At 53.8% G+C, this 60948-nt stretch overlaps 2 protein-coding genes across 2 annotated transcripts in view; one reads left to right on the top strand and one right to left on the bottom strand.

The window, feature by feature from the left end:
* The first annotated feature begins 4342 nt into the window (after positions 1-4342).
* Positions 4343-32059, top strand: LOC144726226 (delayed-rectifier potassium channel regulatory subunit KCNS2-like). The gene is made up of 5 exons (XM_078604748.1): positions 4343-4812; positions 26495-27004; positions 27099-27341; positions 27490-27912; positions 28351-32059. Exons 2-5 carry the CDS (start codon positions 26583-26585, stop codon positions 29198-29200), a joined length of 1938 nt encoding a protein of 645 aa, XP_078460874.1. The 5' UTR covers positions 4343-4812; positions 26495-26582; the 3' UTR covers positions 29201-32059.
* Positions 32060-54222: 22163 nt separating this feature from the next.
* The window catches only part of STK3 (serine/threonine kinase 3), a 19798-nt gene continuing 13072 nt past the window's right edge, over positions 54223-60948 (bottom strand). The window contains exons 9-11 of the mRNA XM_078604746.1: positions 59015-59303; positions 58190-58362; positions 54223-57383 (exon numbers count right to left, since the gene is read on the bottom strand). Of these exons, the coding sequence (XP_078460872.1) occupies positions 57225-57383; positions 58190-58362; positions 59015-59303 (621 nt within the window). The 3' untranslated portion in view covers positions 54223-57224. The remainder of the gene's footprint in view (positions 57384-58189; positions 58363-59014; positions 59304-60948) is intronic.

Raw genomic sequence — 60948 nt, 5'->3', positions numbered from 1 at the left:
CCTCACCGGGAGCTCGCACCGCACACTGCTCGCGGTGCCTCCGCGCTAACCAGCACTCACCCAAGCCCCGCTAGGGCTGGTACTACACCACGTAACCTGGGCTGCCCATAATGACAACACATTATCCGCCATAGCTTCATAAGCCCCGGCACCATACAGTGACCACCACAGTCACTACACATGTCGTGAGTCCAACTGAGTTGCAGACGTTGTTCTTTAGAGGCAACACTTTTATGGTAACATCAACCCGTTAACACAAAGGGGTAACTGCCCCTTCACCAGATACAGCCTAGGGTGGTGACCACCCAGCTAACTACGTAGGAGTTACATCTACGAAGGGTCAGACCTTCACTCGGGTTCCCGACCACGTGTTGATGCCTCGTAGGACGTAGAGCTTCCAGCTTGTAGACGTGGAGCTTCAGCTTGTAGGATGCAGCGACCCCGGTCCCTCTCAGGGACCCACCTTATATCCTCCCAGGTCGGGGACGCTCCGCCCTTGGCCCCACCCGCCTTCTCGAGCGTTCTAGCTCCCTGCCGATCCCCCTGAGAGCTCTCCCCGGACACGTGATCACCCCCTTGCCCCCCCACCTGGGGCCTTCTCTGTGGACACTCCGGATCACGTGTCTACGGGGTCAACCAGAGTGCCATGGCCCGGGGCAACCCTGCCCCTGGGCTGACACTCTCCCACTCCCCCTTGTGGGAGTCCGCACTACACGCTATGCGTGGTACCCGTACTATCCCGGCGCTCACCAAGCCCCGCTAGGGCTGGTACTACACCCGCCTAAGGGGTGTACGCAATGACAGTGCATCGCACGCCGTGCTGTGCTAGAGCCGGCCTCACACAGCAACCCATCCGGTGCCGTCCGTGATGTAGGGACATCGCATGCCACGACCCTCTCGGGCCGGCACCATACAGTGACATCCCTGATGTCACTACACATGTTCACCACGAGTATATGTGGTTAATGCAGACGTGATTCCTTGCAAAAGGTTTCAGTTTAGTGTTATAACATCTTAACACCTGTTTTATTGCCAGAAAGGGCAAAACCTATTCTTATATTTTGATAGTAGTGTAATGACAGGGTGACACCTGAAGGGGAATCACGGGTACGGGCACGGTTAAGTAACAACCAATCAGAGGAGGAGGTGTATCTGGGGTAAAGGGGAAAGATGGGGTTAGCCGAGAAACTCCGGGAACCTGCTCGAAGGTTCCACAAGAGGGCGTGGCCGGCCTAGCCACGCCTGGGGGGAATATAAGGGGGAGCGGACCTGGGGCGCGTGTGAGGTCTTGGGTCCTGGCTGCGTTGCTGCTCGCCGACATCTCTCTCCGTCGTCCGGCCACGTGGACGATCTCTTGCGTGGTTTCCATCGCTGTCGTCACGCCAGCCAGCCAGCGGCGTTGCCGAGTGAGGGCGATGGGACCACGCTAAGTGATGGGCTGTATGTAGCCAGTAGAGACATTAATACCTAGTGTTGTACTCAGTGTGAGAAGAAATAAGTATTGGCCTTACACGACGTGTCGCGGAAGTCGCTCATTACAGTAGCAAGGGAAGTTCCATGACACACGGTGCTATTGACGAATAATGTTGAGTTAGAGCACGTAAATATATAAATGTGTTATTAAACCCGCCACAATCAATTAATAAGGTTTGTCACTTAAACATTACATGCGAATTCGTTACCAGTTCAGCACGCCGGTGTGTTGGCGAGCAAATACACAACGTTTACAATCTGAGTACGACGTTTCGCCAGAAATTACAACCGGCATCATCAGGCGGGTTTAACAACGCATTTATATATTTATGCAATCTAACCCAAAAAAACCTGTATTATGGATGACACTGGTCACAAAAGCCTACTACGTGTTAAACGGAATAATGTTGAGTTTATTTTAGGCACAATAATAAGGCCGTGGGGGCTGATTTGATGTGTAAAAGAAGATGGAGTGCTATCACATTTACAGTCACATTTGCGAATGTGGCTTTGTAACGTTGATCATTTACCTGCAGTATAGTAATCGATAGTTTATTGAGGGACTACTGCTGCAACTGCTGTGTGGTGTTATCTTGTTGTTCTTATTGTTTTTGCTGCCTTGCCCAATCTTGATAAATCGGACTCATAAAAACAATTATGATCATTTATTACTTAATTATATTTCCTGACTCGAATACCATTGTCTATTTTTTGTACCCCTACTAGTGTGTTGTATTGTGTTGTTATTTGTTGTAGTGTTATTTGTTGTAGTGTTGTTATTTGTTGTAGTGTTGTTATTTGTTGTATTGTTTGCTGCTGTGAGTGTTTGCCGATACGTCGCCCATACTAAACGTGTGTTCAAAAAAATCTTCATAGCTCATCGAATTTCTCCTGCAGTCTAAATAAAGTCCTCCTGCAGTCTGCTCTCCGCCTGATGATACTGGTTGTTGTTACCGGCGAAACGTCGTACTCAGTTTGGAAATGTTGTGGATTTGCTCTCCAACACACTGGTGTGCTGTACTAGTGTAGTGACTGACTTGGAGACGTAACTTCTCGGAGGCAATTCTTTAATTAAACACCGAGCACACTTTGCACATTATATACAATACACTCCCTACACTGTTACACACTCTCTGTCTCTTGCTTATACGCAACTCTACACTGGTTACTAGCCTACACACAATTATTGCCGTCTGACACTGATGGCGCATAACTAAGACAGCCAACTACGTCTAGCAGCGCAATTATCAAGTGGAGACGACAGCGACAATGGCGATGATCTTCAGTAGCAACGACGACGACAGGGATCCCACTCCAAACAACAGCCCCGAGCTCCCACTCGGGGTCCCCTTTTATCCTGTTAGCGTGGCCTCGCTCCGCCCTGGCCACACCCCCCTTCTCGACGTGTCCCTTCCGTAACCTTTCCCCTAGATCCCTCTCGGGTCTATCACGTGGCCTGCTGTCAGTCAGGGCTGCTTCAAGCTTCAGATCCCCTTCCCTGCCGGCAGCCAGCGCTATGCTACGTAGTGACAAATTCTATGTCATTACACTAGTAACAAATTGGCACGTTCTGTTTACGTGACACAGCCTTACTAATTGGATGTGTCGGGTGGTGGCAGGTTTAACGACACATTTATATTTACGCGATCTAACCCAAAACAACCTCTATTATGAATGATATTGGTCGCGAAAGCCCCCTATGTGTTAACATCTACAATTCTCTATTACCCACAGCGGCTCCTCGGTAGAGCCCCCGAGTTCACATCCCGGTTGGGGTGGGGTGCCTTGATTCAGCCAATCATCATCATCACCACCCCCCTTCCCGCACGTCAACAACAGTGGTTGTCTCATGGGTACGACTCAGCCCTGTCATAGGAATGTGTAATTTTCACCACTGGCCCAGCAGGGCTGTGAACAGGAGGATGAGCACCTATGGCTCGATGCTCGTTTGAGCAGCAAGAACTCCAGCTGACATTTTGACGGAATACAAAGTGGGGCTATGTACCACGTGGAGCTATGTACAATGTGGAGCTATGTACAATGTAGAGCTATTTACAATGTAGAGCTATGAACAATGTGGGGCTATGTACAAGGCATCGTGTCGCCGTTGGGTAGAGGTGCACGCGGTGCGCACGCCGCGTTCCCGTGCCGGGAGCTCGGCTGTTGCCACGCTCAATTATTGACGAGGCTGCTGCGCTAATGGCCCCTTTGGCTCGCAGCCCCCCACGGCACTCTACGCCCGGTGGGGGGGGGGGGCTTCCGACGGTCTGTGACCTTGTAGGGGGTGGGTTGGATGTGGAGCAGTGGCGCAGCGGTCAGCGCTCCGCCCTACGGACCAGCCGACCCTCGTGCGCTATTCCGGCCTTCATTGGTGCTACTCGCTCACAGCATTGGCCCCAACAGTCTGTTAAGGCTTTATGGGGGATCTTTGTGTGCTGTGTGAATGTATGCGATGTCCTGCACTGATGCCCTATACTATGTCCGTCTGCTACAGCAGAGGTGTAAGGGATTTCAACGGAACTCACATCACTGTTTTATTGACGTGGTCAAGGCCTGTGGTGCTATCAATAGATCAGGACTCTGGGTTGTTCATCGTGCTTTCGGATACCCAGAACCTCTTCTCACAATAATTAAGGGCCTTCATGATGGTGAGCGGGCCTGGGTAAAACTACGTGACCATGTAGTTGGAAAATCGATCCATGGCTATACAGGAGGAATTTTCATGTGGTACAGATACAACGGGAGGCTGATCGATACCCAGGCAGGCAGTCGGAGGCAATCGCCCTCCAGCAACGGAGGGCAACGGGCGGAGCGCCGGGCGGCTAAAACACAGCACGTTGGCACAGTAGGGGGCACAGGTGGTGCATCGGCCACTCATCTCAGTCGACCGACGGCACCTGCTGGGTCAGTCCCGTCCTCCTCCTGCCAGCAGCTAGCCTTCGACGCTTCACGTGGCCTGAAAGTGCACCTAGCCTGACACAGTTGCCGTGGTGACGTCACTGCCACTGAGTGGCGAAGGGCGGCTGTTGTTGCTGTGTGCGTATAGAGCTGGCATCGTGTGCCTGAGAGTGGGCGAGGAGGGAGCGGTGGCGCAGCGGTTAATGCACTTCCTGATAATAAAAACAAATACTGTACCTCCCGGCCACGGACAAACATCGCTGGCCGCATGTTAGCGGCAGCGTGCCCTGGCCCCAAGCGGACAACTCCCACGGCGTTGGGCGGTGGAACTTCATCCGGGCAGTTGCTCTCGGCACGACGATGAAGGTCTTCGTCGCGCGCCCCGTCATGAAGTCGGTGTCTCATTGGCCTGGCCGGGACGACTCCGCGCACCCACAGCAGGTGAGGAGGGAGGGGCGACCGCGCCGTTGATTTGGCGGTCGTTGTTGGCGGCGCGGAGACTCGGCCCTGGGACACGGAGAGCCTCCCCCCCACAACTCACGAAGAGAGCCTCCCACAACTCACAAAGAGAGCCCCCCTCCCCCCACAACTCACAAAGAGAGCCCCCCCTCCCCCCACAACTCACTAAGAGAGCCCCCCTCCCCCCACAACTCACTCAGAGAGCCCCCCCCTCCCCCCACTACTCACTAAGAGAGCCCCCCTCCCCCCACAACTCACGAAGAGAGCCCCCCCTCTCCCCACAACTCACTCAGAGAGCCCCCCCTCCCCCCACTACTCACGAAGAGAGCCCCCCTCCCCCCACTATTCACGAAGAGAGCCCCCCCCTCCCCCCACTACTCACTAAGAGAGCCCCCCTCCCCCACTACTCACTATGAGAGCCCCCCTCCCCCCACTCTTTCACCTCCACCTCCCCACCCCGTCATCACGTGCCACCCTACCAGGCGTAATCTTTCCAATGTGTGGAATAAACCAAACGAGAAACTATTTTGTATTTGACCAGGTGTAAGGCTCCACTGAGCTTTTTCAGAAGCGACCCGATCACAAATGATAGCAAGCTCAACCACGTGGGCTCAACGCCATCATCATCGTCGTCGCGTGGATATTCATAGCAGCAACCAAATATTCTTAGGTTTTTTCGGTAAAGTCACGTAGGTAAAAAATTCAAATTAATAAAAGTAAAATAAAAATAAAATACAAATCACGACGTTTCGGAGGCAACACAAGCTTCCGTCTTCAGGTGGAACCGTCACAGCACGATAGCTGTATCAAGTGAGAGAAATTCCAAGAAACAGTATTTGTATATATATGTGATGCCGCCGCCACGAAGCCGCTCGGCGGGCGCCCCATTCCCGACCTCGCCACCACCAAGTGACGGAGCCGACCCCGCTTCCCCCTCACCTCACCTCACATAAACACACCCGCACGCATTCCCCCCCGCGCCCCCCATAGAGCTCCGAGGGGAGGTCACCTGGCTGACTGGTTTTAACCCGAGAAGCCCTTATCGGGATAATCTTCACGGTTTCCGGCGGCCAGAGAATTGGACGACCTCCCCCGGTGCTACTTCGCACCGTGGCGCTGTAACCTGAGTTGAGAATACATGGTCACGGCGGGGGCCACCCAGCCCCCATGGTTGAAACGCACCCCCACACACACACGTATCGACGAGGCAGGCAGAGGAGGAGCGAGATGGCTAATTGACATAACAAAGGCACCGTGCACCGGCGCAGTCAAGCCGACCACCCATTATTATGGGGGCATGAGAATGGGACTAATTAGAGTGCGCGCCGCGCGTAAGCGCCGGAGGAGCGAAGAGGGCTCGGGAGGCGGGGCCCTGGGACGGGGAGATAGGATAAAAAGCGAACGTAGCGAGGTAGAGAGGTCTCTCACTCCAAGAAGCCAGCGTTCGAGGCGGCTCCCAGCTAGGCCATCCGGACGTCCGTGAGACGTGTCGAGGTGAGCATCGAGGAAAACCCACGGAACGCCGAGTGCTTCAAACCGTGAGTAAGAAGGTAAAAGCGTATTGTAAGCAGATAAATCGGGAATAGACCCAGGGGTATCAGAGTAGGCCAGGCTCTTCGATTCACACTGATTTAACAACAATTCACAGGCAGCCGATAATAAATCATTAATAGGTGATCGTGGCCTCGTGTGATCTCGCTGAGAAGTGTGAACGCGTGTGGTGCTGAGTATACATTTGCTCGCCACGAGTGAGCGCTGCGCAGAGCGGCGCAAGAGAAGGTGTCGTGTTTGGAGTGCGCGGAGCTGGGTGTGCGTGCCTACGCTCACCACGTGTATGATCCGCGTTATACAGGTGCGCAATTGTAACGTGGTTATTCGACGTGGAAGTGGGTGCCACGCGGAGCTGTGTGTGGGTGTGTGCGTACGTTCACTACGTGTGTAGTAACGCTCACGACTCGTTCACACCGGAGTTGGAGGCACACTTGTTTATTTAACCCCAACGTTGTGACATACACATTTGAGGGGGTATCGGCCCCCTCACCCGTCTATCTGAGGACACACCTCTCTAGCTAACCCTAGCCTGCCTCTGAGTCCTCCACTAATGGGCTAGGGGAGGCTATCTTGGCCCGACACTGGTCAGTCGGGCCCGGTACCCAGAGTCCAGACCAGCACTGGCTCTGGCCCTGGTACCCACGCCACTGGCTCGAGCCTGCGCGGTCCTGATAAGGACGGCGTACCAGGGGGAGTCCAGGGCTCTCTCTAAGACGTCTTCCGTCTTCTCTCCTTTAGCTAAACATCACTCCCGAGCCCTACGATACATTCCCCTTTTATACCCAACCCCTCCCTGAGGGGTGGGGCCCCGGGGGATCATAACGACCGAATCGACCCCCCAGGGTGTCTGGCGCGGACGTCGCAGAGGGCACCTGCTCGTGCACTCATGTAGCCCCGCCTACTGTGTTTGTTTACCATAGGCTGCCATGCATAACGGGCTCTCTCTCTAACACCCCTACATCACTCCCCCCCACATAGCATGCAGCCGTCCCGGCTGCCAACATACAAAAATTTGACAATAAAGGTGCCTTCACCCCCTGACCGCGCGTGTGCCTCACTATTTTTGAACAATAACAGGAACCAGAACAAGAACGCAACAGCAAGATGAGAAAACAACCCGTCGCACCCCCCCCCGAATAAATACGAATTCCGTAAAAAAAAACAGCCTATATACAATCAGCAGGGAACCCACCACGCACACACAACACACGGTGAAGCCAACATATGTACATCCGAGGAGTGGGGAACACACCACCCACACAACATCCAATGAACACAACAGCTATGTACACATCTTCCGGCCTCACAACAGTTTGCGCATTTTAGCGCGCGTCCTTGCAGCGGGCCCCTCACACGGGGTAACCGCGCGTGGCGGACCATCAGGTGGCAATTGTCCGTCTTGGGGTGAGCATTCATCCGACTCCGCGTGACCCTCGGTATCCGCAGGAGGGGTGATCGGGCGTGAGCCCGTCACTCCTGATGCACCTGAAGGTGGCACAGCCGGCAAGGCATTAGGTGAGAGCGACGGAGACGGACCCAGCGAGTCGGCCGACCCCCCACATGCTTGGCCACGCGCGTGTGAAGTGTGATTGTGTACCGCAGAGAAGGGTTTTAACCTAGAGGGGTGCACGAACCATCGCCGCTTCCCCCACTTGATGCGCACGCACTGCGGTCGTAACACCTCCACCACTTCCACAGGGCCCCGCCACGGCCGCACCAGTTTAGAGGAGGTTGCCAGTGGCACCTGGGGGCAGTGCAGCCATGCCTTGTCCCCCGGCTTCCACTGCAGCATGTGCGCTCGACTCAATCTGAGGCGCTCATTCGCCTTCTGACGGAGGTCAGAGTTTTGCATTGCAGCATCCCGTGCCTCGGTCAATTTGTCCAGATTAAATTTAACGTGGTCAGCCAGATTAGTTTTTCCCTGCGGCACGGGGATCTGCAACTGGGCACGAACAGGCGGGTCTGGTTCTCGGCCGTACATGAGGTAAAAGGGAGAAAACCCCGTAGCTGCATGGGGTGCCATCCGGTACGCCGCCAAGACCCCCTGAATTTGTAGGTCCCAATCCGTTTGCGAGTCCGAAACTTGTTGTGATAACATGGACGTGATGGTGCGATGCAACCGTTCGACCATCCCGTCAGTTTGTGGGTGATATGGGGAGGTCCGAATTTTCTTTGTGCCCAGGAGATCACAGACTTGTCTGAGTAGTTTACCGGAAAAAATTCTGCCCTGGTCGGTCAGCAGCCTCTCCGGAGCACCTTTGTCCAGGACATAACCCTGAACAAAGGCCTCCACGATGGCTGCTGCCGACTGGTTGGCCAGAGGCCAGGCCATAGGCCAGCGTGTAAAATACTCGACACCAGTCAACAAATATCTATTCCCCCTGGGGGTGGCGGGGAATGGTCCCAAAATGTCCAGAGCGACCAGCTCGTTTATCCTGGACACTTTGATCGATTGCAAGGGCGGGTTAGACTCCCGTGCCGGCGGTTTGCGTTGTGCACATCGAGGGCATGATCCCAACAAATCCCCAACATCCCTCGTCATGCCAGGCCAATAAAAATCAAGTTGCAGCAAGGCGAGAGTCTTTTGGGTCCCCAGGTGTAGGAGGCGCTCATGAGCGGCCCATACCACCCTGCCCCGCAACCCAGTAGGGACCACCAGCCGATGTCGACGCGACTTCCCGTCCCAATGCATCAGCAGGCCTTGGCACATTTCCCATGCGTCGGAACCACCTCTTTTTCCCCCCGCCGCACCGCCAACGCGACGTCGCCACCCGAGGAGGGAGACATCCTCCATCTGGAGGCGCCCCCAGTCAATGACGGGCAACCCCAACAGGGAATCTTTGCCCTGTTGTTCGATCGAATTAGTAACTACTGTATCGTCGTCGTTGGCGGCCGCCAAGACAGGAACCGATGTGTCCCCTGGAGGTCTGCAACGTCCAGACCCCAGGAGGCATGCACACTCGGAGGTGGTTGGCAAGCGCGACAGAGCGTCCGCGTTGGTGTGGCGAACGCCCTTACGGTATGTGGTTTGGAAATCGTAATCCTGGAGGACCTCCAACCATCGGGACAATTGTCCCGATGGCTGTTGAACCCTCGGGGCGTACTGCAGTGCCGCATGATCTGTGCGGACGGTGAAATGCCGACCGTACAGATATGGGCGATACTGTTGGATGAAATGGACAATTGCCAACAGTTCCCTACGGGTGACACAATATCGTTGCTCCGCTGGAGACAACACCCGACTGCCGTACGCAACCACACGTTCCACGCCGTCAACCACCTGGGAGAGCACGCCCCCAATACCCGTGTTGCTCGCATCGGTGTCGAGCAAGAATGGTTTAGAAAAATCAGGGTAAATCAGGGGAGGAGCGTTTACCAAAGCGTCCCGAAGGGAGCAAAAAGCAGCTTCCTCCTCCTGACCCCAGCAGAACCGAACCCCTTTTGATGTTAAAGCGTGTAGGGGTTTTGCTATAGTCGCAAAATTAGCGACGAAGCGTCTATAATACGACGCAAACCCAATAAAACTCCTAACCTCTCCCACTGAGGTGGGAGTCGGCCAGGAGCTTACACACTGCGTTTTGGCGGGATCAGTAGAAATACCTGAGCGTCCCACGATGTGCCCCAAATAACGCACCGACTCGCGTAACAAATGGCATTTTTGGGGCTTAAATTTCAAATTAGCAGCCCGCATCTTTAGGAAAACCGCCCGCAACCTCTGGAGATGTTCATCAAAAGTTTTGCCAAAGACAATAACGTCATCCAAATAAATCAGGCACGACTCCCATTGCAATCCAGCCAAAACCAATTCCATCAACCGCTGGAAAGTTGCCGGCGCTGAGTGTAAGCCCATCGGCAACCGGTTGAATTGAAACAGGCCGTGCGGAGTACGGAAAGCAGTTTTAGGCTTTGAATCATCGTCCAGAGGAAGCTGCCAGAATCCCGAAAGTAAGTCCAATGTGGAGAAGAATCGCGCTCCCGCCAAGGCGTCAAGCGATTCGTCCATCCGTGGGAGCGGGTATGCGTCGGCAACCGTAATTTTATTAAGGCGCCGAAAGTCAACGCAAAACCGCAACGAACCGTCCTGCTTCTTAACCAGGACGATCGGCGCTCCCCAAGGGCTGTTGGAGGGAGAAATGATGTCGGCGGCTAGCATGTCATCAACAGCCGATTTGACATGGTCCTTTTCGGCGGGACTCAACCGAAAAGGATTTTGGCGTATTGGCGCGCTGTCACCCGTATCAATATGGTGACGCAGCAGATTAGTGCAGCCCAAATCGTATTTATCCCGACTGAAAACGTCGGAAAATTCCCTTAGTAGTGTCTTAAGACGTTGACGCTCTAAATTTGACAGGTCCGTCGATCCCGCACAAAGCGCCTCGAGCCACCCTTCATCGCTGTCCGAATGTGGTCGCGGTGCAGGGACAGCGCCAACATGACTCGCGACGGGTTCCTCACAGGGCACCGGCGTTGCGTGAGCAAGCACGGTCCCCTGTGGGACCACCACCGTCTGCGAGCCCACATTGAGGACCGCGATGAAGGGTTCTCCTTCCCCTCTCACTATGGTCTGGGCCGGGAGTAAATCAGGTCCACTGACCCCGGCCCTAGACGGTCCCAACAGAACCCCTTGAGCCCCAATGCCCTTAGCGAAGGGCCGCCGAAGTTTCAAAGGAATCAACATTTGCGCCCCCGGAGGAACGCGCACCGTTCTATCTACGAACGCCGGCACCGCCGCGAACGCCGTCCGGCTCGTAGCGGGGGATGGCAGAAACGCCATGCGTCGGCCCGATGGGAGCTCAATGCATCCCTGGTCGATTAATATCCTAATCGGCATTTTGGCCAGGAAGTCCGTCCCCAGCAGGCACGGAACCGCCAGCGAGGAGGAAACAAAAATCGGCCCAGACAATTTAATATCCCCGACACAAATTTGGGCACGAATTTGTCCGATGATGCCAAGTGAACCCCCGTTAGCAGCAAAGAATGGCACGTTAACAGGCATCAAAGGACGGCTTTGGGCAGGGAGAATGTTATAAATCAACTCCGAAATAATGGTCGCCGATGCTCCTGTATCGACCAGGATGCGCACCTCGACCCCATCGATGTGACCCACAACGGCCGACGACCCTGACGACGCGGCTACAACCCGATGGGCCAACACGGACCACTGGCTGGGTTCAATCTGAGTACCCAGAGCGGTGCGTGTTGGTGCCATGGTACGCGATATTGGCCCCCCCTTCGCTGCGGTGTTTGAGTGTGTGACGGGCGTGTGCGTGGGCCAAGCATGAGGGGTGCCGCGACTCGCCGGATTATAATGGTGGAGCTTGTGACGAGGGCCGGCGTCCCGTTGAGGTGTCGTCCTGCGCTGCCCAGGAGAGCGGCACCCCGAGGCGACGTGGCCCCGGATGCCGCAGTTGTAACAGCGTGGAAGCGCTGGTGACGACGATGGATGTTGTAGACGGCTTGAACCGGCCCGGTCCTCCCGTACTCCCGCTCCATGCTGCCGTTGATGGTCGATGGCGCAAACCTCTTCCGCCGGGAGGGTGGCTGCAGCGACGGCACGCCCGCTCGCCGCCTTGCTGGCCTTCCGTCGTTGAGAGGACAGGTTTGCGTGGAGAAGACGGGCCGCTTGGAGGGAGCACATCTCTGCATCGTCCTGTGCGACAATGACGATGTCTAAGTCGTCCGCCAGCAAAAGTATCTTCTCTGTCACCATGGCGTCGACACCCTCGTCATCCATTCGTGGAAAGGCCTCCTTCGCCAGTGCCAGGAGGCTTGTGCGGTACGCCAGGGGCGACTCCTTTGTCCCCCGCTGGCGATCGTAAAAGAGTTGGCGACAGTCCGATGGTGGACCATATACCGCCGACAGCACCTGCATCGCCTTCCGCAGCGTGGAGCGCCTCTCCTTCGAAGCCGATGTTAGAGTGGCGAGGGCGTCGCTGTCGAGAAGTGCTGGCAGCGCGCGGAGAGCCTCGGCGTCTGTCCACTGTGCCATCTCCTGGTGAGCGAGGAAGCGCCGCTGGAAGCCGCCCCAGTCGCCATCCTCGCCCACAAATTCCTTGAGTGGAGGTAGCCGCTGATGTAAGGCAGCGGCTGCAGAGGAAGAACGCACTCCCTCGTCCGCCTCACTCAACTCAGCGTCGGCACGAACCAGCGATGGCATCGCCGGTCGCACCCGTGGTGACGTTCCGCCCGTTGGTGGTGAGGCGGCAGGTACTGTACTCCCGCCGTTGGACGCGATGCTTAGAGCGGCCACGCCCTCAACAGCAGCTGCGGCGATGGCGGGAGTTTCAAAATGTTGCTCCGTGGAAATGGCGGGAAGGCGCTGTGATCGTCGGCTGCCGTTGCCCCGTGGCGGTCCCGCAGCCCCCAGCTGCGTGATGGTGTCGAGCATGGCGGCTGCGGCGTACAGCAGCTCGGTCAGCTTCGCGTGTGCCTCCCTCAGCCCCTCCATCGACGGCTCCCCTTCCTCCAGCTGCTGTGGCGTGGATGCGCCCAGCCCCGGCTGGTCGATGGCATCTTCAGCCGTCTCGGGCCCTCCGACTGCAGTGGTGTCTTCTGCCTCTGGTACCCCGACTCGAGTCGTCCGGCGTGTATCCATGTTCGTACTTTGTTTCACTTCTGACGCCAGATGTAGTAACGCTCACGACTCGTTCACACCGGAGTTGGAGGCACACTTGTTTATTTAACCCCAACGTTGTGACATACACATTTGAGGGGGTATCGGCCCCCTCACCCGTCTATCTGAGGACACACCTCTCTAGCTAACCCTAGCCTGCCTCTGAGTCCTCCACTAATGGGCTAGGGGAGGCTATCTTGGCCCGACACTGGTCAGTCGGGCCCGGTACCCAGAGTCCAGACCAGCACTGGCTCTGGCCCTGGTACCCACGCCACTGGCTCGAGCCTGCGCGGTCCTGATAAGGACGGCGTACCAGGGGGAGTCCAGGGCTCTCTCTAAGACGTCTTCCGTCTTCTCTCCTTTAGCTAAACATCACTCCCGAGCCCTACGATACATTCCCCTTTTATACCCAACCCCTCCCTGAGGGGTGGGGCCCCGGGGGATCATAACGACCGAATCGACCCCCCAGGGTGTCTGGCGCGGACGTCGCAGAGGGCACCTGCTCGTGCACTCATGTAGCCCCGCCTACTGTGTTTGTTTACCATAGGCTGCCATGCATAACGGGCTCTCTCTCTAACACCCCTACACGTGTATGATACAGGTGCGCGATCATAACGTGAGTATTCAGTGTTGAGACGAGTACCGTGTGGGGCTGCGTACGTACGCTCGCAGCGTGGGAGCGCTGCGCGCGGCTGTATGAGTAGGGGCGTCGCGTTCGAATGCCGGTGAAACCCTAGCGGGTATTAGGGCGGTGCGGTAACGCAAACGGAATAGGGGATGCAGGCGGGGGAGACCCCGGGGGCCAACGGCCCCCACATATACTGGTTGAGGGTGGGAGGAGCCAAGGTAGGCCCTGAATATTATTTTATGAGGTTCGGTGCGGCTGAAGCACGCTGTTAGGAATGAGCCTTTGTTGTGTAAACTAGGTGCGGATGATGTAAAGGTGCGTTTAAAAGGGACTGAGCCTTTTTGTTATGTAGAGATGATGTGGCTGAAATTGCTGCCAGGAAATAGTCTTTGTTGTGTAGAATGGTTGACTGAGCCTATTATTATGTAGAGGTGGTGCGGCTTAAATCGCTGCCAGGAAATGAGTCTTTGTTGTGTAGAATGGTTGACTGAGCCTATTGTTATGTAGAGGTGGTGCGGCTGAAATCGCTGCCAGGAATGCTCCAAATATGTGTAGTTAAATATTTTTTGCATGGTTAATAACATCTTTCCAATGATTACTAAGTTTGTACCCATCATCACGGTTGAAATTATGTCTGTGTTTGTATATTTGGATGGCCTCGTGTACAAACCTTTGATGGTAGCCAGAAGGCTTGCAGAGCGCCTTAGTCTCGGAAAAGACAATTTCATGAGAGCCCACAGCGTTGTAGCAATGATCGGCAACGGCGGAAGAATCAGTATTGCCGTGTTTCAGATCTGACTTGTGCTCGCGGACACGATCAGAGATATGACGTTTCGTTTCTCCAATGTAGCAATCACCACAACTGCAACTAAGTTTGTAGACTCCAGGGTATTGTAAGTCAGGAATGACATCTTTCACAGATGGAATTAGATCTCGGATTTTATGTACCGTACTGAATCGAGCTTGGATCTTATGTTTGTTTAGAATGTTGGAGATCTTTTTGGTCACGCCTGCTATGTATGGAAACGTGATAGTTTTGATCGGAGTTTCATGTGGCTGTTTCTGTATGGTGGGAGAAACAGCTTGGCGGATGGTGCGGTCAGAGTATCCATTCATCCTGAGGGCCCAATGTACATGTCTTAATTCACTGGCCAGGTGGTGTTGGTCAGAAATGCTTTGAGCTCTGTGGTATAGCGTTTTGATGAGAGAATTCTTTTGAGATGGGTGGTGGTGGGAATCGGGTTTCAAGTAGGAATCTGTGTGGGTGGCTTTCCTGTAGACAGAATGTCCCAAGGATCCGTCAGGTCTCCTCTCAAACAGAATATCTAAGAATGGTAGTTTACCATCTTTCTCCACTTCCATGGTGAATCTGATGGATGGGTGTCTGGAATTGATGTGGTCCAAGAAGTGGTTCAATGCTGGGAGGCCATGTGGCCAAATGACGAATGTGTCATCCACATACCTCTTCCACAGGGAAGGACGCAGGGTGGATGTCTGGATGGCGTCTGATTCAAACTTTTCCATGAACATGTTGGCTATCACTGGTGACAAGGGGGAGCCCATAGGGGTACCCTCATTCTGTTTGTAGAAGGTGCCATTCCAGGTAAAATAAGTGTTGGTGAGGCAATGCCTAACCAGCGCAGGTACATCCGAATTCAATCCATGTTGGACCAAGTCCTCAATTATTGTTAAGGTGTCAGGTACTGGGACCTTGGTAAACAGAGATACTACATCAAAACTGACGAGGATATCATCAGGAGATAGTACCATGTCCTTGACCATAGAGACTAATTGGGTTGAATTGAGTACTGCCGAAGAGGTCTTGCCTGTGAAGGGAAGCAGAGTATCTAATAGAAACTGGGCCAGTTTGTACGTAGGAGAGTTGATCGTCGACACGATGGGTCGTAGCGGGGTGCCTTCTTTATGGATCTTGGGAAGACCATAGAGTCTGGGAGGTCTTGCCGCCGATGGTTTTAGAGAGGGACGTTTGGTTGGTTCGATTAGGGAAGTCGAACTCGTGATGATTTTGTTAGTTTTTGTCGTTAGGCTGTTAGTAGGATCGTTTTTAATTTTGGAGTAACTCCCATCATTAAGTAGGTCTAGGATTTTGTTGTTGTATGAATCTTTATCCATGATGACCGTGGAATTGCCCTTGTCTGCCGAGAGGATGACAATAGCATCTCTCTTTTTTAGGTCTGCGAGTTCAGAGCGTTCGTTTTTGCTAATGTTACTAGTGGGTTTCTTAGCATTCTTAAGAATAGTGGCTATTTCAGCTCTTGCTACATCCGCATGGATGTGTCCTATGCCTCTGAGGGCTACATCAATCTGAGAAATCATATCCTCTACTGGTATATATTTAGGGGTGACAGCGAAATTTAGTTATCTGGCTAGTACCGTCTTCAGATTGTCAGAAATTGGGATGTTACTCTGATTAATAACGGTCTTGTTGACATCCAGCTTTGTGATGTGTGGCTCTGGTTTCTTCTTAGATAGGAGGTTGAATTTAGAAATCAGGTTAGCTTTGCATTTGGCTGACATTGAGTCAGCAGAAGCAGAAGTCAGGTTGTCAACGTGGTTCCAATCGGAAGGAGATCAAAACTATTGCGTTACCATACATAGCAGGCATGACCAAAAAGATCTCCAAAATTCTAAGCAAACATAAGATTCAAGTCCGATTCAGTACAGTACATAAAATCCGTGATCTAATTCCATCTGTGAAAGATGTCATTCCTCACTTACAATACCCTGGAGTCTACAAACTGAGTTGCAGTTGTGGTGATTGCTACATTGGAGAAACGAAACGTCATATCTCTGATCGTGTCCGCGAGCACAAGTCAGATCTGAAACACGGCAAAACTGATTCTTCCGTTGTTGCCGATCATTGCTACAACGCTGTGGGCTCTCATGAAATTGTCTTTTCCGAGACTAAGGTGCTCTGCAAGCCTTCTGGCTACCATCAAAGGTTTGTACACGAGGCCATCCAAATATACAAACACAGACATAATTTCAACCGTGATGATGGGTACAAACTTAGTAATCATTGGAAAGATGTTATTAACCATGCAAAAAATATTTAACTACACATATTTGGAGCATTCCTGGCAGCGATTTCAGCCGCACCACCTCTACATAACAATAGGCTCAGTCAACCATTCTACACAAAAAAGACTCATTTCCTGGCAGCGATTTCAGCTGCATCATCTCTACATAACAAAAAGTCTCAGTCCCTTTTACACGCACCTTTACATCATCCGCACCTAGTTTACACAAGAAAGGCTCATTCTTAACAGCGTGCTTCAGCCGCACCGAACCTCACAAAAATAATATTCAGGGCCTACCTTGGCTCCTCCCACCCTCAACCAGTATATATACAAATACTGTTTCTTGGAATTTCTCTCACTTGATACAGCTATCGTGCTGTGACGGTTCCACCTGAAGACGGAAGCTTGTGTTGCCTCCGAAACGTCGTGATTTTTTATTTTATTTAACTTTTATTAATTTTAATTTTTTACCTACGTGACTTTATCGAACAAACCTAAGAATATGAATCCTTGCAGTCACGAAAGCTTCAAATCTAGAAACAACCAAATACTTTACCAACACGGGTGATGTTGATTCTACTTCACCTGGTCCACAGGAGGTCGCGGGTTCGATCCCGACCCTGACGCCTGCTTTATGGAGTCTGCGTGTCTCTCTCCCCTTGGTCGCGTGGATTTTTCTCTAGGTGCCTCCGGTTTTTCCCTTCACGTTTAGAATCAACATCACGCGTGTTTAGAGTATTTTAGCTGCTATAAATGTCCACGTGATAAGCAACCTTGTTGAGCTATCATTTGTGATAGCCAGGTCGCTTCTGAAAAGGAGCTACACAGCTCAGTTGGGGCCTTTACCTGTTCAGATGAAATAAAAAAAATTGTTGTTTTATCGTTTTAAAAATCCACGCGACCACGGGGAGAGAGAGCAGGCGTGAGGGTCGCGAACTGCAAACCTCCAGCCCACGCCCTTCAAAATCACAACCACCACCACCACCACTATCACGCACAAGACAAAGATCCCCCGTGTAGCCTTAACAGACTGTTGGGGCAAGTGCTATTAGCGAGTAGCACCTGTGAAGGCCGGCACGGCACACAAGTGGGTGGGTGGCCAGCACCACGCCCGGTCGCCTTTGTCTTCCGAGTGGCGATGTTTGCTCCACACCGCACCAGGTACTCACTTGAGGCTGAGTCGACCTAGGGGAGGCCCAGTACCCGGTTCCAGCATTCGCCACTGTCTTTGGTCGTGAGCGCGACATCGAACTCGCGTCCTCGGGGTTCGTAGCGCAGCAACAGCGCTAACCGCTGCGCCACCGCTCCCCGCACATCGCCACCCCCCACCTCCATCATCACTCGCACCACGAGCATTACCCCCCCACACACACACTGCTCCACCATCACCAACTACAACTCCTACTCCTCTCTCCCGACAGAGACAGAGAGAGATCGAGAGAGGTGAGTGCACACATTGATTGATGCATTCCTCCGTGCCGCTAGCGCTTGGTGGCCTTGTGTTGTTGTTGTTTGTGTCTTGTGTTGAATAGCACCGCGTAAAACCACGGGGGGACTCGTGTCTTAGGGAGGGAGAGGTGGAGGGTGTGATCCTTGAGTGTCTAGCACCTCTACAGTAGTAACATCTGGCGGTTTACCAGCTTTGGTTCGAGCAAAGCCTGACTGCTTCTGATGAGACACTGAATGTGGAAACCTGCCCAACAGTTTGAGCTTGTGTTGAACCAGTGCTGCGGAAATTGCCACGCTCCCAGAAAGGTCGTGGTGCTAATGGGATGAGTCGTCGTCGTTTTATTCAACATTCTCCAGCAACGACGCTCGTTAACATAGCGAGGAGGGTCTGGCGGGTTGATGATGTTGATGTTGATGTTTTTACGCCGTTAATGTTTGTTGCTAGTGTTGTTGATGATGGTGTTGATGATGTTGCTGATGATGGTGTTGATGATGTTGATGTTGTTGGTAATGTTTTTGTTGATGTTGTTGTTGACGTTACTCCAAACTGTTGGCGCTGTCCTGCTCGAACGAGAATGTGCTTCGTGGTCGAGTAGCATGTACGCACTGTGCGTACGTTGTTGGTGCAGTGTTGAGTCTATGGGCAGTGTTGCGTCTATGGGTAGCGTTGAGTATATGGGTAGCGTTGAGTATATGGGCAGCGTTGCGTCTATGGGCAGTGTTAGTCTATGGGTAGTGTTGAGTCTATGGGCAGTGTTGAGTCTATGGGCAGTGTTGAGTCTATGGGCTGTATTCTAGATTTGTACATCGGGCCCTCAGGATGAAATTATACTCTGACCGCACCATCCGCCAAGCTGTTTCTCCCACCATACAGAAACAGCCACTTGAAACTCCGATCAAAACTATCACGTTGCCATACATAGCAGGCGTGACCAAAAAGATCTCCAACATTCTAAACAAACATAAGAACCAAAGCCGATTCAGTACGGTACATAAAATCCGTGATCTAATTCCATCTGTGAAGGATGTCATTCCTGACTTGCAATACTCTGGAGTCTATAAACTGAGTTGCAGCTGTGGTGATTGTTACATTGGGGAAACGAAACGTCATGTCTCTGATCGTGTCCGCGAGCACAAGTCATATCTGAAACACGGCAAAATTGAGTCTTCCGCCGTTGTCGATCATTGCTACAACGCTGTGGGCTCTCATGATATTGTCTTTTTCCGAGACCAAGGTGCTTTGCAAACCCTCTGGCTACCATCAAAGGTGTGTACACGAAGCCATCCAGATATACAAACACAGACATAATTTCAACCGTGATGATGGGTACCAACTGAGTAATCATTGGAAAGATGTCATTAACCATGCAAAAAAGATTTAACTACACATTTTTGGACCATCTTATTTGACAGGTACTATTCTACTTTACCGGGTGTTGACATCCCCAGCGTTTAACAGTACTCCCCTTTTTTGTATTTGGATTGTCAACCAACACTGGGTAAAACAACATGTGCTTTGTCGTTCTCTTCTAGCATGTGTACCTGTTGTTCTCTTTTTAAATCCTTTATATTAAGTTCGCTTGCGTGCTTGCTTGCTTGCTTACGCCCGTGCAAATCTTTCAGTCGTTTTTTAACCCACTTCCCGTGATCCAATCGAGCTGACATTTTGCACACAGACTCGTTGTGCGTGACAATTAATTTTCCTGAAATTTTTTTCCCAAAATTTTACACTGTTTAGGGAATTATTTTTAAATATTTAATTACCAATTGCTTAATAGTGGCAGACAATCATCTGACCCATAGGTGGCAGCCATCTCAAGCCAGAGGACGAGAGGACTCTAGCCGCCCGTTTTATGATGACGCAAATGTTGACTAACCACATTGCATGAAATCCCTGCCCCCACGCTGTACAATGGAGACTATTTGTAGTGGTGATACGCGCTGGGGTAGCGATCAGGTGCCAGCGCGTCGTGATTGGATGTGTGTGTAGTGACGCGCGCTGACGGTGAGGGATCAGGGGTCAGCGCGGGATCGTGGGTTGTGTGGTGCTGATTGGCTGGGTGCCGGTGACGCGCTGGTGTGGGAGTGATCGGGTGGCAGCGCGGCGTGATTGGTTGGTGAGTGGAAACACTCGTTGGGGAAAAGAGGATCGTAGAGATAGCGCGTTGGGATTGGTTCACTAAGAAGCGATGCTCGCATCGAGGTCCGCATCCGCTCCGTCTCCCGGGAGGAGGGACTATATAAGGTGATGCGCACAGGCGCACGGGGAGAGTGTAACCAGTGAAGACTGAAGACGGGAGGAAGAGATAGGGCCCTGCGGTACCTAGTCCCGCTGTCCTGTGAGGACCGGGACTCTGTGTAACCCAGAGGGGGAGTGTAGGGGGAGCATGCAGTGTCAGCATGCAGAGTGTGTAGCCAGGGCCTAGAGTCTACACGAGACGAGTGATGTGGGTGTAGCCAGAGGCATAGGGTCTACACGAGACGAGTCTACACGAGAAGAGTCTACACGAGAAGAGTCTACACGAGACGAGTGATGTGGGTGTAGCCAGAGGCATAGGGTCTACACGAGACGAGTCTACACGAGAAGAGTCTACACGAGACGAGTGATGTGTGTGTAGCCAGAGGCATAGGGTCTACACGAGACGAGTCTACACGAGAAGAGTCTACACGAGACGAGTGATGTGTGTGTGTAGCCAGAGGCATAGGGTCTACACGAGACGAGTACAGTGTGTTATAAGAAGAATAGAGGTTACGAGTTGTACCGGTGTCTGGTGACCGTACTCGGAAGAATAGAGACCACATGTTGTATCGAGATAAGCGAAGATTTAATAAAAGAAGTGTGTTACCCGTCAAGGAGTTTCCTGCCGTCATTTCCAATACTTCATATTTATAGAGCAGTTAAATTGAAGCCGCTAGGTTCTTGAAAGTGGTAAAACGGTTCAACGCTAGTGCCCTCGGGAATATACGGGGCGTGTCAAGAGGTGATCTTACATATAAAGGATTTATAGTGAAAAACTTTGTTTTTACGGGTTAATTTTTATCATGTGCACCTGTTGTTCTCTTTTAGCCCCGCCCCCCCCAATACGTTCCATTCATTGGCTACCACATTCAGATAAGCCCCTGCCCCCTCCTCCCCCCTTAACTTCTATTTAAGAACTTGTATCTTGGAATATTTGCCTCACTTGATACAGTAAATCTAGCTGTGACGGTCCCACCTGATGACGGAGACTTGTGTTGCCTCCGAAACGTCGTGATTTATTATTTTATTTCTATTATTACTTTTATTATTTTTATTTTTATTTTTTTACCTACGTGACTTTACCGAAAAAACCTAAGAGTTTGAATCTATGGGCAGTGTTGAGTCCATGGGCTGTGTTGAGTCTCTGGACAGTGTTGAGTCTATGGGCAGTGTTGAGTCTATGGGCAGTGTTGAGTCTATGGGCAGTGTTGAGTGAGTCTATGGGCAGTGTTGTGTCTATGGGCGGTCATCTTCTTGGTTCTTTCGGTAAAGTCACATAGAAGGGAAATGTATTATGTAAAAAAAATATTATTTTATTATTTCCCTTCTACGTGACTTTACCAAAAGATCCAAGAAGATGAATCCCTGCAGTCACGAAAGCTTTAAATCGAAATCTATGGGCAGTGTTGAGTCTATGGGCAGTGTTGAGTCTATGGGCAGTGGTGAGTTTATGAACAGTGTTGAGTCTATGGACAGTGTTGAGTCTGGGCAGTGTTGAGTCTATGGACAGTGTTGAGTCTGTGGACAGTATATTCTTGGTTCTTTCGGTAAAGTCACGTAGAAGGGAAATAATAAAATAATAACAACCATAATAAACTTCTCACAACAGAGACACACAGAGACACACTGTTGTGTGTCTCTGTGTGTCTTTGTTGTCTCTCACAGAAAGAGACACACTCTCACAGAGAGAGACACACAGACACACATAGAGAGACACACAATGTTGTGTGTCTCTCTCTGTGTTGTCTCTTTCTGCTTGTGTGTCTGTCTGTGTGTCTCCGTGTCTGTGTTTTGTCTTTTTCTCAAATTTAGTTCTAACTGATGACGACTGCTTGTGTTGCAATCGAAACGTCGTATTCTATTATTTAATTTATTTATTTTCTACGTGACTTTACCGAAAGAACCAAAGAGTAATTCCTGCAGTCACGAAAGCTTCAAATCATCTATGGGCAATATGTATGTTGAACTTTTTTCGTACCGTACGTAGCCAACCGTGTTCATCGGAGATGCGGCGGGGGAAGAACAACAACCTAAACACAACGACAACGCCGACAGGGGGCTCTGAAGAGTCGTGGCTCCGTGATGTTGGCCTCGTTGTTCGGAGCGAGGATTTCACCGGCGTGGATTGAAAAAAAAATTGCCGATTTTTTTTCTCGGATGAAATCTAAAATCCAAGCGAACGTTTCTTTTCGACGCTAGTCAGCAAACTTCTTCATCATTATCATCATCCGGCGGCTGTTGTTGCTGTAGAACGGCAGCAGCTCTGATGCTACATTGGGGTGGTTGGTGAGCCAGACGATTGTGTCAGGAGGAGTAACGGAGTGGTGATGACGACGCATGTGCGAGTCCGTGAGTCTCTGTGTGAGTCTATGGGTCTCTGTGTGAGTCTGTGGGTCTCTGTATGAGTCTGTGGTTCTCTGTGTGAGTCTGGTTCTCTGTGTGAGTCTGTGGGTCTCTGTATGAGTCTGTGGTTCTCTGTGTGAGTCTGTGGGTCTCTGTGTGAGTCTGTGGGTTTCTGTGTGAGTGCGTGGGTCTGTGTGAGTCCTTGGGTCTGCGTGAGTCTGTGTGTCTCTACGTGAGTCTGTGTATCTGTGTGAGTCTATGGGTCTCTGCGTGAGTCTACGGGACTCAATGCGAGTCTATGGGTTTCAGTGTGAGTCTACGGGTCTCACTGTTGTTGCTGCTGTTAGCACGGATGAAATAAGCGGCACTTTACTGTAACGCCTCAGTTTGCGTCGGGGATGCGTTCCTGAGAAGCGACGGATAACGAGAAAGGGCGGAGGACGAGGCTTGTCAGCGATGCAAGTGTGAGATTTTAGCCGACGCAAATCTGGTGGCGGTGTTAACAAAGTGGCGACGCGTATTTGAATCGGGCCTTGACTGCGTTATCGTCATGACACTATTTAACCAGGCAAGGCGCACTGAGATGTGCAGTCACATTGCCGGCCTTCGTGGGTGCTGCTGCTCGCTGACAGCACTTGCCCCAACAGTCTGTTGAGACTATACGGGGAGGGAATTTGTCTTTGTGATGACTTCCGCTGGCAAGGCAGCCTCTCAATCTTTAATGGGATTCACAAGCAGCTGCCCCAAACATGTCTATAACGCACTCCAATTAAATGTAATTTAATATAAATATAAAAAAAGAAATGTAGAAAACATGACTTTATAACCCTTTGCCAATCCACCGCTACAAAGTCATGCTGTCAACACCGAGGTAGTCATGGATGGGGGGGGGGGTGACCATACTTCACCACGCTGGTCGGTGCGCGAGTTGGTGCAGGGAGGAGAAGGTAGAGACAGCTGGTGGTGGCCGTGGCCTGGAATCGAATTCGGGTGGCCGGGGGTTTGTTAGCGGAGTGCGGTAACCGTTTCACCACCGCTCTACCCCACCACCCCCACACATAAAAAAGCGAAATGTGCGATTAACTTTTTTTAATTGTAATTAAATTAAATTTAAGGCGTAACCAATGGGGCGATTTTTTCTTAAATCCCCCACCCACAACCTCCACAATCAGCTCACGCACCCCAGGTCGAGTGCAGTGGGGTAAAGTGTGGGTAATCCGACGCTGCATTGCTCTGGCTGCTACGAGGACGTCTCGCAAGGGTGGAAGAGGATGCCAAGGTTCCATCCGGAGGGACTCTTCCTAATCTAAACTAAAACGGCAAACTGTTTTATTTTACCAGGTAAGGCCCTACTGAGCTGTGTAACTCTTTTTCAGAAGCGACCTAGACATCACAGATGACAGCTCAACGAGTAGCCAAATACTTTAAACGCGTGATGTTGATTCTAAATGTGGAGGGAAAACCCAGGAGAAAAATCCACGCGGCCACAGGGAGAGAGAGAGAGACACTGCAAACTCCAAATTTACAGGTGTCAGGGTCTGGATCGAACCCACGACCTCCTGTATACCAGGCAAAGTAGTTAACATCTCACCACCGTGATGATTATAAGATACGCAAGCTCCAAATATATAGCAGGGGCCAGGGTTGGGATCGGACCCACGGCCTCATGCATACCAAGCGAGGGTGATAACATCTCGCCACCGCAGTAGTGGCGTTAAAGCGTGCACTTGCAGCGCTGCGCCTTTACCTTCGTGATGAAGCGCAGGGTGCTTCGTGTACAGAGAGACAGAGACGGTGGCTCGTCTATCAGCATCCTGGGCAAGTGCAGTGGTGCTCAGTAGTGATCGAGCGAAGATGGAGCATGGCGGTCACGCAGCCCGGCCGTACGTCATGCGCTCCGACCGCCTTGTTCCAGAAGTCCGCGGCTCGAATCCGGCAGGCCGCCCTCATTAATACGGCGGTGTGTGGCTAGGAGATGTTACCGACCTCGCCTGATATGAAGGAGGTTGTGGGTTCGATCCCGACCCTGCCACCTGTATATTTGGAGTCTGCGTGTCTCTCTCTCTCTCCCCGTGGTCACGTGACATTTTCTCCGGGTCCTCCAGGTTTTTCCTTGCACATTTAGAATCAACATCACGCGTTCCGAGTCTTTGGCTGATATAACTCACCACGTGATGATGATGATAAGCCACTTCGTTGAGCTATCATTTGTGATAGCCAGGTCGCTTCTGAAAAAAAGAGCAGTATAGCTCGGTGGGCCTTACCTGGCAAATAACAAAAACAATCGATGGTTGACATAGATGAGGCTTCTTCCGAGACATCTGGGCAGCGTGGAAAAGTAGACCAAACACCCTCTAGATCAGCGGTCCCCAACTTTTTTGGCACCAGGGACCGGTTTCGTGGAAGACAATTTTTTCACGGACTGGGGGGGTTCATCATTGGGTCTTTCTCCCTTTTCAAAGAAGCTCTCCAGCGGCGTTTGTTTTTTTACTTATTTTGGCCAGGGGTTAGAGCTTGTGGGCTTACCAACACTGTGACTGTGACAAGTGCGCAGTGCGGGAAAGAGGCGCAGACAGAAGTGGTCAATAAAAAAAAAAATGGGGGCGGGCCACACGCGGACTCACCACTCTCATCTCCTGCTGCGGTACCGGTCCGTGGCCCGGGGGTTGGGGACCTCTGCTCTAGAGTCCAGAGAGGGGCTACTTGAGCGCTCCCTCTCAGAGTGTTGGAGGCACCTTCTGCCAGCAGTGGCCAGAGCGAGCAATTGCAAACGTCTGGTCCAATCACAGTGGCTGTTGTTGGCCAGCCTATGACCAATGAGAGACGCGCTTTTGTCGCCGCTCGTCATGGCGCTGGAGCGGCCGCTGTGGCTGCCGGCTCCCTGAGTGTGAGACCAACAATTACAACACAAACGATTATTAGGCAATAAAAAGCAAGATTTTCAATGCATGCACACTTTGATTTGCACTCAAAAGCAGCAGATACATGATTTTGACCCCGGATTTAATCAAAATTGATGTGCTCAATGAAAGTGTGATGGCTTTCTATCAAGCCACCCCACTTTATAATTAGGCCCTGTCCAAATTATATGACGATGACGACGACGAGCTTGGTACACGGGGACAAAAAAAAGCTGTCCTTTCAGGTCGATCGGAAGCAACACCTATCCAAGTAGTGTCTAGGCATTCCGAGTAGCGATGTTCATTCTTTACGTGTCTGTTTTGCTTACCGCGCACGTTCGAAGGCCCCGTTGGCTGCCTGATTGCCAACGAGGTGTTTTGAAACGAGAGAGCTTGCCTTTAACCTCACCCAGATTGCACACTTGTCAACCCCTTATCAGTGCCTACCTTATTACAGACCAATTCAGAACTTACTGGTCACCATGTGTCCTTATAATTCTCAAAGTTCATCCTACAAAGCCCATATTGAAATGGTCGTACGCCATATGGACCTGAAAACTCAATTTCCCTGTATGGCAATATGGGGTAAACCGTATGGGTGGACAGCTATGAGACTGCAGCCTCAAAACTGTTGTAGCTCAATCGACAAAGCCTGCGACCATCTCCCAGCTCTCCTCAATCCTGCCCCGACCACGTCCACCCCATTGCCATGGGGCTTTCTCTGCTCTTCACACATTAAACGGGTGGTTAACAGAAGCTGCCACCGTGACCCCGGCTGTCCTCTCTCTGGTCTCAGGTGATAACTAACCCAGCCACCCAGTCAGTCACTCATTCAGCCACCCGACCACTCGGCAACCGTGACCACACCACCTCTAACCACACCCCCCCCCTTCTCCCAAGGAGCACAACCCGGGACGAAGTCCTCCCCCACAACCTCAAACCACCCCCTCCCCCGCCACCTCTGGCGTGCGGTCGCAACATCGTCACAATGGGTGACGCGGAGCCCACTCCATCGCCAACCGCGGGGGTCGCCACCGCCACCTCCATCGCCTCCTTCGGCAGCTCCGGCAGCTCCGGCTCGGGGGGGGCAGCATCGTCGGCGCTGCTGCACGTCAACGTGGGGGGTCTCCGGGAGCGCCTGGCACGCGGGAGCGCCCGCCGGTTCCCGCACTCGCGCCTGGGCAAGCTGGCACGCTGCGAGAGCCACGAGCAGGCGCTGCGCCTCTGCGACGACTACTGCGACGCCGCCGGCGAGTTCTACTTCGACCGCAACCCGGCGGCATTCCGCGGCGTCCTCAACCTGTACCGCACGGGACGCCTTCACCTCATCGAGGAGCTGTGCGTCTTCTCCTTCAGCCAGGAGCTCGAGTACTGGGGCGTGCAGGACTACTACATGGGCTCCTGCTGCAGGTGAGCAAGTAGGGACACGTACACAAGTCCTAAGTGGGCTCTTGCTGCAGGTGAGGACCGCTGTGGGGGCTCTCTCTCCATCCGCCCCGCATAGCTACAAGTACCACGAGCGCAAGGAGAACTGCGGGGACAGCGGGGAGTTCGACGAGGATGACGACGACGAGGAGGGATTCACTCACGATGACGACGACGACGGCGGCGGAAGTGGCGGCAGCGACGACGGCGGTGGTGGCGCCGGGGGGGAGAGGGCCCCACCCAAGGGCTCCCCCGAGGAGGAGATGGCGTCCGTGGAGAGGGACATGGAGGAGTTCACGCGCAAGTGCTGCGGCCAGCGGAGGTGTGTGCACGTACAGACTCGTATATATTGTTACCTGTGAGCTCACCTGTATACACTCACCTGCATAGGCACTCGTGTACAAACTCCTACTCGTGCAAGCTCTCACTTGTCTAGTCTCTGCCCACCCCCCACCCCCACCCCCCCGCAGGCGCCTGCTGTGGCTGACCCTGGAGAACCCGGACTTCTCGGCCTTCGCTCGCGTCATCGCCGCCGTCTCCGTGCTTGCCGTGCTCACGTCCGTCGCGGCTATGTGCGTCAACAGCATGCCCGAGTTCCAGGCGGCCGCGCGCCGGCGCGGCGCCGTCAGCGCCGGCGGCGCCACGGCGGCCGAGGAGCCCGAGGAGGAGAGGGGCGCGCTGGCGCAGGTGGAGCGCGTGTGCATCGCGTGGTTCACCGCCGAGCTGGTGCTGCGGCTGGCGGCGGCGCCGCGGCTCGGCCGCTTTGTGCGCGAGCCCCTGAACGTCATTGACGCCGTCTCCGTGTTGCCCTACTACGCCACCGAGGCGGTGCGCGCGCTGCTCTCGAGCGGCGTGCGCGTGCGCGACGTGGGGCGAGTCACGCAGTCGCTCAGGTGAGCCGCTGGGGCAGGGGGAGGGATGGAGAGCGAGCAGCTCACTCGGGGGGGGGATGTGACGGGCAGGTGAATTGTTGGCCGACGCGGGGGAGGGAGGGAGTGAGGAGCAGGTGAGCTGAAGTCGCTGTCCAATGTCGACCCTTCCCGTTGTCCACCCGTACCCACACACACGCACCAATGCACTCTTACCTACTCTCACCCACTCACCCCCACACACCTTCTTACCCACCCACTCACCCACCCACACTCTTACCTCCACGCACCCACTCACTCTCACCCCCACGCACCCACTCACTCTCACCCACTCACCCCCACCCACCCACACCCCCACTCACCCACCCACCCACACCCCCACTCACTCACCCACCCAACCACTCACCCCCTCGCACCCACCCACTCTCACCCACCCACTCACCCACCCACACCCACCCACAGGCTGTTGCGCGTCTTCCGCATCCTCAAGCTGGCGCGCCACTCGGCGGGCCTGCGCTCGCTGGGCGAGACACTGGCGCACAGCCACAGCGACATCGGCGTGCTGCTCCTCTTCCTCGTCACGGGCATCCTCATCTTCGCCTCACTCGCCTACTACCTGGAGCGTGACGATGGCGAGAACATGGGCACCATCCCCCTCTGCTACTGGTGGGCGACCATCAGCATGACCACGGTGGGCTACGGCGATGCGGTGCCCACGACGCCCGCCGGCAAGGCGGTGAGCGTCTGCTGTGTCCTCTGCGGCATCCTCATCATGTCAATGCCCGTCACCATCATCTTCAACAAGTTCATCAAGTACTACCGCCGACAAAAGGCGCGCGAGGTTACCCTGCGCCGGCGGCTGGCCCGGGACGCTCTGCCGAGGGAACTCTTTGAGTCGCACCGCGACGACGATGACCTTGACCGCGATCTCGGCGACGGCAGGACGGGGAAGGCCCGCAGGGTGGTCGTCGGGCTGGTCTCCGCGTCTGCGCTCGGGGTGGGCCTCGGAGTCGGCGCCGACCCGGGCCTCTGCGTGGGGCCACGCGGATCCTTCGCCTCGGGCTCGCAGGGCCGCGGGGGGCGCAGGCGGCCGTGCCGCGCGTGGGCAGCGCTGGCCGAGCGCCTCCTGCCATCGTCATCCGGCACCGGCGGCGGGGGGAGGCGGCGGAGTGGCGGGACGCCCGGGGGGACGCCCGCGTCCCCGGCTCACGGCCGCGGGGACCTCGAGCTGAGGCCGTTGGGGGACGCCGTGGGCCTCGCGCAGGCGCGGGACATCGCGCCGGGCCGGAAGGTCTACCAGCCGGTGAAGTGAGAGGGCCGTGGGCCGCAGGTCGCGAATGAGCCCAACGTCTGTGGGAGGCTGCTGCCCTCCCTCCCTACTGCCGCCACCGCCACCACCACCACCTACACCGCCACCACTACCGCCACCACCACCTACACCGCCAACCACAACCACCCACCACCACCCTGCCGAATTACAGCTACAGCACTCACCTGGCTCAGACACCCCCTTAAGCTCCGGAATGCCAACAAACCTTCATGCCAAGCTGCCGCTGCTGCCACTATCGCTCGTCGGCGGTGGAGCCTCCACCCCAACCTCGATTACCATAGCCTCAGTAGCCTCGCCGACTTGGTGTCAGAGTCAACCCGTGGAAAATGACGATGATGATGGCAGCGGTGTTTGATGCAAGGGTTGTGTTTGACCTGCATCATTCACCATGCCGGCTCCATGGACAGGAGGGGCCCGAGGGGGGCCACAACGAGGAGTTTTGACGTCGTCGTTTACGCCGTTGCCGTTCAACCGTGGCCGGGAAACCACCCGCAGGTCTCTCCCATCCGTAGGCGCAGATGCACCGACCGATGCGCTGCCACTCCTCCGCCGAATTGCGCCGGTGGTACAATAAGAAGAGAACTGTGACGGAATCGTTGACCTTGCTGATTATTAGGCACTCAAACGAATGTGCGCATGTCAAATCGTTACTCCCGATCCATGGGATTAGGCTCGATTTCCCGGTCCATGACACCGTATATGGGCAAAGGCTTACACCCCTTTTGGTTAATGCCATGCCCATCTTCTTCCATATTTCCATATATTGGAGGGGGGGGGGGGGGGGGGCAAATTCTTTGATCGGTGATTCCGTCCTGGGCGTACGATTTTATCGATGCAGTACAAACGGACCGTGATGGATATCGCCGACCTTCGCTCAGCTTCTTCAGTGTGCTGCGGGGAACACGGCAGGGCCGAAGCACAGCATGACCGGTCGTCGTCGTTGTCATGCTCGTCAGCCATTTTCAACCTCTGACACTCACCCCCGCACCACCGATTAGCACGTTCAGCTACGTGCCGTGCGACAGAAGTTCAACATGCACACATATGTATGTCAGTGCAGATATTGGCAGGTCGCAAAAAATGTAGGGGGTCCACGCGGCACGCAAGACTAACTGATGGGATTACTCGATCCAGGGATAGCTTTGGCAATGAAATCGATGCGGTGATTAAGCCCTCGATTACCCTTCAAATCGGGGACTCGAGACCGTAACATGGATGGGGCAAAAACGCGCCCGTCCAAGGATGTGATGCCAAGCACTATTCCCTTCCATTTATCTCGCTGACCGCAGATTCCGTCTGCTTTTGTCGCGTTACAGGCTTGGTTGAGAGTAACCCAAACGCTCGACATTCTCTCTGCGGCCAGTTGCTGCCCCCCCCCCCCCCGCACGTGGCGAGAAAGATGAACGGGCGCCACCAGTCGAGCGTTGATCCTCTCAACGATTTGTGGTGACGCATTTCACCGCCACCAATGCAGATGCACACGCACAACTGCAATTGGGTGGGGGGGGGCAGGGGGGTAGTCGCCCTCCAACAATGGAGGGCAGGGGAGCGATGCTCACAAGAACGAGCAGAGCGCTAAAATGCAGCATGTTGCCACAGTAGGGGGTACACCTGGTGGTGCATCTACTGGTCATATCAGTCTGCCAACCCGCGACCTCCTGTTAGCGAGCCTTCGACACTTCACGTGGCCTCAAAGTGCACCTGACCTGGCATAGGCGCCGTGGTGACGTCACTGTCACTTAGTGGCAAATGGTGAGTAAAATGGTACAGGTACTACTTACGAATATTCGACCTTTCAGAGATACGAACAAACCTGTCCGTGGCATATACATCTACAGAATCTGAAGAACCAGTGGCATCTATATCTGCAGAACGTGAAGACCAGTGGCATCTACATCTACATAATCTGAAGAATCAGTGGCATCTATATCTGCAGAATCTGAAGAACCAGTAGCATCTACAGGAGATGAGACAACTTTTAAAGCCATACAACGTGTTCGGAATCGACAGGAGTAAAGCTAGGCTTACGAACAGGCCTCTGAAATCTAACTCAATTGTAATTAGAGGAGTCCCTGTATTGGAGGGTGGGGCAGGTGGGAGTAGGTGAAGCTAGGGGCGGGGCTATCCTGTGAATAAGGGCATGGCTAGACCACGCTGTAGCCATGCGCAGAGGAGTTGCCCAACTGCTCGCTCAGAAATGGACAAAGCAGTTGCAGACGACGACGATCCACAGTGAAGGAGGCGTCGAGCGAAAACAATTTCCCCGCCAACGATCAAGTTTGGCAAATGTACGATGTTGCTACTGTGCACACCATGCGGTGAGATGGCGGATACTGGGGCTACACCGCCGCGTTACTGTATCATTCTGCATTACTGTATCACTGTAACCGCTCAGCCACGCAGCTCAAGAAAGTAGGTCATCATTGACCGCTCAGAAACTGCGCTATAATGGCGCGGGTTCCAAGTAAAAATGGTGCGCGTCCCGTGTTATAACAGCGCGTGCCCCGTGTTATAACGGTGCGTGTCCCGCGTTATAACAGCGCGTGTCCCGTGTTATAATGGCGCGTAAATATGACCACGCAACTCATCTGGCGTCCTCGTCACGCAACCCTGCAGCTTACCTCGACACTGCCGTGACAGCTCCCCTCGTTTCGAACATTGGTGGTAGGGAGAGACAAAGGCGGCTGGGGTGTGGTGCTGGCCACCCCCACCCAACCTCGCCCCGTGTTTGCCGCGTGTCCGGCCTTCGCAGCCCACAGATGCGTGTTCAAAAGGCTACCCGGGGGATCTTTTTCTGTAGTGTGCGCGTGCGTGCGTCTGCGTACACAAGCGGGCCCGCTGTTGGTGCGGGGGGGGGGGGGTGCATTAGTGGGGGGCTGGTGGGGGGGGGCTCTGATTGCCTCGTGCATAATGCACGGAGACTCCCACGGGCGTAGCAGACGGCCGCACCACTTTAACGCTGCCAAAATCCGTGCACTCCGGCTACATTCATAATACATGGGCGCCACGGTGGCTAGATGTTAACTCCCTCGCCTGGTATTCAGGAGGCCGAGAGTTCGATCCCGACCCTGACAATGCCTGCTGTATATTTTGAGTTTGTGGTGTCTTTCTCTCTCTCATCATCACGTTGGCTGGAATATGTTAACTCCCTCGCCTGGTATGCAGGAGGAAGTGGGTTCGATCTCGACCCTGACGATGCCTGCTGTATATTTGAAGTTTGCAGTGTCTCTCTCTCCGTGGTTACGTGGATTTGTCTCCAGGTCCTCCGGTTTTTCCCCTCCGCATTTAGAATCAACGTCACGTGTGTTTAGGGAGTATTTGGCTACTGCTATAAATATCCACATGATGATAAGCCTGATAAGCATCGTTGAGCTATCATTTGTGATACCCAGGGTCGCTTCTAAAAAAAATAGAGCTACACAGCTCAGTGGGGCTTTACCTGGTACAATAAAAAGTTGAGTTTAGTTCGTAGTTTGACAAATCTGAATAGATGTTAAAACACGACAAATACATTTTAGGAAGGAGTTTAACACGTCGGTTTTCACGACCAATAGCCATAATATAGGGTAATGGATACCCATTGTAATTTATAGTTTCATTAATCCCCCCCCTCTTCGCACAAGAAGGGCTCACAAGTGACGTTACCACATCTACCCCCCTATTTAAGGAACGAAACAGGAGGATTTCTCTACAAATCTCGCTGTTGCCTGATGAAACTGGTTGTAATTACTGGCGAAACGTCGTACTCCGATTGTAAATGTTGTGGATTTGCTCTCCAACTAGTAACGAATTGGTATATTTCGTTTATGTGACAAACTTTACTAATTGGTGGTGGCGGGTTGAACGACACATTTATATTTACGCGATCACACCCTTCTTCTTCTTTAATGCTGCTTAATGGCGTGTGCGACTTCACGATGATATTGGTCCCGGTCTAGCACGGCGTGTAGAGTTTGTGCTGTTGTTAATTGTAGCCATGTTTTGATGTTACTGAGCCATGTCGTTTTTGGCCGTCCTGGTCGTTTTTTCCCTTCGATTTTTCCTTCCAGGATTTGCTTTAATAGCTGGTATTTGTGGTCGTTTCGGGCAATGTGGCCTAGGTAGTAACACTTCCTGCTAATGATGGTCTTCAGCAGTTGCCTGTCAGTGCCCATATCTTGCAGGACTTGTGTATTGGTGGTTTTGGCTGTCCATGGGATTTTCAGCATTCTTCGATACAGCCACATCTCGAAAGCTTCGAGCCTTTTTGTTGCTGTTGTTGTCAGTGTCCACGCGATCACACCCAATATACATTATAAATATCCATAATATCAGTTTAACACGTAGGCTTTCGCGAACAATATCATCCAGAAGAGGTTTTTTGGGTTAGATCACGCCACCAATCAATGCTTCATGAACTGCACACAGTAATTGTGGTGAACATGCAAACAAACATGCTCTGATAATGAATGGCATTGTCTTCGAAAGTGATTGGCCTACACCAGAGACATCAGCTTTCCTTATGGCTCAGTATCACCACCAGTGTCGGACCAGAGAAAGACGCCATAACGTCGTGATTTTTATTTTATTTTACTTTTATTAATTTAAACTTTTTACCTACGTGACTTTACCGAAAAAACCTAAGAATACGCCATACTTCACCACGCGTGCGACGTGTGTGGGTTGCGCATCTCTAACAACTCGGGCTATAAAAAAAAAACACCGGTCCTTTCACATAACCGGTAACCGCGTGATTAACCGGTAAGACAAAACAAAAACCGGCTTTTGCGGGACACACAAATGTCTCGAGAGGTAAACCTGTGACACGTGCAGGCTCGATAGAGACGCGAGGGCAGCTGCCACACAACAGTTATAGAGGCGGTCCACGACTTACGAACACAGCTGGATCCCGGGACGCGTTCGTAAGTAAGAAAACTCATGTACTTATCTATTTACGAACGCGTTAGGTTCCAGAGGTCTGTTTGTAAGTCGATTTTTTGGAAAGTCCAACTTTACTCGTGTTGATTGCAAACATGCTGTACAGCGTGTATACTAAACAGGAGAAATGGCTTTACAAGTTGTATAATCTCCTGTAGATGTAGAAGCCACTGGTTATTCATGTTCTGCAGATGTAGATGCCACTGGTGTCTTCATGTTCTGCAGATGCCAATGGTTCTTCATGTTCTGCAGATGTAGATGCTACTGGTTCTTCATGTTCTGCAGATGTATATGCCACTGGTTCTTTATTTTCTACAGATGAAGATGCCACTGGTTATTAATGTTCTGCAGATGCCACTAGTTCTTTCTTTTCTGCAGATGTAGATGCCACTGTTTCTTCATGTTCTGCAGATGAAGATGCCACTGGTTATTCACGTTCTGCAGATGCCACTAGTTCTTCATTTTCTGCAGATGTAGATGCCATTAGTTTTTCATGTTCTGCAGATTTAGATGCCACTGGTTCTTCATGTTCTGCAGATGCCACTAGTTCTTCATTTTCTGCAGATGTAGATTCCACTGGTTCTTCATGTTCTGCAGATGTAGATGCCACTGGTTCTTCATGTTCTGCAGATGTAGATGCCACTGGTTTTTCATGTTCTGCAGACGAAGATGCCACTGGTTATTCATGTTCTGCAGATTCCACTAGTTCTTCATTTTCTGCAGGTGTAGATGCCATTTGTTCTTCATATTCTGTAGACGTATATGCCACTGTATCTTCACGTTCTGCAGATGTAGATGCCACTGATTCTCCATGTTCTGCAGATGTAGATGCCACTGGTTCTTCATGTTCTGCAGATGTCGATGCCACTGGTTCTTCATTTTCTGCAGATGTAGATGCCACCACCGCCATCTATTGCGCAGCGGTTTAACTTACGACTCTCGGTCTGAATAGGCAACTCGACATATGGGACAGGTTTGTTCGTATCTCACAGAGGAGTCCTGGTAATGTATGTAAAAGCCCATAGGTCAGTGTTATGAAATGCATAATGTTTCAAGGAAGAAAATGAAGCATCGTTAAACTCATAAATGAGAAATATTGTAAAATTGCATGTAGAAACTCTAAAAAAGGAATACTGCACAAGTGAATAAAACAAAATGAAGTAACATGAATATAAGAAAAAAAATCTGCTTTATTATCACTTACCTCGAGTCCTGATCCTGGCTTGCTTGTCGGAAAGGGGGGGAAATGAGTCACCACAATTACACTACAGATACACGCACACATAGACACAACAACCGCCGTTCGCTACTAAGTGGCGGTGACGTTACCACGGCGCTTGTGCCAGGCGATGTGCACCTTGAGGCCACGTGAAGTGTCGAACGTCCGCTGGCAGGTCACGCGGCAGACCCAGGTGCCATGGGTCGACTGATTGAGATGACCGAGATGACTGGCTTATGCACCACCTGTGCCCCCTGTGCCAACTTGCTGTGTTTTAGCCACCCGGCCCTCCGCTCATTGTTGTGAGCGTCGTTCCTCTGCCCTCCGTTGTTGTTGGAGGGCGACTGCCTCCAACTGCCCAGTAGCGTCCTTCACGAGCCTCCTCCACAGAGGCCGATCTTGACACCGCTGGTATCGGTCATCCACTCAGCTCCACATCCTCCTGTACCACATCACTCCATCTCTTCTCTAGCCCATGTCGCGCCCGTTTAGCCCCCTAGATCCGGCCGAACAAAAGCTGTTTAGGCATGCAGTGGCTGGGCATGCGGGCTACATGACCCAGCCAACGTAGCCTTGCCTGCCGGAGGAGCTCACCGATGGGACTTTGCCCAGATCTTTCAAGGATTTGTGAGCTCCTCACACAATCCAGCCTGGTTAAACCCAGGATGGATCGTAGGCAGGCCAGCCTAAAATGTTTCGAACCGGCGAAGATGCTCCATTAGGGGGGTCCACGTTTCGCAAGCATGACCGTGGCCGAGAAGACCTGAAGCTTCGTGCGGAGCGACAAACCAGGTAGCTTCCACATAGCGTTACGCAACCGATGAAAAGATATTGCCGCTCGACTGATTCGGAGTGAGACCTCTGCTGTTAAACCGGAGCCGGTCATGAGCACACTGCCCAGGTATGGGAAACTCTCCACTCTCTCCACAACTGCCCCATCACCGATTGGGAGTTGTGGGGGTGGAGTGTCCGATGGTACAAAATACCCAGGCAGGTGCTTAGTTTTGGTGGGGCTGATGGTAAGGCCCCACCTCTTAGTGGCACACTCCAGTCTCAGCAGCAGCGTCTCCAACTCCTCCTCTGAATGAGCAGCTATTACCAAATCATCGGCATACATTTCGTGGTTGACCAATAGGGAGCCATCCCTTGATCGCACCCGGGCGTTGATCAGCCTCCCATTCTATCTGTACCAAACTGAAATTCTCCCGGTACAGCTATAGAAGGCTTCACGAACTACGTGGTCAAAATAGATGCTAAATAATGTGGGAGCCAGAGGACATCTGTCTCGCACCCCAAGGTGTACAGGGAATGGCTCTGACTCCCGGCCACGTAGTTTTACCCGGGCCCGCTCACCATCATGAAGGTCCTTAATGAGCATGAGCAGAGGGTCAGGGACTCCGAAAGCACGAAGAACAAACCAGAGCCCGGGCCTACTGATGGTATCGTAGGCCTTGACCAGGTAATTAAAGCAGAGATGCAGGTCTTGTTGGAATTCCCTACACCTCTACTGTAGCAGACGGACAGAAAATATGGCATCTGTGCAGGACCGCCCTTTCCTGAAACCGCATTGGGGCTCTGCAAGCATCTCCTCAGCGTGCCTAGCAAGGCGATGTTGAATAATCCTTGCCAGGACCTTTCCCGGCACACTGAGGAGTGAGATGCCCCTGTAGTTGTTACAGTCTGTGCGGTCCCCCTTCTTAAAGAGGGGGACCACCAGGGCATCCTTCCAATCCTGCGGAACCCGTCCAGTGGCTCAGACTGTTGTTATGATGTCATGTAGGGCAGTCTGTGCACAAACGCCACCCTCCCTCAGCATTTCGCTTGGGAGATCATCTCTGCCCGGTGCCTTTCCAGGTCTCAGATTATGGATCGCCTTCAGTACTTCCTCAACAGATGGCACCTCAGCCAGCCACTCACAGGGGGTGACTTCTTCTTCCAATACTTGAGGCACTGCATCCTCAGCAGGGTCATCCCTACTTTGTGCCACGATGTTTTCCTGGCTGAGGGATTTCCCCTCCCCCAGGACCTCACAGAAATGCTCAGCACACACGTGCATGCACACCCACACACGCACTCACTACATCTGGCGGAGAATTGCTCCGCTAAACTAAATAGTTCAGTGGTTTAGTTTGCGAGTTCGCGCTTTAAGTCGATGTCAAAACCTTTATATATTTCATGGAAGTTGGTTCGTAAGTGCGGGTGTTCGCACCGTATGTAGCCCACCATTCTAATCGGAAGTGCAGTGTTGAGTCTATGGGCAGTCTTAGTCTATGGGCAGTCTTAGTCTATGGGCAGTGTTAGTCTATTGGTAGTGTTAGTCTATTGGTAGTGTTAGTCTATGGGGAGTGTTAGTCTATGGGTAGTGTTAGTTTATGGGCAGTGTTAGTCTATGGGCAGTGTTAGTCTATGGGCAGTGTTAATATATTGGTAGTGTTAGTCTATGGGTAGTGTTAGTCTATGGGCAGTGTTAGTCTATTGGTAGTGTTAGTCTATGGGGAGTGTTGAGTCTATGGGCAGTCTTAGTCTATGGGCAGTGTTAGTCTATTGGTAGTGTTAATCTATTGGTAGTGTTAATCATATGGGCAGTGTTGAGTCTATGGGTAGTGTTAGTCTATGGGCAGTGTTAGTCTATTGGTAGTGTTAGTCTATGGGGAGTGTTGAGTCTATGGGCAGTCTTAGTCTATGGGCAGTGTTAGTCTATTGGTAGTGTTAGTCTATTGGTAGTGTTAGTCTATGGGCAGTGTTGAGTCTATGGGTAGTGTTAGTCTATGGGCAGTGTTGAGTCTATGGGTAGTGTTAGTCTATTGGTAGTGTTAGTCTATGGGGAGTGTTGAGTCTATGGGCAGTGTTGAGTCTATGGGCAGTGTTAGTCTATGGGCAGTGTTAGTCTATGGGGAGTGTTGAGTCTATGGGCAGTGTTAGTCTATGGGCAGTGTTAGCCTATGGGCAGTGTTAGTCTATGGGGAGTGTTAGTCTATGGGGAGTGGTGAGTCTATGGGCAGTGTTGAGTCTATGGGTAGTGTGAGTCTATGGGCAGTGTTAGTCTATGGGCAGTGTTAGTCTATGGGTAGTGTTAGTCTATGGGGAGTGGTGAGTCTATGGGCAGCGTTGAGTCTATGGGTAGTGTGAGTCTATGGGCAGTGTTAGTCTATGGGCAGTGTTAGTCTATGGGCAGTGTTAGTCTATGGGTAGTGTTAGTCTATGGGCAGTGTTAGTCTATGGGGAGTGTTGAATCTATGGGCAGTGTTAGCCTATGGGCAGTGTTAGTCTATGGGGAGTGTTGAGTCTATGGGCAGTGTTAGTCTATGGGCAGTGTTAGTCTATGGGCAGTGTTAGTCTATGGGCAGTGTTAGTCTATTGGTAGTGTTAGTCTATTGGTAGTGTTAGTGTATGGGTAGTGTTAGTCTATGGGCAGTCTTAGTCTATGGGCAGTGTTAGCCTATGGGCAGTGTTAGTCTATGGGGAGTGTTGAGTCTGGGCAGTGTTGAGTCTATGAGTAGTGTTAGTCTATGGGCAGTGTTAATCTATTGGTAGTGTTAGTCTATGGGTAGTGTTAGTCTATGGGCAGTGTTAGTCTATTGGTAGTGTTAGTCTATGGGGAGTGTTGAGTCTATGGGCAGTGTTAGTCTATTGGTAGTGTTAGTCTATGGGTAGTGTTAGTGTATGGGCGGTGTTAGTGTATGGGCGGTGTTAGTCTATGGGCGGTGTTAGCCTATGGGCGGTGTTAGTCTATGGGCGGTGTTAGTCTATGGGCGGTGTTGGTCTATGGGCGGTGTTGGTCTATGGGCGGTGTTGGTCTATGGGCGGTGTTGGTCTATGGGCGGTGTTGGTCTATGGGCGGTGTTGGTCTATGGGCGGTGTTGGTCTATGGGCGGTGTTGGTCTATGGGCGGTGTTGGTCTATGGGCGGTGTTGGTCTATGGGCGGTGTTGGTCTATGGGCGGTGTTGGTCTATGGGCGGTGTTGGTCTATGGGCGGTGTTGGTCTATGGGCGGTGTTGGTCTATGGGCGGTGTTGGTCTATGGGCGGTGTTAATATATTGGTAGTGTTAGTCTATGGGTAGTGTTAGTCTATGGGCAGTGTTAGTCTATTGGTAGTGTTAGTCTATGGGGAGTGTTGAGTCTATGGGCAGTCTTAGTCTATGGGCAGTGTTAGTCTATTGGTAGTGTTAATCTATTGGTAGTGTTAATCATATGGGCAGTGTTGAGTCTATGGGTAGTGTTAGTCTATGGGCAGTGTTAGTCTATTGGTAGTGTTAGTCTATGGAGTGTTGAGTCTATGGGCAGTCTTAGTCTATGGGCAGTGTTAGTCTATTGGTAGTGTTAGTCTATTGGTAGTGTTAGTCTATGGGCAGTGTTGAGTCTATGGGTAGTGTTAGTCTATGGGCAGTGTTGAGTCTATGGGTAGTGTTAGTCTATAGGTAGTGTTAGTCTATTGGTAGTGTTAGTCTATGGGGAGTGTTGAGTCTATGGGCAGTGTTGAGTCTATGGGCAGTGTTAGTCTATGGGCAGTGTTAGTCTATGGGGAGTGTTGAGTCTATGGTCAGTGTTAGTCTATGGGGAGTGGTGAGTCTATGGGCAGCGTTGAGTCTATGGGTAGTGTGAGTCTATGGGCAGTGTTAGTCTATGGGCAGTGTTAGTCTATGGGTAGTGTTAGTCTATGGGTAGTGTTAGTCTATGGGCAGTGTTAGTCTATGGGGAGTGTTGAGTCTATGGGCAGTGTTAGCCTATGGGCAGTGTTAGTCTATGGGGAGTGTTGAGTCTATGGGCAGTGTTAGTCTATGGGCAGTGTTAGTCTATGGGCAGTGTTAGTCTATGGGCAGTGTTAGACTATTGGTAGTGTTAGTCTATTGGTAGTGTTAGTGTATGGGTAGTGTTAGTCTATGGGCAGTCTTAGTCTATGGGCAGTGTTAGCCTATGGGCAGTGTTAGTCTATGGGGAGTGTTGAGTCTGGGCAGTGTTGAGTCTATGAGTAGTGTTAGTCTATGGGCAGTGTTAATCTATTGGTAGTGTTAGTCTATGGGTAGTGTTAGTCTATGGGCAGTGTTAGTCTATTGGTAGTGTTAGTCTATGGGGAGTGTTGAGTCTATGGGCAGTGTTAGTCTATTGGCAGTGTTAGCCTATGGGCAGTGTTAGTCTATGGGGAGTGTTGAGTCTATGGGCAGTGTTAGTCTATGGGAAGTGTTAGTCTATTGGTAGTGTTAGTCTATGGGCAGTGTTAGCGTATGGGCGGTGTTAGCGTATGGGCGGTGTTGGCCTATGGGCGGTGTTGGCCTATGGGCGGTGTTGGCCTATGGGCGGTGTTGGCCTATGGGCGGTGTTGGTCTATGGGCGGTGTTGGTCTATGGGCGGTGTTGGTCTATGGGCGGTGTTGGTCTATGGGCGGTGTTGGTCTATGGGCGGTGTTGGTCTATGGGCGGTGTTGGTCTATGGGCGGTGTTGGTCTATGGGCGGTGTTGGTCTATGGGCGGTGTTGGTCTATGGGCGGTGTTGGTCTATGGGCGGTGTTGGTCTATGGGCGGTGTTGGTCTATGGGCGGTGTTGGTCTATGGGCGGTGTTGGTCTATGGGCGGTGTTGGTCTATGGGCGGTGTTGGTCTATGGGCGGTGTTGGTCTATGGGCGGTGTTGGTCTATGGGCGGTGTTGGTCTATGGGCGGTGTTGGTCTATGGGCGGTGTTGGTCTATGGGCGGTGTTGGTCTATGGGCGGTGTTGGTCTATGGGCGGTGTTGGTCTATGGGCGGTGTTGGTCTATGGGCGGTGTTGGTCTATGGGCGGTGTTGGTCTATGGGCGGTGTTGGTCTATGGGCGGTGTTGGTCTATGGGCGGTGTTGGTCTATGGGCGGTGTTGGTCTATGGGCGGTGTTGGTCTATGGGCGGTGTTGGTCTATGGGCGGTGTTGGTCTATGGGCGGTGTTGGTCTATGGGCGGTGTTGGTCTATGGGCGGTGTTGGTCTATGGGCGGTGTTGGTCTATGGGCGGTGTTGGTCTATGGGCGGTGTTGGTCTATGGGCGGTGTTGGTCTATGGGCGGTGTTGGTCTATGGGCGGTGTTGGTCTATGGGCGGTGTTGGTCTATGGGCGGTGTTGGTCTATGGGCGGTGTTGGTCTATGGGCGGTGTTGGTCTATGGGCGGTGTTGGTCTATGGGCGGTGTTGGTCTATGGGCGGTGTTGGTCTATGGGCGGTGTTGGTCTATGGGCGGTGTTGGTCTATGGGCGGTGTTGGTCTATGGGCGGTGTTGGTCTATGGGCGGTGTTGGTCTATGGGCGGTGTTGGTCTATGGGCGGTGTTGGTCTATGGGCGGTGTTGGTCTATGGGCGGTGTTGGTCTATGGGCGGTGTTGGTCTATGGGCGGTGTTGGTCTATGGGCGGTGTTGGTCTATGGGCGGTGTTGGTCTATGGGCGGTGTTGGTCTATGGGCGGTGTTGGTCTATGGGCGGTGTTGGTCTATGGGCGGTGTTGGTCTATGGGCGGTGTTGGTCTATGGGCGGTGTTGGTCTATGGGCGGTGTTGGTCTATGGGCGGTGTTGGTCTATGGGCGGTGTTGGTCTATGGGCGGTGTTGGTCTATGGGCGGTGTTGGTCTATGGGCGGTGTTGGTATATGGGCGGTGTTGGTCTATGGGCGGTGTTGGTCTATGGGCGGTGTTGGTCTATGGGCGGTGTTGGTCTATGGGCGGTGTTGGTCTATGGGCGGTGTTGGTCTATGGGCGGTGTTGGTCTATGGGCGGTGTTGGTCTATGGGCGGTGTTGGTCTATGGGCGGTGTTGGTCTATGGGCGGTGTTGGTCTATGGGCGGTGTTGGTCTATGGGCGGTGTTGGTCTATGGGCGGTGTTGGTCTATGGGCGGTGTTGGTCTATGGGCGGTGTTGGTCTATGGGCGGTGTTGGTCTATGGGCGGTGTTGGTCTATGGGCGGTGTTGGTCTATGGGCGGTGTTGGTCTATGGGCGGTGTTGGTCTATGGGCGGTGTTGGTCTATGGGCGGTGTTGGTCTATGGGCGGTGTTGGTCTATGGGCGGTGTTGGTCTATGGGCGGTGTTGGTCTATGGGCGGTGTTGGTCTATGGGCGGTGTTGGTCTATGGGCGGTGTTGGTCTATGGGCGGTGTTGGTCTATGGGCGGTGTTGGTCTATGGGCGGTGTTGGTCTATGGGCGGTGTTGGTCTATGGGCGGTGTTGGTCTATGGGCGGTGTTGGTCTATGGGCGGTGTTGGTCTATGGGCGGTGTTAGTCTATGGGCGGTGTTAGTCTATGGGCAGTGTTAGTCTATGGGCAGTGTTAGTCTATGGGCAGTGTTAGTCTATGGGCAGTGTTAGTCTATGGGCAGTGTTAGTCTATGGGCAGTGTTAGTCTATGGGCAGTGTTAGTCTATGGGCAGTGTTAGTCTATGGGCAGTGTTAGTCTATGGGCAGTGTTAGTCTATGGGCAGTGTTAGTCTATGGGCAGTGTTAGTCTATGGGCAGTGTTAGTCTATGGGCAGTGTTAGTCTATGGGCAGTGTTAGTCTATGGGCAGTGTTAGTCTATGGGCAGTGTTAGTCTATGGGCAGTGTTAGTCTATGGGCAGTGTTAGTCTATGGGCAGTGTTAGTCTATGGGCAGTGTTAGTCTATGGGCAGTGTTAGTCTATGGGCAGTGTTAGTCTATGGGCAGTGTTAGTCTATGGGCAGTGTTAGTCTATGGGCAGTATGTATTATGTTGAACATCTGTCGCACCGTACATCGCCAACCATGCTCATCGGAGGCGTCAGTGATCGTCCCGAGGTCGCAGGTTCAACTCCATCTCCCGGCAGCGGTGCAGGCTGAGATTCCGCATTCACTCCTGAGCTGGAACCCACTGCACTTCCACTGTAAACTGTTGCCACCCGGTTGCCAGACTTCCCCGAACCCGGTAACCAATTTTGCGAAAGAAAAAAAGGTTACCGGTTCAACAAGCCTCCTCCTCCCCGGCAACGCAACGGAGCGATTCTTCTTACGATGGCGATCATGACAGGGACAATGATGATGACTACGACGATGATGAGGATGACGATGACCTTCACGAGGTCTTGTTCTGTTCTGTTTGTTGCAGGACAGTGCTGACGAGAGTGTAAACGGAGACCTGGGGGGGGGGGGGGGGGGGGTGAGAGCCAAAAAAAAATTGCAAACGATGCGCGGAACGTCGATAGACGCTCCACCCGATACTGCCGATACCGCCTTCATGAATTATTGAGCACCAACATTGCGCAGCGCTCGCTTCTAATTAGATCAATTACCCCCCCCCAACCACCCCCCCCCCCAATCACCCCCCCCCCCAACCACCAGGCACAAGCCGGCGTGAGTAGGTTAAACGTTGAGTTTTATAAGGGCACCACGGGGTGACCAGCCCTTCCCCACCCAGCCCCACCCTTCCCACCCCCCACCCAGCCGCACCCTCCCCACCCAGCCCCTCCCCATTCTCCCCACCCTCCCCACCCAACCCCTCCCCACCCATCCCCTCCCTGCACGACGGACACAATAATCCCCTGTGGGCTGGTGTAACCAGGAGGTTCCTACCAGTATAACCCAACCGGCAATGGATTCCCATTGTCATGTATACGACGTCATCACATCTACGCCTCGATTTAAGGAATTAAACAGGAGGAGGATTTCTCCACAAATCTGGCTGCCTGATGATGCCGGTTACAATTACTGGCGAAACGTCGGACTCAGATTGTAAATGTTGTGGATCTTCTCTCCAACACACCGGTCTGCTATACTAGTGACGAATTAGCACGTTCTGTTTACGTGACAACCCTTACTAGTTTGCTGTGTCGGTCGATCTCACCCAAAAAAACCTGTACTATGGGCTCCCTTTCTCTCTACGCGAGTCAAACATTTTGGTTGTTGTGAACTAATTGGCTGTGTCGGGTGGTGGCGGGTTTAACGACACATTTATATTCACGTGCTCTAACTAAAAATAAACTATATATGGATGATATTGGTCCCGAAATCCGACGTGTTAAACTGACAAAAGAGATCCCTTTTGCAAGGCATCGAGTCTGCGTTGACCACGCGCAGTACTAGCGGGGGGGGGGAAACTTGCAAACAAGTCATAATTGTTAGCCAAAATCTGGTTCCGCATTTTATTTGGAGAAAACAATATTCCAGCGCTGAGAATAAAAAATATCAGGCTCCTAAATGCCCGATTTTTCTCCAGGACCCAGAGAAAAATCCACGCGACCACGGTGAGAGAGAGACACCGCAAACTCCAAATATACAGCAGTAGGTGTCGGGATCGGATTCCTCACGTCACGACGCCGATAATGACGGTGCTCGGTGATCGAAGAGGGGAGCGAGGGAAGGAAAATGCTAAAAGAGAATCCTCGGGAGAAACCCACATCACCCGATCCTCCTCTGACCCCGTAAGCACAAGCAGAGTTGAACCTGGATCGTGCATATTAACGGTCACACACAGACAAGACAAAGATCCCCCGTATAGCCTGAACAGACTTGGGGGCAAACGCTGTTATAGCAAGGAGCACCTATGAAGGCCGGCACGGCACACAAAGGGGTGGGGGTGGCCGGCATCACGCCCGGCCGCCTTTGTTTCCCTAGTGGCGATGTTTACAACACACCACTACACCAGGTACTCATATGAGGCTGAGTCGACCTAGGGGAGGGCTCAGGACCGGTTCAGATAATCGTTTCTGGTGTTGGCCGGAATCGAACTCGGGCCACCAGGTTCGTAGCGCAGTACGCTAACCGCTACACCACCGCTCCCCATCAACAAAAAGAACCGCCATTCGCCACTAAGTGGCGGTGACGTCACCACGGCGCTTGTGCCAGGCTATGTTCACGTTGAGGCCACGTGAATTGTCGAACGCCCGCGGGCAGGTGGTCACGGGGCAGACCCAGGTGCCACGGGTCGACTGACGGAGATGACTGAGATGACTGGCTGATGCACCACCTGTGCCCCCTGCTGTGCCAACTTGCTTACACACGAACACACACGGTCAGTATGACGCCATGATGACGTGCCGCATTGTAATCACGCACACCCCGCGTGTACACAATCGACGGCACGACGTTACGACGCCAATCGGCTCCTGAAGAGGCTCCCGGCACGTGGAGAGAAACGTCGGACACAGCACAGAAGATGTAGAACCCGACGATAACACGTCAGAGAGCCAGAAGCGAATCTCTCTCCATAATCGCGAGGTCGTTAACATCTCGCCACCATTGCGGGATGTTGACGACCTCGCCTGGTAGAGAGGTCATGGGTTCGATACCCACCCTGACGCCTGCTGTCAGATTTGGGGTTTGCGTGTCTCTCTCTCCGTGGTCGTGTGGATTTTTCTCCAGGTCCTCCGGTAATTCCCCTCCACATTTAGAATCAACTTAATGCGTTTAAGAGTATTTGGCTGCTGTAAATTTCCACGCGAAGATAAGCCACTTCTCGTTCAGCTATCATTTGTGACCGCCAGGGTCGCTTCTAACAAAAAGAGAGTAACATCGCTCAGTGGGGCTTTGCCTGGTACAATAAAAGTTGAGTTTAGTTCGTAGTTTGAATAATCAGAATAGGTGTTAAGATGTTCAAACACCTAATATAAACATTTAGGCAATGAATCAAGTACTGCATTAACCACAAGTACTTGAGGTTAATGCAAACAAAACATTATCTGATTGGCCTACACCAGAGACCGCAGCCTTCTTGATGGCCCAGTCTCACTACCACCAGTGTCAGGCCAGAGGACAACAAAAGGCGAACAGCACAAGGACAATGCCACACGTATCGAAGCATTTACAGCTCGGGGTGAGCAGCTGCATTATGGGACCTTTTTTGGCAGTATCAACGAACAAGACCGTTCAAACACCAAACTCCACAATAGGTAGTTGGCGTTTAAACACCTCAACATCTGTTCCATTGACAGAAAGGGTAAAAAATATATTCTGAATTTTCATTTGATACTGGCAAAAAAGGTCCCATAGTTAATAGTTCAGTTTAAATACTGACCCCCGGTAGTCTGACGTCAACGTTGCATCGCAGCGATGTTTCTGGCTACTCCTAAAAGTCCGGAACTCCCTTCCCCCAGACGTCGGTGCCGTCGGCTCCCTGCCCCTCTGTTCCAAGCACGGGCTTAACACTTCCCTCTTATTCTCCTCTCTGTCGACAAAAACACCGATGCACGAATGGAAAATTAAAATCTCTCCAGCGGTGTGCGACCGTGGTCATCCAGAACAGACCGCACGACTTGTGACGACGCAATGGCTCCCATCCGCAAATACGAGGAGACATTGCAGCGGTGACGGTGATGATACACTCCGTGGAGACACAGACACCCATAAAGATTCTTAGACACCCACAGACTCACAGAGATCCATGGAGGCTCAGAGAGACCCACAGAGATCCATTTTCCCATAGAGACATCACAGCGATGATACACTCTGCTACTGCTCCTGACGCGGTTGTCTGCTGGCGTGACCACCTCAAAGTGACATTGTAGCTGTTGCTCTGCCATCTACACCAGCAGCTGTACAAGAAGTCGAACAAGTGTGACTACCTCTCACCATCTCTGTGCAAAAAAAGCGCTCGCTATGCTTACTGCAGGCAACGACAGGCGCTCCCCGTTCCCTACCACTTGCCTTTCCTGTGTAGGGGTCTTACGGAGGAAATATGTGTAGAGCTGATATGTATGGGATCCTACGGGAAACTAGCACAGTGGGCGGGGCTACGTCAGTGCACAGGCAGGTGCCCTCTACGACGTCCGCGCTTCGGACGTTACGATCCCCCGGGGCCCCACCCCTCAGGGAGGGGGATGTATAAAAGGGGAATGTATCGGGGGGGCTCGAGAGAGAGTTGGGTTAGCTAAGAAGAGAAGACGGAAGACGTCCTAGATAGAGCCCTGGTCTCCCCCTGGTACGCCGTCCTTGTCAGGACCGCGCAGGCTCGAGCCAGTGGCGTGGTGCCAGAGCCAGAGCCAGTGCTGGTCTGGACTCTGAGTACCGGGCCCGACTGACCAGTGTCGGGCCAAGATAGCCTCCCCTAGTCCACGAGAGGAGGACTCTGAGGCAGGCTAGGGTTAGCTAGGAGGTGTGTCCTCAGATAGACGGGTGAGGGGGCCAATACCCCCTCAAGTGTGTATGTCACAACGTTTGGTGTAATAAACCTCAGTGTGCCTCAACCCCGGGTGTCGACCTGTATTCGACGGTACTACATCTGGCGTCAGAAGTAAACAACAACGAACATGGACACGCGCCGAACAGCTCGGGCCGGGGTGCAGGAGGCGGAGGACACCGCGGGAAGTGCGGTACCAGAGACGGCTGATGGGGGCAACGAGCAGCCGGGACCCAATGCATCCTTACCGGGGCATCGGGAGGAAGGGGAGTCGCTGTCCGACGGACTTCGGCTGGCGCATGCGAGGTTGGCGGAGCTGCTATACGCTGCTGCCGCCACACTCGAGACCATCACTCGGCTGGGGGCTGCTGGACCACCGCGGGGCGAGGATGGCCGACGGCCGTTGCACCTTCCCGCCATTTCTACCGACGGCACTTTTGAAAGTCCCGCCATCGCCGCAGCAGCTGCCGAGGGCGTGGCCAACCTCAACTTGGGGTCCGACATCGGCTCCGCTGGGGCTGCCGCGTCACCGCCTTCGGACGGAGCGTCACTATCTGCGCGACAGGCGATTACAGCTGCCGTTCGTGCTGACGCTCGGCCGAGTTGCGGGGACATCAAAGTGCGGGCCTCCACGGCGGTCGCTGCGCTACACCAAAGGCTGCCCCCGCTGAAGGAGTTTGTGGCTGAGGAGGGCGACTGGGGGGGATTTCAGCGGCGCTTCCTCGCGCATCAAGAGATGGCGGGGTGGTCAGACGACGAAGCCCTCTGCGCACTACCGGCGCTCCTTGACGGCGACGCCCTCGCCGCTCTTACGTCCGCATCGAGGGACAAGCGCTCTACTCTTCAGATGGCGCTGCAATTGCTGGCTGGGGTTTACGGACCCTCGGCGGAGCGTAGGCAGCGATTCTACGATCGCCAGCGGGGTGCGAAGGAGTCGCCCCTCGCCTACCGTACGAGCCTTCTGGCGCTCGCAAAGACGGCCTTCCCTCGTATGGATGACCAAGGCGTCGACGCCATGGTCACCGAGAAGATCCTTCTGCTGGCGGACGACCTGGACGTCGCTATCGTCGCGCAGGAGGACGCAGAGATGGGTTCCCTCCAAGCGGCGCGGCTCCTCCACGCCAACCTCCTGTCGCAGCGAAAGAAGGCCAGCAGGGCAGCTGCCGGCTGTACGGTGGCTGCCATCACCCCACCGATGGAGGAGGTCTACGCCGCCGACTTCCGACAGCAGCAACGGATGGGAGCACGGGCGGACCGGGATGGGTCGGCCCGCTCCGACCGCCCGTCTTCACCACCTGCGCTCCCGCGCTGCTATAACTGCGGCATCCGGGGCCACGTCGCCTCGGGGTGCCGCTCCCCTCGACAGCGGGGGACGACGCCTCGCCGGGACGCCGGCCCTCCTCCTCCTCCTCCTCCCAAGCTCCACCGACATGACCCGGCGAGTCGCGGCACCCCACATGTTTGGCCAAAGCACACACCCGTTACACATGTACACACCGCAACGAACGGGGGGCCAACATTGCACACCGTGGGGCCAACACGAACCACTATGGGGACCGAATTCGAACCCGCCCAGTGGTCCGTGTTGGCCCATCGCGTTCTAGCTGCGCCGTCGGGGTCGTCGGCCGTAGTAGGGTATATTGACGGGGTCGAAGTGCGTATCCTCGTCGATACAGGTGCGTCGGCAACCATCATTTCGGAACTAATATACAACATTCTCCCTGTCCAAAGTCGTCCCTTGCTACCGGTTAATGTCCCATTCTACACTGCTAACGGGGGCTCACTGGGTATCATGGGTCAGATTCGCGCGCAAATTTCGATCGGTGATATTAAATTGTCCGGCCCTATTTTTGTGTCCTCCTCGCTGGCGGTTCCGTGCCTGCTGGGGACGGATTTCTTGGGCAAAATGCCGATTCGGATTATGATTAATCAGGGTTGCATTGAACTCCCGTCGGGACGGCGGATGGCGTTTTTGCCTTCCCCTACTACGGATCGCTCGGCGTTCGCGACGGTACCCGCGTTTGTAGTTCAGACGGTTCGCGTGCCACCGGGGGCACAAATGTTGGTGCCCCTAAAGCTTCGTAGGCCCTTCGCTAAGGGTGTTGGGGACCAGGGTGTCCTGCTGGGGCCATCTAGGGCTGGGGTTAGCGGGCCGCATTTGATTCCCGCTCAGACCATTGTAAGGGGGGACGGGGACCCCTTCATCGCGGTCCTCAATGTGGGGTCGCAGGCCGTGGTAATTCCCCAAGGGACCGTGCTTGCTCACGCAACGCCGGTGCCCTGTGAGGAGTCTGTCGCAAATCACGTGCACGCTGCCACTCTGCCGACTCCACATTCGGACACCGATGAAGGGTGGCTTGAGGCGCTTTGTGCGGGATCGACGGACCTGTCGGATGTAGAGCGTCAAAAACTTAGGACACTGTTGCGCGAATTCGCCGATGTGTTTAGTCAAAACAAATTCGATCTGGGCTGCACCCATTTGCTGCGTCACCATATTGATACTGGTGACAGCGCGCCCATACGCCAAAATCCCTTCCGGCTGAGTCCCGCCGAGAAGGACCATGTCAAATCGGCTGTTGATGACATGTTAGCCGCCGATATCATTTCTCCCTCTACCAGCCCGTGGGGAGCACCGATCGTTCTGGTAAAGAAACAGGATGGATCGTTGCGGTTTTGCGTCGATTTTCGCCGCCTCAACAAAATTTCCGTTGCTGACGCATATCCGCTTCCCCGTATTGATGAATCGCTCGACGCCTTGGCGGGGGCGCGATTCTTCTCCACATTGGATTTGCTTTCGGGATTCTGGCAGCTTCCTCTGGACGATGAATCTAAGCCTAAAACCGCATTCCGTACGCCACATGGTCTCTTCCAATTTAACCGGTTGCCGATGGGATTACACTCGGCGCCGGCGACTTTCCAGCGATTGATGGAATTGGTTTTGGCTGGATTGCAGTGGGATTCGTGTTTAATCTATTTGGACGACGTTATCGTCTTTAGCAGAACATTTGATGAGCATCTCCAGAGGTTGCGGGCCGTTTTCCTCAAAATGCGGGCTGCTAATTTGAAATTTAAACCCCAAAAGTGTCATTTGTTGCGCGAATCGGTACGTTATTTGGGGCACATCGTAGGGCGCTCGGGTATTGCTACCGATCCCGCCAAAACGCAGTGCGTCAGCTCCTGGCCGACTCCCACCTCGGTGGGAGAGGTCAGGAGCTTTGTTGGTTTCGCGTCATACTACCGACGCTTTGTCGCGGACTTTGCCACCATTGCTAAGCCCCTGCACGCTTTGACGTCAAAGGGGGTCCGTTTCCATTGGGGACAGGAGGAGGAGGCTGCGTTCCGCTCACTTCGGGACGCTCTGATTAATGCCCCTCCCCTGGTTTATCCCGATTTTTCAAAACCCTTTGTGCTCGATACTGACGCGAGCAACACAGGAATTGGGGGCGTGCTGTCCCAGGTGGTCGAGGGCGTCGAACGGGTGGTCGCGTACGGTAGCCGAGTGTTGTCTCCAGCGGAGCAACGATATTGTGTCACGCGTCGGGAACTGCTGGCAATTGTCTACTTCATCCAGCAGTACCGGCCGTATCTGTACGGACAGTGTTTCACCGTCCGTACAGACCATTACGCCCTGCGAGTCCAACAACCATCGGGACAATTGTCTCGATGGCTGGAGGTTCTCCAGGATTTTGATTTTCAGACCACGTACCGTAAGGGCGTTCGCCACACCAACGCGGACGCCCTGTCACGCATGCCGACCACCCCCGAATGCGCATGCCTCCTGGGGTCGGGTCGGTGCAGGCATTCTGCTGAATTGCCTGTCCCGGTCTTGGCGGCTGCTGATGACGCAGCATCAATGACTAATTCTATCGCACAACAGGGTTCTGATTCCCTGTTGGGGTTGCCTGCTACGGAATGGGGCCGGTTGCAAATGGAAGATACTTCCCTCCTTGCGTTGCGCCGCCGCGTCAGGGACCGGGGGCGGGGGAGGGGTGATGCCGACGCATGGGAAATGCTCGGTGGGTTGTTAATGCATTGGGACGGGAAATCCCATCGCCACCGGCTGGTGGTCCCTTCGGGGTTACGGGGTAGGGTGGTGTGGGCCGCTCACGAGCGCCTCCTCCACCTGGGTACCCAAAAGACCCTGGCCTTGCTCCAACTTGATTTCTTTTGGCCGGGCATGACAAGGGATGTCGGGGATCTATTAGGATCGTGCCCTAGATGTGCGCAGCGCAAACCACCAGCGAAGGAGTCGAACCCGCCCCTGCAATCTATCAGGGTTTCCCGGGTGAACGAACTCGTCGCGCTGGACATTCTAGGACCGTTCCCCGCCACCCCCAGGGGAAATAGGTATTTGCTAACCGGGGTTGAATATTTCACGCGCTGGCCTATGGCCTGGCCCCTGGCCAACCAGTCGGCGGCAGCCATCGTGGAGGCCTTTGTCCAGGGATACGTCCTTGACAAAGGTGCTCCCGAGAGGCTGCTGACCGACCAGGGTAAAAATTTTTCAAGCAAATTGCTCAAACAGGTCTGTGAGATCCTTGGCACTAAAAAGATTCGCACCTCTCCATATCACCCACAAACCGACGGGATGGTCGAGCGGTTGCATCGTACCATCACGTCGATGTTGTCGCAGCACGTTTCTGACTCACAGACGGATTGGGATTTGAAAATTCAGGGGGTCCTGTCAGCATACCGGTTGGCCCCCCATGCTGCGACGGGATTTTCCCCCTTTTTCTTTATGTATGGCCGCGAACCGGAGCCACCTGTTCAGGCCCAACTGCAGATCCCGGCGCCGCAGGGAAAAACTCAATTGGCCGAACATGTTAAATTCAACCTGGAAAAATTAACGGAGGCACGGGACGCTGCCATGCAGAATTCTGCCAGGCGGCAGAGGGCTAATGAGCGCCTCAGAATGGGTCGCGCGCATGTGATACAGTGGAAGCCGGGGGACAGGGCATGGTTGCACTGTCCCCAGGTACCGCTCGCGTCCTCCTCTAAACTGCTGCGACCGTGGCGGGGTCCCGTCGAGGTGGTTGAGGTCCTGAGACCTCAGTGCGTGCGCATTCAATGGGGGAGGCGCCGGTGGTTTGTACACCCCTCCAGGCTAAAACCCTTCGTTGCGGTGCGAGATCCCACTACACACGCGCGTGGCCAAACATGTGGGGGGGCGTCCGACTCAGAGGGGTCTTCTCCGTTGCTCCCGCCTAACGTGCTGCCGGCTGTCCCACCCCCAGGTGCACCGGGAGTGATGGGCTCACGCCCGACGACCCCCGCAGGTGATGCTGAGGGTCTTGCGACGTCGGCAACAGACTCGCTCTGTGATGAACACCTGCCGGCTGACGACCTGCCGGCCGACGGCCTGCCGGCCGGGCCTGTCCCGTGTGACGGGCCTGCGGCGAGGACGCGCGCAAAAATGCGCAAACTCTTGTGAAAAAAAAAAAGAAGAAAAAAAAATAATTTTTTTTATTTTTTTTGCATCTTTTGTGGGTTCTCTTTCCGGTGTACATTCGCATGTTGTGCTCACGGTGTGGGGCGTCCGTGCTGTGTTCCCGGCACGTGCCTCGTTGCGTTGTACGATTATTGGGCGTGCTGTGTGTTGTGTGTGTTGTGTGTGTTGTGTGTGTTCTGTGGGTGCTGGGGGGGGACTCCAGGAAAAGAAACACGTGTATATACGCTCGTCCTACGGTTTTCGTATTTATTCGCGGGGGGTTCGTCGGGTTATTTTTCCTTCCTGTTGTTCTTCTCGTTGCGTTATTGTTGAAAAAAAATGAGGCACACGCTGGGGGATCGAGGGCTGAATAAACTCTTATTGTCAATGTTGCAGCCGGGACGGCTGCGAGCTGTACAGGGGGGGGGTGATGTAGGGGTCTTACGGAGGAAATATGTGTAGAGCTGATATGTATGGGATCCTACGGGAAACTAGCACAGTGGGCGGGGCTACGTCAGTGCACGGGCAGGTGCCCTCTACGACGTCCGCGCTTCGGACGTTACGATCCCCCGGGGCCCCACCCCTCAGGGAGGGGGATGTATAAAAGGGGAATGTATCGGGGGGCTCGAGAGAGAGTTGGGTTAGCTAAGAAGAGAAGACGGAAGACGTCCTAGATAGAGCCCTGGTCTCCCCCTGGTACGCCGTCCTTGTCAGGACCGCGCAGGCTCGAGCCAGTGGCGTGGTGCCAGAGCCAGAGCCAGTGCTGGTCTGGACTGAGTACCGGGCCCGACTGACCAGTGTCGGGCCAAGATAGCCTCCCCTAGTCCACGAGAGGAGGACTCTGAGGCAGGCTAGGGTTAGCTAGGAGGTGTGTCTTCAGATAGACGGGTGAGGGGGCCAATACCCCCTCAAGTGTGTATGTCACAACGTTTGGTGTAATAAACCTCAGTGTGCCTCAACCCCGGGTGTCGACCTGTATTCGACGGTACTACACCTGTACTTTGCACTCCCCTCGTGTCTGCATCGTGCTTCACAGCTCATCGGATTCCCCCTGCAGTATAAATACTGCAGATTCTGATTCTGTACAAAGTAGCGAGTGGCGTGGCGAAAGCTTGGGAGAAGACATTCCCAACGCACGGGCGAAGACCGGAAAACCGTGCTGGGAAACCTGGAGTGGGGAAAAAAGAAACGTTCCTTGAGAGGTGTCACGTGACCACCGAGGCGTCACATGGCTGCGGGATGTCACGTGACCGCGAGACGTCACGTGACCGCGAGACGTCACGTGACCGCGAGACGTCACGTGACCGCGAGACGTCACACGGCACCGTGCCCAATCTAAGAACAGCTGAGTTTGTTAAAGGAGCAGAATCGGATTTGACAAAAACAAAATATTTATTTAAATGATAGAAGATAACAAAATAGATGGTGCTCATTCATCGCGTTGCCATCAGGAAGCAGTAGCAGAGAAGGATAACCGAGCAATATCAACGACGGTCATGAAGACAGTGACGATGACGATTACGAGTCAAGATAATGACGACGACGATGACAATGAGGACGGCGATGACAGTAATGATGAACACGATGGTGCGGTGACTGATGATGAAAATTAAGAAAACTTTGCATGACAATAACGATGCAGATGACTTAACGGTGGCAATGGTGGCGACGATGAAGACTGCGCATTCACCGCGCGGGGTCCGCTCCTCCGCCCTTGCCGCCCACGCCTGCCGCGAGGTTTATTCACGGCGGAGGAGCGCCCCCCCCCCCCCCAAGTGGTCACGAGCCAGACGCCAATTCAAAAAAGCAAAGAAAGACCACGGGACAGCGACTCCGCCATCCCACCCAGCCCCATCCAGCCCCCAGTGGGGCGATTCTCCACGAGGAAGCGGAGCCCGACAAAGATTACACGCGATGGATATTCACACTAACATCGCGGAGTGGTTAAATAACCACCACGAGCGGCACAGCACCCAGCGCACGGCTCCACGATGCATGACCCCCCCCCCCCACCCCAAAACCACCCGACCATTCCACCCCAACGGACCAAGCGAGCGACTCGCTGCTCCACCGGCAAGCGAGCAACCACAGACCGACCTCCCCCCCAGCCGGCTGGTAAGCGACCGTCAACCCATCGACGTCGAGACGTCATTGCGGGGAAAGCCGCCTCCATCCTCCATCCCTCCCTTCATCTCCGGCTGGGGCGAGCGAGTGGGCAAGATATCCGTCAGAATCTTCATTTGTAGACTGGAGGAATCCGATGGGCTAAGCAGCTCTTTTACACACAGACACACGTCCAGCAGCGAGCGAGCGAGCGAACTAGCGACCACGCGGCTACCACCGCCGCTGCGCCAGCAGCAGAAGCGAGGCACGGCTGGCATGATGGTGGCGCTCGCTCGCTGGCGGAACCACGAGGTGCGGTGGGAGACGTTCATCGTCGCACCTTTGCAGGGAACGCAACCCCCACGTAAACCCTGGGGGGGGGGGGGATTATTGCACAGTGTCTATTGTATTGCTCGTTGCTGTAACGTCCTGACCCCGTGCTTCTACTGGACAGCAGAGAAAAAGCTTTATATCTCATCTGATTCCTCCTCCAGTCTGAATATTCTGATTCGAACGTTGCGGGGTTTGTTCCCAGGGTGCCGCCAGTTACTGCGGCTCGGCCCCTCTCCTCCGCAAGATTCGTACACCCGGGAAAGCGTCGCCGAGTCTCAAAGACTTTTGCCGGGAGGGGTCCTGCCAAGTAATTTTGTAGAGGTGGAAGGGGGCGGCGATGTCGCTGCTGTGCGCGTGCGATCCCAAGCGAGCGAACGAGAGAGTGATCTTTCACCACTGGGATGTGTACACCCCCACACCAGTCACACCGTTGCGCATCGTTTTAGACCCCGGAGGAAATCCCATGCACGACATGGGCATAGCTGTCAGCCCATACGGTTTACCCTGTATTCTTCTACAGGGAAATTGAGTTGTTTCGGGTCCATATGGCATTACAGCCTTTTCAACATTAAAAATAATGTCGATTTATTTGTGTTTCTCTCCTTGTGATTGGACTTTGTAGGATGAACGTTGAGATTTATAAGGGGCACGGGGTGACCAATAAGGTCTGAGTTGGTCTGTAATAAGGTAGGGCTCCGATAAGGGGTTGACAGATATGCATGGGGAAGAGAAGCAACACACAGACTCCAAGTACACACAGCGCCGCCCCGAGTTGGGAATCGAACCCGGACCCCCTTTGCCGCCTCGTTGCGCCATCGGGCGTCATCGTCAGTCTCATTATCATCATTACCTCCATTGCCCGGGGTCAAACTCCCACATCGGGGAGTCGGATGGCTCAGGGTCACGGGCGCTGGCGATCCCCTGCGGGAACGCCGTCCCCTCCCGCGCACGGTGGTCAGGAGATGTTAACTCCCTCGCCTGGTACGCAGGAGGTGGTGGGTTGGATCCTGACCCTGACGATGCCTGCTGCTGCTGTATATTTGGAGTTTGCTTGCCTATCTCTCTCTCCCCATCGTGGTCACGTGGATTCTTTCCTCCGGCTCCTCCGATTGGTCCCTCTCCTCCACATCGAGAATCGACGCATCACGCGTGTGTTTTGAGAGTATTTGGATGTCGCTATAAATTTTCACGCGACGATGATGATTAGGATATCGGCCACTTTCGTGGAGCCGTCGCTTCCTAAAGAGAGCCACGGAAAGCTCAGCTGCGGGCCTCACCTGGTGGTCAGGTAGAATAAAATGAAAACGAAGTTTACTGCGAGGGGCGGCGAGCGCAGCCGCCGAGCGGAGCCGGGTGGACACCCCCGAGGGGAAAGGGGGGTGGAGGTTCAAAGATAAACAAAAACACGGCGAGCAAAACTAAATAAATAAAGAAAACAGACGTACAGAGCAAACACAGGAAGACCGACGATGACGACGATGGTGACGATGGTGACGACAATGGTGACGACGGTGACGACGATGACGATGATGACGACGGTGACGTTGTGGCCTCTCGAGGCACAAAGGATGTGGGTCAGGAACGTTTTTTCCTTCCTCCCACCCACGGATCGACCGACCGACTGCTGCGCCACCGCCGCTTGCTGCACCAAGGCCACTCGAGAAACACCGGCACCGGATGCCGGCACGCAGATTGGCACGGCCGCCACCGCCACCGCGCCGGGGTCCGGAGAGGAGAGATGGCGGGGGGGTGGAGTAGGAGGATGGGGGGGGGCGGCAGAGGCCAGGGGTCAAAGGGGAGTCGTGCTCCAACGATGATGCAGCAGGAGAGTCTGTCGTCGGCGAGACTTCCAGGGCGAGCGGGCGGGCAATTACGCCTGGAAGGCGCCAAGGACGAGGGCAGGGGCAGGGGGGAGGCTGATCGGCGCGGGGGGGGGGGCTTAGAAGTTCTGCTGGCGACGCTTCTTGGCATCGATGGCGTCCAAAATGGGCTGCCGCTTGGCCTGGTAGCGGAGGCGCAGCTCCTCGATCTCCCGCTCCATCATCGGGTCGAGCGCCGACAGTCGTGCCTGCAGCTCCTCGTAGCTCATCACCTTCAGCTGCGGAGCGCCATATCGGCCGCACAGCATGCGCGGGGATGACGAGGAGGTGGACGAGGTAGAGGACGATGAGGTGGAGACGATGGAGAGGTCAGCGATGTCGGCGGCGGTCGACGATGCAAGGGGTGGGGTGGGGGGACGATCAGAGGCGCATGAGCAGCAGGACAAGAGAAGCAGCGTAGCGGTGACATCGGCGGTCAGTGACAGCAGCAGCAGTGTCAACACCACCACCAGCAGCAGGGGCAGCATCAACACCAGCATCATTGTCGTCATCATCATCAACACCACCAGCATCGTCATCAACACCAGCATCATCGTCAGCATCATCACCACCAGCACCATCATCATCATCGTGTAGACATGAGTGTATCTGTGCCCGCGTGTCTGCGTGCCTCTACGCCCGTGTGTGTGCGTGTCTGCGCCCGCGCGTGTCTGTACGCCCGCGTGTGCATGTCTGTGCCCGCGCGCGTCTGTGCCCCCGCGTGTCTACGTGCCTCTACGCCCGTGTGTGTGCATGTCTGTGCCCGCGCGTGTCTGTGCCTCCGCGTGTCTGCGTGCCTCTACGCCCGTGTGTGTGCATGTCTGTGCCCGCGCGTGTCTGTGCCTCCGCGTGTCTGCGTGCCTCTACGCCCGTGTGTGTGCGTGTCTGCGCCCGCGCGTGTCTGTGCCTCCGCGTGTCTGCGTGCCTCTACGCCCGCGTGTGCATGTCTGTGCCCCCGCGCATGTCTGTGCCCCCGCGCGTGTCTGTGCCTCCGCGTGTCTGCTTGTCTGCGTGCGCCTAAGCTTGCGCGTCAGTGCGGACGTACGAAGTCGAAGTCTCCGTCCGTTGGGATGCGGAAGTCGGCGTGGGGCCCGCTGGCCTTGCGCCCGTTGCTGGCCGCCCCCCCCGAGCCCGGCCCAGATTTGTTCTCCCGGTCCTTCGCCTCGAAGTACTCCATGAAGGAGGGGCGCTGTGTGCGGTGGTCCGGCGTGTCTATGCCTGGCCGGATAATCACATAACACCACCATCACCACCACGACCACCATCACAACCACCATGATCAACCACACACCTGCACCACCACAACAATAACCAACTAGCACCACTATAACAACCACCACAACAACCACACACCACACCAACAACCACACACCATCACCACCATGACCGCAACCAACCCACACCACCAACCCACACAAAGATCCCCCGTATAGCCTTATCAGACTGTAGGGGCAAGTGCCCTTAGCGAATAGCACCTACGTACATCGGTACGGTATACGAGGGGGTGGGTGGCCAGTACCCCGCCTGGCCGCCTTTGTCTCCCCAGTGGCGATGTTTACACACCGCACCAGGTACTCATTTGAGGCCGAGTTGACCTACCGGAGGCCCAGGAACGATTCAGATAATCGTCACCGGTGTTGGCCGTGAGTGGTAATCTAACCTGGGTCGCCGAGTTCGCAGCACAGCACAGCGCTAACCGCTACACCACCGTTCCCCACCACCGTCAACACAGCCACCACGGTCGTCACCACCACCACCAAAGACAAAGATCCCCTGTGTAGTCTTTAGCAGACTGTTGGGGCAAGTGCTGTTTGCGACCACCACTACCTCCACCACGGCCGCCCCTCCCCCCCCCCCCCCCGGGGCTCACTCTTCATGGTGCCGTCGACGACCTCGCCATCACCGTCGTCGTCGTCTCCGTCGCGGCCTTCCTCTTCCTCGTCGCCGTCCTCGCTGCTGTTGATGACCATGGTGCCCAGGTCGGAGCCCAGCATGGTAGCGGCGTCGCCACCGGCGTGGGAGATGATCATGGTGCGGGCGCCATCGCTCAGCGCCGTCGTGCCGCCCACCCTCATCGTTCTGCCGCCGCCCGCCGCCACCGTGGCATCGCTGCCGTCCTCCATGCGCAGCATCGTGCGGCTGTCCACCGCCTCCTCGTCCTGCACAACGTCGACCCGGTCCCGTCCGGTCGTCGGCCAGCGGCGTCGACAGAATGGGCAGCAAAATTGGCGGCAGCATCATCAGCATCAGCATCATCAGCATCCGCAGGAGCATCAGCAGCATCGTCGGCGGAATCAGCGGCATTGTGAGCAGCATCCTCGGGGGAATCGTCAGCATCGTCGGGGGAATCGTCATCATCATCATCAGCAGCATCATCATCAGAGGAATCAGCAGGATCGGGGGAATCGTCAGCATCATCATCAGCAGCATCATCGGAGGAATCATCAGCATCCTCGGGGGAATCGTCAGCATCGTCGGGGGAATCGTCAGCATCGTCGGGGGAATCGTCATCATCATCATCAGCAGCATCATCATCAGAGGAATCAGCAGGATCATCGGGGGAATCGTCAGCATCATCATCAGCAGCATCATCAGAGGAATCGTCAGCATCATCATCAGCAGCATCATCAGAGGAATCGTCAGCATCATCGGGGGAATCATCAGCATCATCATCATCAGCAGCATCATCGGAGGAATCATCAGCATCATCAGGGGAATCATCAGCATCGTCGGGGGAATCGTCAGCATCATCATCATCAGCAGCATCATCGGAGTTAATCATCAGCATCATCAGGGGAATCATCAGCATCGTCGGGGGAATCGTCAGCATCATCATCAGCAGCATCATCATCGGAGGAATCGTCAGCATCATCGGGGGAATCATCAGCATTATCGGGGGAATCATCAGCATCGTCGGGGGAATCATCATCATCATCAGCATCAGAATCGTCAGCATAATCAGGGGAATCGCCAGCATAATCAGCAGTATCATCAGCAGAATCCACATCGTCTGCATTATCGGCGTCATTGGCATAATCTGCAGCATTGGCCACATCATCATCAACAATTACGAACTTGCTTCCTTTCCTCCCTTAAAAAACCCCCATCTCTCTCCCCTAGCCCGGCATCATCATAATCCTGCTACTGCTCCTCCCTGCCCCCACTCCCCAGCTACGACCATGCCTACTCATACCCCTATCACTACCCCTGTCACTACCCCTGTCACTACCCCTGCCACTACCCCTGCCACTACCCCTGTCACTACCCCAACCCCTCCTTGACCGCTCCCCACCTTCTTCGTCACTGTCACCATGACTCCACCACTTTTAATGACAACTCCACTACTCTTTATCTCAACCAATGTCATATTTTGTACAATTTAACAATTGCTGTTATGCACCTTGGAATAAGGCGCTGCTCTATAAATCTACACGAGATGAGTTCAGGCTTTGTCTCTCCGGTGGCGATGTTTACACCGCCGCACCAGGTACTCATTTGAGGCCGACCTAGGGGAGCCCCAGGACGGGTTAAGATATTCGTCACCGATGTTGGTCGTGAGCGGGAATTGAACTCGGGTCGCTGGGGTCGCAACGCAGTGGCGCTAATCGCTACGCCAACGCTCACCCCAATCGGCACCAACACCACCGCCACCACCACTACCAGACAGCTGTGAAAAAGAGCTTCATAGCTCATCGGCTTCCTCCAGTCTGAACAAACATTCCCATTCTGACATAAACATTCCGATTCCGATCAACTCATCGGCACAGGGCAGTGGGAGAGACCAGGGCAGCGCAGGGCAGCAGG

This window comes from Lampetra planeri, chromosome 23 (assembly GCF_965212315.1).
Source record: "Lampetra planeri chromosome 23, kcLamPlan1.2.h2, whole genome shotgun sequence".
Lineage (NCBI taxonomy): Eukaryota > Metazoa > Chordata > Hyperoartia > Petromyzontiformes > Petromyzontidae > Lampetra > Lampetra planeri.
Note: the sequence above shows the minus strand (reverse complement) of the source record. Positions and strands in the feature narration are given on the sequence as shown.

What these genes read in the sequence shown, in the direction of transcription:
- LOC144726226 (XM_078604748.1), top strand. Translation starts at nt 26,583, where the DNA reads ATGGGTGACGCGGAGCCCACTCCATCGCCAACCGCGGGGGTCGCCACC. An exon ending in TACATGGGCTCCTGCTGCAG is followed by an intron (nt 27,005 to 27,098) that starts GTGAGCAAGTAG and finishes CGCCCCGCATAG; the next exon opens with CTACAAGTACCACGAGCGCA. An exon ending in CGAGTCACGCAGTCGCTCAG is followed by an intron (nt 27,913 to 28,350) that starts GTGAGCCGCTGG and finishes ACCCACCCACAG; the next exon opens with GCTGTTGCGCGTCTTCCGCA.